The following is a 72,089-nucleotide window of genomic DNA, read 5'->3' on the forward strand; positions in this document are numbered from 1 at the left end:
CGTTCTTCGAAATGTTGTCCGGGCAATTGTCATTGATGAACTGGGGTTGCTTGATGAGAGATTCACCATGTGCATGAGAGTCCTGAATGGGTTTTGTTGTTACGTAACTATTTTTGACTCTGTCCATGTGATTAACCTCTTGTACAACAGGTGATTCATTCAAATGAAACAATTTCATCTCGCCCTAGATGCCACTTGTCCGCGGTGTCTTCTTCTAGACCTAGATTGTAAATGTCTTCTATAGTTATAGAGCTCTTGACCGCTTTCCTAACATCTTTGGATTTCGAAGATACTCTCACTTTCTCAATAATTCTCTGAATGCCATTAAATTTACATTCTTTATTGTGTCGTGCTACGCTTGTGACCCAAGCCGAGAACGCCTCATCCTTGCCTTGAGTTGCAGCATAAAATAATGATAGTTCATCAGCGTTCTTAGTCTTCGATGGATGTTGTAGCTTGAATTTGCCAAGCAGGGCGATTGGTCCTGGAAGTCTGCCATAGTGCAAATTGCCCCAATGTTATTGAATTCGTCATCTGGAAGACTTCGGAGAAATATAGCGGCCTTTTCTCCTTTGGAAATCTTGCTGGTGTCGAAGAAATTCTGCAATTTTTCTATGTAGGCGCTGTCATCGCTACTAAATTTAGGGAAATCTAGCTTGACGAATTCAGTCATATATGTGGAATTGTTCAAAGCATCCATCATAAGAGCATTATAATCGATAAAAGCGTAAAATAGAATAAATGTACATTGCAAAATCAAGATCAAATTTTGAGATAATACTTACGCAGAGTTCAGACGTACTCCATGTTGGAATTGTATTAATATCCACATTTAATATTTGATAATTATTTCACATTTTTTATTGATTATCATTTTATTTTTAATCATTATCATTTAATTTTTAATCATAATTTATATTTTATTATATGATAAATTACATTTTTTATCTTTTTCAACAAAAACAATTTCTCTTTATATATCTTTTTTTAAACAATAATAAAAAAAATAACTAATACAAATTGATGTATAAAAAAATCAATTGCCAAAATAAATAATAAAATAACATCGATCAACATTTTCATTATAATAAAAAGAGCTATATAGCTGATAATAAAAAATTCTGACACTATAAAATTTTATTTCTCTACAATAAGCTAATACAATATGGCTTTAATTATAAAAAATGTAAAAAAATAAGTAAGTTATTTTTGAAAATAATAACAATAATAGAAATTTGGAAGAAAAATTAAAAAGGGAAAAACCAAATTAACCTTTTTTATCTGATCTTGCCAAAGGCTTTCAAAGAGGGACCCAAATTTAGAGTTTTAAAATGCACTTCTAAATAAAAAATCCTTTAATCTCTGAAGATTTTTATAATAATATTTTTTTATAAAAGATTTTTAGGCATATGTTTCAAAAATAAAATTTCAAATTTTTAAAAAGGATTATAACTTACTTCAAAAAAATCTTCGTTTGTGATTGTGATCTTCAAAATTTTTTGCTCAAAATATTTTGAGAAAAATATCTTCAAAAAACCTTCAGATATTTTTCAACTCTGCAAAACTTTACAATAGGCGAAGGACACCACCTAAAAGTTCCTCCTCCCCCATTATCCTTGATGCGCTTGCTTAGTACTCTTCATATCTTTGATAACAGTTTGCTGGCTAGCTTCAGAAAAAAAAACCCCGAAATAAATAATATAACTCAAAAATATTAACATATACTAATCATTTTATTTTCGATTAAATAGAGTTTTATTTTGATTGGCCTTATTTTTTAAATTTAGTTTTAAGATAATGATAGATGAATACAACGAGATTGGTTGTGATTTACCTAAATTCAAACTTTCTAACTTGGAGAGATCCATATTTTCTGATTGTACAAAGCGCCATAAAGAAATTGCTAATTATTTAAAACTCAGAAATAAATTGGTAATAGTTTTTGTTGTTTTCATTATTTTTTTTATATAAAATAGATTGAATTATGGCTAAAAGATTCTCATATAAGATTAACATTAAGGCGACTTTATTCATTGTTATATCCATACCATAAAAATGAATGGCAATTAGTATCAAATATTCACAATTTTTTAAAACATTTTTGTTTTATCAATTATGGAGTCCTTCAAGATGAAGATGAAGAAAGTACATTAAGTGAAAATGCAGAAAATGATTCAATTGAGAGTATATTCAATATATGAATATTTTTAATATATGAAATTTCCATTTCTATATTTTGTTATTAAAAATTTTATTATTAACTTATTCTTTTATTGCTAGTTATTAAAGGAAAATATCAATCACCTCCTACAACCAAAATTTCCATGCTGGAGCCTAACTCTTTAGTTGATTACAACACAATAGATTATGTTAAAAGCTCAGAAAGTGTTAACCAAAGTGATCTAAATATCAATGACAATGATTTTTGTGAAATAATATTTGATGGTTATCATACAAAGGAGAGTTTATTTTCAAATCATATTGATAATGAAAGTATTGTACCAAATCCTAATGATTGCAGAGTCCAAAGAATAAAATATCCAACAGTAATTGTGATTGGTGCAGGCTTAGCTGGCTTAATGGCAGCACAGACTTTAAAAGAATTGGGATTTGATAAAATTACTCTTTTGGAGGCTAGGGATAGAGTTGGAGGAAGGATATGCACATATAATCATAGAAATTTTTGTGTTGATTTAGGATGTGATAACTTTTATACTTATGGAACAAATGGTAACATTAAATTACTGGTTATATTAAGGGGTGTCACTAGCTTTTACAATCTCAAGGGGCTTAAGCAATTTTAAAAAAAATTATTTTCAAACTTTTTTTAGCTAATATTTTAAAAATGCTAAAATAAAATTTCAGCTCCTCTCCCCAATGATGCTACTGATTATATTCATTATGGGACTTAATTAATCTATGTACATAATGCAATTTTTATCCTCATCATATGAGTAAAGCAATTAAATTATAAACCTTACCTTTGTAATCTATTAAATTTTATTGATGTTTCCCTTTTTAATAAAATTATACACATAATTTATTTTATATAGAGAATCCTTTGTCAATTATTTGCAAGCAGATTGGAGTAAGTTTAATAGATATTGATCCCAAATGTACAATTTATGAAGGAAGAAATTTAAAGGTGATTATAAAATTGGCCTAATGTCACCATGCCAAATCAATTCATGATTGGCCAATTGCTTTTTTTGATAAAGGTTGTAAAGCTAAGGCTTTTTACTTAGCCTTGGTGGGTAGAATGTTTTTATATTTTTAGAAGCCCACCCATTGCTCAATCTTTCTTGGCCTCCATTCCATAATTGAGCATCAACTTTAAATATATGTTTTATTAAATTTTTGCTCCATATTGCTCCAGTTCCCAGTTATAACTCATTTCCATATTTAATAATGCGATTATGTATAACATTTCTTGCATTGTTTTATAGCTCTAAGGATATTTTACCCTAGTTATAACTTACCCAGCTTTATTTACCATTATATATAATTTTGAAATTTATTATTCTAGATTTATTCTCTTTTCTTCGATTATCGACTTTAGTTGATTATGACGTCCCACACTTTTTCCCTCTTCAAACTATATTTTATTTAATCCGTACATTTTCAGCTGCTTCCCATTTTTAACTTCACTTCTTCATGTCTATTAGGCCAATCCATTAATTTTTGATTTATTTCACCCATCAACATTTAAGTTCTCTTTCTCAGGCATTGTTCTTGTTGCCAATCACTCATGTAGTCTACTATTATTGTAGTACAACATAATTAAAGTTGAAAATTAACATTTTTATTTTTAAATGACTCATTACTTGTATAAACATTTATAACTCACAAGGTATCCAGAGATAAATGTGAATTAATTGAGCAAGAACTTAAACATTTATTAGGACTTGTGTCCCGTATAACTCAAGAGCAATCAGATGATGATCAAGTTAAGAACTCGGAAGGTCCAAAGGATTTGTCTTCTGATGAAATATCTTTGGGAGATGCAGTGGAATTATTAATAAGGTGTTAAAATTTTTTCGGAGGTTTTATGCAAATGTTGTTTTTCATTTTTTTTTGTAATTTATATTTTATTAAAAAAAATTTTCGTAACCATTTTGAGATATTTAAATAATGAGAACATTCTCAATCACATGACTATCTCAAAGTGGCATTTTTTTGATTTCAGAAAAAAATCTTTATAAATTATTCGTATATAATTATTGTACTCTTCTTTCTTTCTTTAAATAACAGCTGCAAGGAAAAGTGTGTGAAGGAGAGGCAACTCGTATACTTGCACGAAAAAATATTATATCAAAATCAGCTGATCGCCTGTATAGACGAAGTATTTTTTAATATTTAACATTTATAGATATCTAACCAATAAAATGGCCAATTCTCTAAAAATGAACATTTATAAATTTATGATATCATGGTTGGTGTTAGCTATAAAAACTGTTATCAATTTTGGTATCAGCTAAAAACAATATCTGTTTTGTTGTTGGCTAAAAAACTGTTGCTCGCACATTGGTCATTCCATGTCAAATGTGCAAGAAAAATAGGATTTTCGCCTACCTCTTTAAATCTCTATAAAAATTTGTAGGAACATAATACATGTTCTAGTATTAAAAACGAAATTTTATCTTACTGGCAAATAAATTATCGGAAATAATGGGGGATCAAAGTTACAATAATCTGTTTTTTAAACCTTTTTCCAATGTTAAATAATTTGTTTTTAATTAAAAACGAAATTGGTTTTGATAATTAACATAATAATAATGAATTTTTAAATATGAGTCACCATCTTATGGCAAATAGAAAGTTTAAAATGAATATTAGAAATTAATATGAGCTCATTTTTCTAATAATTTCTTCAATAATTATCAGAGACCCACAGGCCGGGTCGTATTTAATTTTAAATGTACTCACAGGATGAATATTTTAAATCCCCATAAATATATTTGAAAATTGTTTATCAGAACAATATATCACATTCATTCACTTATCATATCCATTTTTTCGATCTATAGAAAATATATATAGTAAGAAATTATTCAAATTCATTGACAACTAATCATTATTTGAGGTGATAGTCAATCAAATTAAAAGCAACAAAGATAAACTCAATATTTAAAAATACAAGACACTTCTTTAATTTTTTTTAGATAAGTATCATTTTATCTTCCTTTTTCTCTATCCTAAATTCAGGCAATTACGTGTGTTGCCAGAAGAGAGCTTGAAATGACTGATACATATATAAAAAAAAATTATTAAATTATAAGAGGAACAGGAAATAAGGGAATTATGGACCAGTCTACTTGAAAGTGTGTTGATTAAAATCTCTCCAACCCCGGTCCAAGACCGATGCTCGCCATCCTCTGCCCAGGACCGTCCAGGACCGATCTTGATTTTTTTATTTTTTTTGTTATTTTAAAAATATTTTTGTTTTTGCCTAATTTAATTCTTGCTTATTGAGACTATAAGTTAAATGTTTCTTGTGGCAAACCGAAGGTCTTCATATCTCATCTCAAAATTAACAAAAAAATCATAAAAGTTAAAATAACGCTTCTAGAAGAAATAACATAAAAATAAAATATACAAATTTTTAAAAAAATATTAATTGCATAGTAAAGCAAACTTGAATTATTAATAAAAGACCCGCCCGGACTGTGGTCCTCAAATAAGATCTGACCGGCTTCAGTATAAGACTGCTGACCGTTGACCGGCTTCAGTATAGACCGCTGACCGTTGAGTTGATCTTTATTAATTAAGACTCACTGTTTTTGAGACAAATGGAGAGATAAAATAATTTGGGAAATAATTATAAATGGATTCCATATTCGCTGAAAATCCTTAAAATGCCCGAATAAGTATGTATTTTTTTTAAACCAAGGCCATAGAAAAAAATGTACACATCCTGACCGAAATATTTTGTTTTTAAAATCTAGGCCGGGCCGTGCTGCAAATAACACCCCTGCAGGTCTGATAATTATAATGAAAATTTTATATTTAAAAAAAATACATGATATTACTTAAATCAATTACATTGTTTTAAAACAGTATTAAACTATTAAATAAAAAAACCTTTATTGCATTTGCATTAAAAGGTTCATATATATATATATTTTTACACATTATGCCAGATATTATTTTAAGGTTTTTTTAAAAACATTGCAAATAAATTGAATTTTGGGTTCCATATATTATTGTAAAAACATATATAAAATATAAAATATTATTTAATTATATTTTAACCCAAAACAATGAAAATATCGGTATATTGGCCTGATTCAATATTGTTTAAAACATATCGGCACAGTCCTAATCACAACTATTATCATTTATTACATTTCAAAATAAAATATATAAAAAACATCTTTATAATTTTTCTCTCCCCCCCCCCCCCCCGTCTCAATTCATTCAGTTATCGGAATTACGGGAAGATTTAAAATGCATTCAAGATGGGGAATATACTATCCACGACTTAGATTCGGTTTGATTTGTTTATGATTTGTTGGTATTATTACTACTATAATTCTTAAATAAATACATCTCGCATTAATCAAAAAATAAAATTTCAAGCGGTATCAAAATAAAACGGAATTGCATTCATTTTTGCAATCAAAATTAGAATACATGGACAAATTTAGTCCAAGGTACATACTTAAAACTTTTATTTTTATGAATATATTCTTATTATGTTATAATTAATCATAGCGTTTAAATTTTAAAAATTTTACTATTCATCAAATTCCTGACTTTTTTCCCCCATAGCTTCGTCATCTTATTATTAAAGTGTTTTATTTCGTTCGACTTTAGAGGCTGTTTTTTTTCTCGCAGCTTTTTTAGTCGTAAGATATTTTGATCACATCTTATGTGTTTTTTTCCTGCAAATTAGCAGATATTAAAATAAAATTAGCCCTACCCGCAGCGTTAAGAAGGAGGTAGCAATTTAAATTACTACGTTGGAAAAAGCTGCGATTAAAAAATGAACCGACGTCTTTTTACAGGAGGACGATTTAAAAAGTAATACAGCCATTTGGTAAACATTATGAGAACATATTTGATTTGTTGTCCGGGAATTAAACCTCTGGAAAATAATCATCAGAAAAAACAAATAAACGCGCTATTTTATTTTTGATCAAAGATCATAAAATTTAGTTCCCTTATTTTTTAATTAGTTAGGCATTTAAAAAAAAATAAAACATGTTTAAAAAACATATCTTAATATATAAAATCTCCAAATATTCACAAAAATATACAAATTATATCTTTATTATCAAAAGCATATTTAAGGAAACCCCTTTAGTTAGGAACGAATATAAGAAACTCAATGCTTAGTCGGAAAGAAAATAATAACCTGTTTAAAGTTGTTTTTAGGTGAGTGGCCCTAAAGAATATCAAAAAACAATTGGAATAATATATATCTAAAAAAGAAACATGGTTACTGAAAAAATGAATGGAAAAAAGAGCGCTGTGACTGAAAGACTATATCTCCTTGATTAAAATGAGTTTGCTTCACTTGACACAGGCTCTTTTTATCCGATACAAATAAATATTACCCTTTATATATCCTCAGACTTGTTTCACTACATCAAACTTTTCACTAAGAAGGAAAGAAAGAAAGAAAGAAACGAACAAATGTATATTATCATTAGAATAAATAACATTTTGAGTTGCCTAATTGACATATGACAGACAAATTATGTTTTTGAATAAAATCAATCATGATACCCTATAAATAATTAAGTGGCGGTTTGTGTATTGTGTGTAATTATTTTTTTTAAAAAACGAATTAGCGATTTTTACTTTTCCTTCCGAGACCGAAATATTTTGGATTGGCATTTAGCGAATATAGAATACCAGAAATCGGCGGAAATGTCTAATTTATCCGTAAAAACATTTGAAACTACCAAGTCTGAAAAATCAATTGAAGAATTATCGTACGATGCTGAAAAATTATATAAAATGGGTTAAATACATATTTTTTTTAAAGGATGATAAAACCTTTTGCTTCTCTATATCTTCCATGATGATTATTTTTTGGACATTTTATATTTCATATTCTTCAATTGCAATAATCAGTATTTAACATTATTTTCAAAAAGTTGAAAAAGGGTTCGCTTCTATACCTCATTCTTTGGCTAAAGGATTGGACATCAAGTACAAAAAGGCCGTAACCAAAATATCATATGATCTCGATGGTATATTTTAAAAAAAATCATTATATCAGAGATATATATTATGTTTTAAGAACTTTTTCTTAAAATCAATCAAGTATATAATGTAGTTTTACGCGATATTTTACGTATCGCATTCAATTTGATTACTGTTCTACTTCCTGTTTTTCAGAAGAAAAAGATATTTAAGCTCTTTTATTAAGAAAAAATTCTCGAAAATGTTATTAACCATATAACATTTACAAAACGAAAACATTAAAAACTTAAATATTTTTACGTTTAATTAAATATTCGAATATCTCAAAAGTAGAATTTTTTAAAAGAATTATTCGGAGGATAACATTTTTAAATGGAGAGTATTTAATTATTTATAAAAAAAATAGATATTACCATCTACACTTATTGAAATGTTAAAATTCTTATCAAAATTCAATGTTTTCAAATCAGATCTTCGCCCGCATTATAGCATTACTATATTTTTATTTAACCTTTTTTTAATATAAGTTAACCCTAACCCAAATATCATAATCTTTAAAATAAAATCCTATGTCTAATTAACCTTTTAATTTTTACTCTAACTTATATTTGAACTTTTTAAACTCTCTCTTTTTTATATATCTAATTTAAAATTCAAATTGTTTTATTATTTTTTAAAAGAGATCAATTTTTACCAAAATATTTATTAAAAAATATACATTCACCCTTGTATCCCTGACTGGCCTATTTTTTCTATATGTAGCAAGAAAGCTGTAAACAATTATTATGCCCAGGGCCAATTCTTATTATTTCTATGCAAAGACATGATAGAAAATAAGCTACTATTAATTTTCGAAGAATTATGAAAATTTTGGATAAAAAATAAAATAGTTTTTAATAATGAATTTTTTTCTTCTATGCAAGGAAAAAAATATCGTATATACATGTATTCCTTTTCAAACTATAGTAATAATTTAAGATTACAAAATAATTTATCCTCCTTAAATATATTATTTGAAAAAGAAAAAAACACAAATTAAAAAAGGCTTAATTTAGTTGGTAATAGGGGTTTTACATGCTATTATTTTTAAACATTACATAAATAAGTAGTGTCCCTTTTGATTTTTCTTGAAGAAAATCCCCAAATAAAATTTATATAATTTTTACTACGCTAAATAAAATTAATGTTATTTTTATTAAATTATATCTTGTCAGGACATCTTTTTTAAATTAGTTACGAACTTAATGAACTATTTAATTAGTTTGTCAAAGCATTTTAAATGAAATTCACATTTGTTGATAACCTTGGTGGCTTGCTGAATTTGTAGAGGTTTATTCCCATTTCTAATCGATTTATATTGTTAATGCGAATTCATTTTCCTGACAATTTGAATATTTTGGAGCACCTTCTATTAACGGATCTAAGATCTTCTCACTATAGATATGAGGCCTGGATACCGCACTCTCCGATGATTTTTTAATTTTGGTGCTTGAGTAATATTGTCTTATTGGGAAAAAATTCCTTTGGCTTTAAAATAGAAAAATATTTATGAAGATAATGATTTTAATCTGTTAAATTATATTTTAACCTATCACATTTCGGGTAGTATCTACCTTATATTTTATCTTTTTTGGGTTCTATTATAAATTTTATGTCTTGACATCATTGATTTAAAATAGTGAAGAAAAACATATGATTGTGAAATTTAGTTTTCTGAAATTAGTTAACTAATTTTACTTATGAAATTTGAACACATACATTTAATCAATATCTGTATGAATTGAGGGGAAGGGTAGTGCCATATACTCCTATATCTTTGAAAGGGGTAGGGGCCTGGAGGCAGAAAATAGAAATATATTTTTAGGTGAGTAGGGGGAACTCAGGCTTATGTTACATCCAATTTTTCCTCTCTCATTTAGACGCTGCGTTTAATAACCTTAATGCGAAGTAAATTCGTAACTAATTTATTGAAGCTAGCCATTTGAAATTTTTTTTAATATGGCCACAAATGTGTTTACTGAGAAAATAACTCATTTTGACTTAGTTAAATGAAGTAAAAAAATCGTTAATTGCTTTATCCTTATCATAGAGAAAATCTAATATTTTATTTTTGTAAAAAAAGAAACATTTTTTTACAAACAAGCTCAGCCCCACCTGATTAAAAATTTTACGCCCGAGCCTGAACAGTAAACGCTTATAAGTTACCCATATAACTTCGCAAACTCAAAACTTTTCTAATTAACTAGTTTTAATTTTTTACTCAAAAAAATAATTAAGATTTATTTTTCTTATAAATTCCCCCCCCCCTTTCGCTTATTTTTTTATAGGTGTTGAAATTGAATATCAGGACGCGGGCGAAATAATTAATCTCAACTCGAAATACTTATCAAACCTTAATAAATCTCGAAAGGACAATCACAAAAATGTTGGTCTCGAAACGGCCGATTTCAAGATCCTTTCAAATACCGATAAATCCTTCGAAGAGACAGAGATTGTTGGCATGGGTGAACATTTAACCAAAAATAAATTTACCATCAAGGGTGATTTGATTGTGTGCGCTCTACCTTTGGGCGTGTTGAAGGCTTCCTTACCTCCTTGTATGGATACCATCTTTGAAGGGATGGAGAATGTCACCATGAATACTTCGGATATACAGGAAGCTCTAGAAGATAACGATGATTCATCGAATGGATTTGTTCTTAAAAATGCAAGTTTTGATTAATTTTTATTTACTAGGTGGTGGGAGTGTTTTTTTTTATGTTTTACCTCAGACCTTTAGATGTACCTATTAAATGGCCGGACCCGGATGTTTTTAACAAAAATCCACCCTTCTGGCCCCGGGATTAAAAATTTTTTTAAAAAAAATTCCCAAAATATTTATATTTTTTTTATTTTTTGAAATGATTTTGGTTTGTATTTTGGAAATAGTTTCAAAGGGAAATTGAAAATACGAGCAATAGATGACTATTTAAACGATCTATTTATGGATTGTCCGGCTGATTGATTGATTGATATTATTTAACGGCTTTTCCCGGGTTTGTACAAAACAATTATTTTTGAGCCTGGCCCGATTTTTTTTAAAAAAGCTTATCTTTTATCTTTAAAAAGTTTTCTTGTTTGTTTCTTTATTCTTTAATTATTTTCCCCATGATTAGTTTTATTTATTTTATAGAATAAAGAGGGATAGTATTTTTTTAAAAGTTATTATTTTATTAACCAAGACAATGCTAATTATTATAACATTTCTCTATTTACATTACGGAAGAATATTTACCTATGTATTTGCGTGCCAATCCCAATAAAATCATTTTTGATCCTCCTTTGCCCGAAGATAAGGTTGCAGCTATACAACGACTCGGGTTTGGTGTGGTTAATAAAGTAAAAAAAATTAGATATGAGTTTTCTTAAATTTCATTCGCTTTTTTAAAAAATTTATTTATTTTATTAAATTATTTTATATAATTTTTTTAATACAGTGGTATTAACATAGTCTATTTTTGATTTTATTAATGTTATTTGAAATGCATGCACATAGGAGTCAGCTGTAGACGCCATTTTTTCCATAGTAAGTTGCGTTGGTGAATACCTAAATCGAGTCGGCTTAACCACAACTCAGGTCAAGGTTTAAGTAAAAAAACTTCCTCTGACCTCTAGGCGAGTTTTTAGTTATCAGTTATCTTGATTTAGTCAGCTCCAGTGCCACCTTAGGTCAGCTATTAAGTCAAATAAGGGTAAGTTACGAAGAAACTTAAAAAATTCTAACATTTATTTTCAACCGGTTTAAAAGTTTTTAGTATCATAGAATTAGTGTTGTATAATAGGCTGACTAAATAGGCGAAGCCTAATTCCATTTAATTTAAGAATCTGCTAAGTATTATTAGGTTTGACCTGGCTACGACTAATTGGCTAAGATTAATGATTATGAAGATGGGGTTTTTTAAAATTTATTTCTTATTAAAATAGTGTACCTACCAATGTCTTAAATGGTCATTTATTAGAAAAATTTAATTTAGTTTAAATATAATGTAAAGTATAAGTTAATAAAAAATATTTTTGTATTAAATAACGCATATTTCAAATATGAATCTAATAAATATAGTGTGAAAGGTGATAAAATTCGCTTAAATATTGTAAATTGGAAACGAATAATCATCATATGAAAGGTTACCAATGTTTTAAATAGCCATCTTTCTTAAAAAGTTTAGCCTAAATAATGTATTTTAAATAGAATACAAATAAATACTGTGCAGCCAATCTATCCGAATATATCTTTTTATTTGGATTAGAAAATGTATTAGTTAGAAAATTTACTAATATTTTTTGAAAATAATCTTCTATATTGTGTTATGCTGTAAAGATTCGGAAATCATTACGTAATAAGACAACAAATATTTGCAAAATTATCCTTATAATAAATGACTAAAGGATGAACAGTAGATTGAACCCTATTCCAATGATAACTTTATACTTCATCTTAAATTATAAAGTTATAATTTTTGAAGACAAATAAAATTAAATATTGACCTTCGTCTAAGTTTGATTTCAAATGGTTTTTGAGACAAAGATTGTTGGGTTGAGATAAAAGAATGAGATAATAAAAATTCCATTTTTTCAAAAAGACCCGGATATCCACTGTTTGTAAGTTAGAAATTCCATATCACAAGAACAAAACAATATATTTGTTCACGTAAATATTTTGATACAATTCCCACATTTGTCCAGATAACAGAATGGTTGAGGCGGATTACATATTATCAAGAGTAAGATATATTTATGTTTTAAAATGCAAAACATTGCCTCTGGTTAAATTGATTAAATCTGATCTTATGTTCATTAATAATTTTTGTGATAGCTGCAAGCATACTGCTACCACCTGCAAGTTTTCAATTTCATGACCAAATGCTTATAAATTAAAAAAAACAATTTTAAAAGTCTGGCTTCATTTTTTTTAATAAATACATAAACTTCTAAAATTAATCTTTTTTGTGTGGGATTCTTTTCTCCGTCTTTGGTTGAAATTTAAATGCTATCTTTTTTCCCTGGCATAATTCGGCCTATTTCGTCTCTACAATAAAATTCTTGGACAATTTTAATTGTAAATAATCTATCGAGTCTTGGGATTAGGTGTTAAAAGAAATCCCTTTTCCGCTATCAGTAATTTAGCTTCTCCATATAATGTTATATTAAATTCAATCTTAATTTTGGACACTGTTTAATTTTTTGGTAATATCTTTAAAATTTGTTATTTCTTAGCTTTATATTTTAATGTTATGGTTAGGGTATAGTCATAGATGGTGGTATACTATGAAAAAAGGTAGATAATTATATTGAAAAATAACAAAATCAAATTAGTGATATCGTTTTCTGATATAAAATTTTGAAAATGACCAAAAATACTTCTAAAAACTAGATGCTGTATCACTTTCTAAAACAAATATAAAATTATAACGATATTACCAGAAAATTGAACAGAGTCCAAAATTATGGTAAAATTTAAAACAACATTACATGGCAAGCCAAGCTAAATTAACTGATAGCGGAACAAGGTTTTCTTTTAACACCCTAAGCCTGAAAAACTTTATACAGCTAAAATTACCCAAGAATTTTATTGTAGTGACGAAATAAGGCGAATCATGCCAGGCAAGAAAAATCGCATTTCGACAAAAGCATACAAAAAACAAAATTGAACATAATTATATTGCTTAATTGAACATAATATTGCAATTTTGACATCTATTCATCACTTTTAAGTATAAACTAATCAGTACAATACCGAATATAAAAAAATTATATTAAAAATAGCACATTTTGAGTGTGCCCATTTTAGGATCGTACATTTCATTTATCTTCCTCTTTGCGACTATTCTTAAAATTTTATTCCAAATAACACAGAAGCTATTTATTAATGTTCCTTTTTGCTCAAAAATATCTTTTTATGGTGTAGATAATATTTAAAAATGATCTTTTTACAGCTTAAATCAGATGCATTTTAACCGTTTTACCAATAATAACTTTACCCAAAGATGATATATATTGTACAAATCATTATTTCGTGACAACTAGTTAAGCTACAAACTTCCGATTTAAGGAAAATGTATGCAGGTTAAATTCTGAGCCTTAATATATCTTGTAAAAAAACTAGAGAGTGATTTTTATAATTATGGGTAAAAAACGGTTTTGTGTCATAATATATCAAACCAGAAAATTTTTTCAAAAGATGAACATGGGTAAAAAATTAGATATAAGAATACATCTTCACACCAAATTTAAAAAGTCTTTATGCTAAAAAGTTAAGAAGTTATTCGCGTTAGCATTGTTACCTCGTTAATCGCTTAACCTCGGTCTCCCCTACTCGCATGTGGTGGAAGGCATAATATATGTATTTGCAGTTAATTTTTAAATTAATGAATATAGAATCAAATATAACTAAAAATAATATGTTTCAACCATTCTGTTATTTGGACAAATGTGAAATTTGTCCAGGATCGTAATATTTATGCGAACAAATAGGAATATTGTTCCGTTCTTGTGACATCGAATTAATAAGTGTTGTTAAACGGCTCGATTTTTAAAAATGGCTAACCCAATATTTTAGCCAAAAATATTAGGCAAGTTTGGAGATTTTACTCCCAGATAGTAGAATAGCTTGATCATCTATTAAAGAAATTTGGAAACTTTTATAATTTTTTTGGCTTAAATATTGGAATGGCCTTTTTTAAAAATCGAGCCGTTTAACAACTTAATAACTTACAACAAATGGATATCCGCGAATAGTGCCACTTTTGATATCATTAAACCACTAGCTGAATTTATCAATCTTTTTTTTGGGGGAAAAATGTATCTTTATTATCTCAATCTTTTATTTCAACCCAAAAATCATTGTATCAAAACCATCTAAAATCGTATTTAGACGAAGGCCAATATTTGATTTTATATGATTTTAAAAAAATATACTTCAGGATAGTGTTGTTAAATAATCGAGTTCTCCCGACTTCGGCTCCAAGTCGAAGTCGCTATAACTCCAACTCATTTTTACAACTCGAGTTCTGAACTTGAGTCGTGAACTCAAGTCGCGACTCGAGTTATGAACTTGAGTCGCGATTCGGGTTATGAATTTGAGTCGTGAACTCAACAGATTAACTTAATGAATCTTGATTACTTATATTAGTGTTGTTAATTGTTGGTTGTTTAATACCCAGACCTGGCATTTGGCTCTAAAATCGACTAAATTAGCTATGGCATGAACCCCGAGCACAGACACATATATTTTGATATTTCTTATTGAACTTATTAAAGTATATAAATATATGGTTATTAAAGGTATCAATCGTTAGATAATTTAAAAAACCTATTGAATAGGCAACAAGCCAAACGCTCCCTCTCGATAATAATATATTTAATTGCGTCATTTAATACTATATTTCGATTTAACCCTTCACTAGAAAGGTTAAAAATTACTTAAACTTCAAAGGTGGGGTCTATTTTATCCCTAATACAAAATTAATAAAAATTTGTAGACATAAATAAAAAATTTAATTTGTAGGCAAAATTCTCCTAAAAATATCTTAAATTAAAATTTGTAGAAAAAACAATATTAATAAAAAAAATAACATAAAAAAATATTTTAATTTTTTATAACTTTTTAAAATAGCTCAAAATTTATTTTTAAAAAGATAGATTTATTTTGGGAGAAAGAATCAAGGGGAGGGATTGGTTATTTATTTTCTAATATAATAATTTTAAAAAATATACAAAAAATTGGTGGTGCCAGCTAGGCGCTAAATTCATTCAAAATTAAAATAAGAAACATAATAATAATATGTGTATTGTGATTTGATTTGTGACTAATAAATTGAATTAATTTAAATGTATTAATTTCCTTTAATCTTTTTTTAGTGTTTGCAACGGTCCGGTCTTTTTTTCTAAAATGGGACCGGACCGATGGACCGTTAAGTCAAATGAGACCGGACCGTGGGACCGTCGGTCCGGTCCAGTCGGTCCGGTCCCACTTAATTTTTTTTTTATAAAGCTACAAAAGTTTTATTCTGCATTTAAATTTATTAAAAATGAATAGTTAAACTACCCTATTAATATTTCAATTATATCATCAATTCATTTTTATTATATTATACACAAATGCCTAATCAAAAGAATATTAAAATACAAATTTATTTAATATAAATTATATCAATATGAATATGATTTACATATTTAATTAATTTTTTTGATATATATATTTGGTTATAAAATAAATTGTATATAAATAATTTAATTATCTTCTAAAAAATCAAAAATGATTCCATTTTTTATCCATGATTCAAGTGCCATCATAGATTGAACCATCTTTGGATTCATTCTATTGCGTTTTTTAGTTATTTTATCATTAGCTTTAGAAAATATCCTTTCACATGCTACTGATGTAGCCTGCTGGGGGAGATAGTCCATTGCTATTTTTGATAGAACTGGAAATCGATATTGATTCCCTTCCCACCAATCTAGTATATTGGAATTAACAGGACATAAAATATCAGATAAATAACATTGAATTTCAGTTATATCCTCTATCTGAGCTATCTCCTCTGATGACCCAGTTCCCATGAGCCTATCCCTGGCTATTCTCTCCCTCAGGGATATTTCCTTAAATAATAATTATCAATAAATAAATAAATATTTTTATATACTTTGTTTGTCCTTATGCCACTTGATAAAGTGCTCGCATATTTTTCATATACTTCCTTAAATTGGATAAAATTTTCAGGAGTATTTAGTAGATTATACATGTGATCCTAAATAAAAAGAAATTTTGTAATATTATAAAGAATTATGAATAAACTTTTTTGATTCTAGGGTCTAATAGACTACCAATATACGACTCCATGTTTAAAAATTTGTGAATGTAGTGATTAGCTTTCTGAGTGACTTTCGTTGCAAAAGTTGCATCAATAAATGAGGGCGAGGAATTAGAATTAAAAATATTTGCAATATGTATTTGTATATTTTCCATTAGCATAAGACATATGCCTAAATAAGAGAAAAACCATTTAAAAATATTAGATAAAAGATATTCAACCAATGGTAGGATAGGAGGATCCAGATAAATCCAAGGTGGTTTCATAAAATGGTTTTAATAAAGGAATTACTTCCTCTATTTTATTTTTATCATTATTTGTGAGGGCAATGCTGCCAAGGGTTTCATACTCTGAATAACACAAAGTTCTTATTGTCTCAAAATTCTAAATATATAATCCTATTAAAAAAAGAAAAAGATAGATAATTTACTGTAAGGACCTTCACCAACATCAAATATGTTGAATTCCAGCGAGTTTCAACATCAGTGGGAATTTTCTGTCCTATCTCATTACCTCTAAGTAATGACCTATATTTTTGAAGCAATGATGGACTTTGAGATATATTCGTAGTAATCAATCTCACTTTAATGATAACTTCATCAATGTTTTTTAGAATATTTTGGCAAATTATGTTTAATACGTGTGCCATACAGCCATATGCTGCAAATGGGTTTGGACTCATGTAAGTCTTCATGAGTCTCTGAGTTTTCACCATATTTGCAGCATTATCAGTTGTTAAACTGATAATTTTTTCCTTTAAATTATATTCAATAATTAAATCTGAAAGACATTTATATATATTTTCAGCTTTGTGCGGATAAGGCACATAATTAATATACAATATGATTTCTTTCATTTTCCATGATTTATCTATATAGTGCCCACTTACAGATATATATGGAAGTTTTTGAAATGTCCATAAATCTGTAGTGATAGCCAGTTTTCCTGGCAATTTTGCTATCATGGATATAACATGAATTTTTTTATTTAGATAATTGTTTAGAATATTCTTTTTAAAAGTATTATATGTGTGCACTTTAATATTAGGATTTATATATCCAATCATTTCCAAAAATTTAATATTATTTATAAGGGCATGTAGGGGGATAGTAGATGTTATAATAATTTCCGCAATGTATTTATTAATTTTTTTGTTTTGAGCATTTGTAATTCTGCTATTATATATATGATCTGAAGAAAAATTTCTTTCTTTCTGAACTAATAATTTTTGTTCTCCCTGTGATACATTTTTATGTTTAAGAAACATATGTCGTCTCAAAGTAGCTAAAATAAGATAAAATTATTCATAACATATGTGAATCATAGTATATAGGGGTGGGACCAATACCAATATAATATTGGTTTACAATACCAATATAAACAAATATATAATTAAATATTGGTATTGTTTTTACAACCAATACCAATACCAATTACATAAATATATTGGTTTTGATATATTGTTTAAATACAATTTTAACCAATACCAATATTAAAAATAGATGAATACATATAATTATTTGGTTTTATCGTGGTATATTTTTTTAATTTCATTACATAAACATAAACTTATTAATCCATTTCATTTAGGATATTATAATGAATGAAGACCAAGTAGAGTTAATAAATATAGATAATGCTGTTGATACTAATAATAATAGCGATAATGAACAAGAAGAATCATCAATATCTAATAAAAGATGAAATATAGCAAAAATCTGGGAATTTTATACTAGTTGTTGATAACAAAAAAGGGCTATTTGCAATAAATGTAAAAAAAATATCTCTTCCCAATTTTAGAACCTCGGGGTTATGGACGCATCTTAAATCCATCCACCCAAGCCCAACATTATATAGGAAATGTGAACAAATAAATAGGCAGTAAAAAAATTAACACAATAAAATCATTTTTAGTTAATAATATAAATAATAAAGCTAATTTAAAACATTTAATTCTTTTTTATTCAAAATAACAGCCTTTTCAATGGTTGAGAATATCACTTTTAAAAATTTAATAGCATATTCTAACCCCTCACTAAAATTACTTTCTAGAAAAAGATTAAAAATAGAAATTATGAAACATTAACATAGTTCTTTTATCAATTTAAAATCTGTAAGTTCTAACATTACATCTAAATTTTCCTTAACAATGGACATTTGGTCCTCTCCAAATAAAATACCTTTATGGGCATAATAACAATTCATTATATTGATAATGAATTTAAATTAAATAATCATTTATTAGATTTTATTCCTTTTAAATCAGCACATAATTATATTAATATTTATAATTCTGTATTAAAAGTAAAATTTGAAATTGATTTTTTTGTATTACATTAGACAATGCAAGTAATAATTTAGCATTTCTAAAAATCCTGTTTTTATGGTAATGCTTCATGATTTTTTTTCCCATGTTTATTTAAAACTAGAAATTAAAGGTTTTATATATAATCATTATTTATTTCTATTCTTTTAATTAGTTATTTGAATTTAAACCAATACAATATAAACCAATAGCAATACAAGAAATAGAAAATAATGTTTAAACCAATATCAATATTTTAGACCCAATACCAATACAATATTTTGTTTATATTGGGATTTTAATATTGGCTCCCATCTAATAGTATATATGCTTAATTTACTTGTGCTTGATGTATTTGAAAATGATTGTAAACAGATTTTACAAATCTTATGACCAGTCTCTTTTTTTAAATAATTGTATAATTCTTTAACATCTTTTAAAGAATTTGATGGATTTTTTTGATTTTCATCAATAGTCATTCTTTCACCCCTTGAAGAGTGTGGCATTTCAATATTACTAGTAGTATCAACTTCTATGATTTCAATATCCATTTCTAAAAATAAAATATAATACTACCTACCCTACTAAATTAAAATACTTGAAGGCGATTGAATTTAATTGAATGAAACGGAAGAATATAAAAATAAACTATGAATATTGAATTTAATGAAACGGAAGAATATAAAAAGTAAACGATGAATTAGATATTATAAAGTGTTAGGCATTAAATAATCATATTTTATATGTTCATGTACATACACATTAACTATAAAGCAATTTATAGTAAACTTTTATATTCTTTAATCGGTCTTCGGTCGGACCGTGGGACCGTGTTGTTAGACGGGACCGTCCCATAGGACCGAAAAGTCTGATAAGACCGGACCGTTGCAAACACTATCTTTTTTTTAAAAATATAATTGTAGAATTTTTAGATTAGGAATTCTTTATTTCCAAACAATGGATATTAATTTTTGGAATTTCGATTAAGTTCATGTTAACAAAATTTCCGTTAAATAGAGTTTAAAATTCCTGAACCCGAATTAAATCCTAATTTGGCAATCTAGCAGATATTTTTCTTTTAATATTGTACAAAAGTTAAAAATAAAATGTTAAGATCTAAACATGCTCATTAGAGAAATACGATGGTCAAAAATTTTATACGAGTAACCATATTTATTTTTTACCCCCGCTCTCAAGTCAAACTTATATACACCATATTTAGGTAGAACTAGACTTATTTGATACCAATCCATATCAATATTTGGTGCCTATAATAATCCTAACCTACGTAGTAATTGCCATAGAGAGGTGGCGCTTGGTTTGCTAATTATTCAATAGTTCTAATTAGCTATCGATTAATGCCTCTAATAATCATATATTTATATACCTTAATAAGGTCAAGAAAAAACAACTTAAAATATATTGGTTGTGCTTGTGGTTTGTGCTCATCGCTAGTTTGGTTAGTAGATTTTTAGACTTAAACCACGGATCTGGGTTAAATTAACCAATAACACTTATATAAGCAATTGAGTTTCATAAAATTTAATAAACTATTTATTGAGTTTACCACTCAAGTTCATAACTCGAGTCGCGACTTTAGTTCATGACTCAAGTTCATAACTCGAGTCGTAAAAATGAGTCGATCTCGAGTTTTGAGTCAATTTTTTTGACTAAAAACTCAACGTGAGTCATAGTTAAGCCGACTCGGCTGAGTCGTTTAACAACACTACTTCAGGATGAAAGTTTTATTATAGGGCTTAATCTACTGTTCATAACTCTGCTATTTATAATAATTGTATTTTAGTCTACACTCAAACCACAAAATGGAGCCTATAGCCAGCTCCATATATGTATACTTTAAAATGCCCTTTAATGATTGGCGTCAGTATAGACTAGGCTAGGCATATTGATGAGTTATATTTTTATACATTATTGCTTACAAAAAGTAGAACAGCTTTGGGTATTTAGTCGCCTGATTTGCCAAATTTAAGTTTTTACGAGAAGAAATAACTACGAATAGTAAATTTTCTAATAAAATTATTAATTATATCATTCAGGTCATTATCCATTTTGATAAAATATTTTGGGACCCTTCTTGTCAGATGTTCGGATACGCGGGTTGTTCTACTCCCGAGAGTCGAGGAGAATTTTTCTTATTTTGGTGCGTCAATAAAGTTTGCCCAAAAATTGAATCATTTTAAAAAAAAAATAATTTATCTAATTTTTATAAAAATTGATCATTTTTTAGCAGGAAAAACGTTATATTATACATATTTATTGCCCGAAAATGGGTAAACATTGCTATTTATATTAATTTATTATGCCGATGACTTTATAGACCTCTCCCATCTTAACAGCTATCATATCTGGTTACGCTGCTAGGTTATTGGAAAAATTGAACGATGACTTATTGGTGGATAGATGTTTGACGATCTTAAAAAGAATTTTTGGAAATGATAATGTTCCTTTCGTAAGTAGCATAAAATATATTATTATATTTTAAATAAAATTTTTCTATTAGGCTTTAATCTATATTTTTATCTTTACGAGCTTAATTGACCTTAAATTTAATTTCGACTAAATACAACATTTTATTGCTTTTGAAATTTTTAAGACAATTGAATTTTAAAATATTATATATAGAACTGGGAGAATTTTTTAATTTCAAAGACAAACACACCAAATTTGGAGTTTATACACTGAATTCTCATAAACTAAACTCATTTTTTGAATATTCAAATACCAAACCAAATCATTTGTGATTTTGTGTTTTTATACGATAATTTTTATTTAAAGTCCTTTGTAGATAAATATCATTTTAATAAAAGTGTGAGTTCAAATAATGTTTTTAGACTATTGCTACAATCACTATTCTATACAATTATCTATAATTAATTTATAATTGATTAGGCTCTTCAATTAATTATTAAAAAGTTTTACATTCTTAGCGATTATATTGAGCCATTTTATGAAATGCATAATAATATTAAATATATGTAAGCCAAAAGAGAGCATCGTTACGAGATGGGGAGCCGATATTTGGTCGAAAGGTTGCACTTCCTACCTACCTCCAGGAGTTTCCTGTTAGTTATACTCCTACATTTTATTATATTTTTTCAAAATTATGCTTAATGCAATTTACATTTAAAAATCGTTCGAACATAATTATTTTTTATATGCTGATATAGCCAAAGAATACGATGTTATGTCTCTCCCAACCAGGGCTAAATACACTGGTGATGATAATTCTCAAAATTCAGGGAACCTCACAAAAAATTCAGATTACAAAATATTTTTTGCAGGCGAACACACCTCGTCTATAAATCCAGGTACTGTCTTGGGAGCTTGTATTAGTGGAATGAGAGAAGCAGTTAGAATTTCTCAAATGTACAATCCTATCAAATAGGGCATTTATTTCATTGAATTATTTACATATAGTACTATTTTATTAATTGTATATTGTTATTTGATATTTATTTAAATTTATTAATATTTGATAAAGTATGAAAAAATATTTATTACATAAAAATATGATTTTAAATGATTAAAAAATTCATTAATAATGTGTTATGTAGCTCAATCGTATGCTTTGATTTTATAATTTGCCTAACTTTAAAAATAATAGATATGGTAATTTTCATAAGAAAGGGGAAGGAATGGGGAGGGTTAACTTCTCTCTGCCTGATTCCACCGGTTGGTCGCTTCTCTAAGACGTGGGTCAGGACCGAACCTTATCGAAAATTGTTTCTTTGGACCAGACTTGCACTTAAATTCTTTTGTTTAATGCTTTTATAAATATATTTTTTCAAGAAGAATACCAATTTTTTATATTTCTTTCCTCCTGCGTTTATAATTTATCCGCCCAGTTAAACATTATACTCTCAGATTTTGATCGGACTTATGCTGCATTTATAGTAAGCACGATTTGCTCAAGTGATGCGAAATTAATCGCTGCATAATTTAAAGCAAGCCAATAATAGGTATAATATACAAATATTTGCCGAATGATGAAATTTCCACAGCTGTTTACTACATTTCATAAAGTATTTGTGACGAATCAGCTGTAAACTCAGATCTTAAAATGTGATTTCCTAAGCTTCCTAATGTCATATGCGTGTTCCTTATAATTATTACTACTAAATTTTAAATCAATACATAAAATATTAATAATAAAAGTTATTTGCAAAACTTCCTATAATCAAATCTACAATATAAATTATAATTCCTTCAAGAATATTTTGCCATTTTTATAAAATACAAATATGGATACAGGGATTCAATCCAAAACAAATATCAATTCAAGTTTAGGTTCAGATAAAAATAAAGGTTCGGTTCGTTAAATATAATAATATTGGCTTTTTCACATAGGCTTATAAAATTGATGAAGAAAAGTATATTTTTTAAAATTTTGTCAGTATTCTCATAAAAATAATATTGATCTGTATGCAATTAAAATATTTTCAAGATTCTCTTCTGTCAAATTATATCTATAAAGGATAAGAATAAACTTTATGACTAAGAATACTTTTATATGCTAACTTGGGTGGTTGGTATCGTCAAATATCAATATTCGAAAAATATCTAAAAATAATTACTGATTTATCAGTCAAAACCGGTTAGTAATAATCTTCAAAAGGGTTATAATATCAAGAGGTTCAAACCGGTTCACATGCATTTTAGAGGTTTGGGTGGCAAATTTTTTAATGCTCAGGTTCGGTTTGAACCACTTTGGATATAATTCAATATTAAAAACTAAATATCTTAATATGATAATTTTTATTTATTATGTTATATTTCCGGTTTATTTTATTTAGATTTCTGGATTCCCAACTTAACAAATTTGTGGCTTAATTTTAAGATGAATATATTATTTTGATGTTTAATTAATGTCATTTAAATTAGCTAGATCTATGTTCTCTAAAGTACATTCTCGAGGATAATGTTTATATAAATAATTTAGTACGGCCCTTGCTGCGTTTACACCGCTGTAATATGCTCCAGACACAGTACCGGTATTTTCAAAATGAGCATGCTCTCCAGCAATAAATAGTGGTCCTTTCAATTGAGAAAATGATTCCCAGTCGTTGGGTGTTGATCCTAAATAATATTGAAAAAATATTCTCTCTTTTATCTTTTACTATAAAAATAGGTTAAAAATAAATTTCACTGAATTCTATTGACCTTGGGTCTAAGGGTTTATAAAATTTCTCAAATCTCTTGAATTATTAAATTAAAACATGCTAACTTAAATAGACCATATCTGATAAAAAAAATGCCACTATAGAATCTATTCTAGAAATGTATAAGAGAAGAGCACAAATCAGAACATCAAATTTTAAGAAGTCCATACATAACAGATTTTAATAAATGTGCAACTAATTTTATTTTTGCCAGTTGATATTTTTATTCGATTTAAACTAAAATTATAGTATAATAATCAAATTTAATCTTGGGTTTTCATTCATGGGGATGGATTGATTATTATAAGTAATTGATAGAGACTATTTTTCAAACATTATTCATAATTAATTTTTTCCAGTTTTTAAAAGTGTATCATTTATTATGAGAGAATCATTTAAGAAATTATAGTAAATTTTGATTATTATTTTTTATTACATAATTTCTGAAGCTGAAAAATCATATATCTCTGTAAAATAATTAAAGTTACCAATAGATGGGTACGTCCAAGTGCCTCTTGCAAATTTATCGTTATGCCATTTACTTCTAATCATATTAACAATTTTAACATTATTCAGTTTATTCCCAAACATTGCCCTTAATTTACCAAATGCTTTTTGATGTTATTAATTTTAAAAAAAATTTAGATATAATTGAATCATAATCAGCGTCTACCTGACAGGATTTTCTCTGGATGCAAACCCCTTCAAAAACCCCAATTATCGACAATTTATGAATATAAAGGAGTTATTTTTTAGATAAAAAATTCAATTAAAACCCCCATCATTTACAATGAATTCATTATTATATCATTATGAGCTTGCTGAAAATGTCTAAACCTTTTAAATTACATTTGAAAGGTTAGCAGAAAGTTTAATTTGGAAAATAATGTCTATGATTGTTTGCAATATATAGATTTTGTTGATGAATTGTATTACAATATGTCTATAATAAAAGTTTTAATTTTTACAGCAATAAATTTTGTCCTATTCGATCTCAAAATTTAATAGATAACTCACCAAAAAATTATCCTACCCCCATTAAAGCCACCTACCCCCCTCAAAAAATAGGAAGTAAATTGTTCCTACCTACCCCCCCCCCCCCTCCACCCCCCTTTCCGTTTATGTAGACGCTGATCATAATAAAATATTTTAAAAAACTGAATGTGACTTTCTTATGAACCAAAAATAAATTTTGTTTTTGATTATCATTGGTTAAGTTTATCCTTACTAACCAGGTTCGGGTAAATTTTTAAGAAAGAATTTTCGGTTCTATCTCATAATAATTTTAGCCAGGTTCAGCACAAAGAACATTTTTCAATTCGAAATTACCAGTATTTTTACAAATATTTTTATATCACCTATAAATTCATTATTTATAAGGAAACGTGATTTTCTACTGAATAAATTTGTCTTTTTACTGGTAAAAAAATACCGAACAATTGTGTATTTTATACTTTATTTCTGTTATTTGTACTGAATAAATATTAATTTGATACTGATAAAGATGATCAAAAAATACTGAGAATTTGTAAAAATTATTGGAGGTTTAATTATTCGCCAAATAAAATTCATAGTACCGATATTTTTAACAGTTGTGTCAGACAGTTTTTCTGTAAATTTGGCAGCTTTTCCCATAGCGTAACCTATTAAAACTTTTTGACCAGTATATAAATATCCATTTATCCAACTATGATACAATGATGCATCTAATTCGTCACAATAATTGGCATCAGATATATGCATATCTTGTTTATCTATAATACATATCAAACAATAATTTAATGAATATGTCAATATAAAAAAATACTACTTAAAAGTTCCTCAATGATTACGTTGGAATCATTAATTAATTTGACTTCTCCTTGGATATTTTTTTCCCTACATATCATAGATACTCTATGACTCCGATTAGATACAACGAATTTTTCTCTAACTTTAAAATCGATATCTTTACATATATCTTTGCTCGGCAATAGTCCAAATGCATGATAAGATCTGGGCCAAAATATTTCATCAAATTTGAGATGTATTTTGTTCATGACACCAAATCCTTACATTTAAAAAAAAATAATTGATTGATAAATATTAATTGAATTAATTATTATAAATGTGTAAACTAACATCAAAATTCAATATTTTTATCGTTATAAAGTCTTACTTTTTTCCCAAATAAAGCAAACTATTTATCAATGTTCCTTTTTGCTAAAATTATTTTTTTATATAAGTGTAGACGTAAATATTTACCAAAATTATCTTTTTACAGCTTTAATCAGATGGAATTTTTAACCGTTTTTTACCCAGAGCAACTTTTTTCCAAGGTGATATATGTTTAAACAAATCGTTATTGCATGGCTTCGGTTAAACTTCTCCGATAAATTATATTTTATAGCTATAACTTTAAGGAACATTACACAAAATTTTAAATTATGACCCTTAATATATTTTGTTTAAAGCAAAATAAAGTAGAGGGCAGGGCTCCGAACCGTTAAGTATAGCGGTTTTTATAAAGTTTTGTTCCATTTCATATTTTTTGAAGAAATTCATATCGGTTCGGTTTAGAATTTATAAGGTTCTTTTTGATTCGTTCCAGTTTTTATAAATTTGATTTTTTAAAAAAAAATTAATCATAAACCATATCTATATTAATCTTAGAGAAAAATCTTTTTATTTTATATTTTTATAATTCCTTATTTAATTTAACCATGAAGATTATTTCTTATCTAATTAACTAGTAATTTTTCTAATCTCTATTAAATTGAGTATGTAAAGTAGATTTGGTTGGTATTTATTGATTTGAAGATAATTACGATTTAATTGTAAAAAATTTTAATTTGAAAAAATAAAATTAAAATTTCAAATTTAGAATAATAATCTAAAATTAATTATTCCTAATAACCGTTTTGAACCGGTTAATATTTCTAACAATTTGGTTCGCTCTTGGTAAGGTTACGGTTCTTAGATTCGTTCCGGTTTCGCGGTACAGCTTAAGTCCTGCTAGAGGTTGATTTTTACAATTTTCAGGAAAAACGGTTATTTGGAAAATTTGTCAAAGCAGGAAAATATTTCAAAAGATAAACATAAGTAGGAAATATAATAAAAATACATCTATATAACTAAATTTAAGGTATTTATGCTCAAGAGTTAAAAAATTAATCGCTTTAAACATTGTTACCCCATCAATCGCTTTACCGTTTCCCCTATATAAATAATTATAGCAAATTAAAATAATTAATGTAGATAATTTTTTATGTTGCTTGAAAACCCATTTTAATATTATCTCTGTTTGAGTTTAAATTTTTCTTTCTTCTTAAGCGGGGTTCGGGTTTTTACATTTCCAATTTATTTTCAAAAAGTGCAATTATGCAAACCGAAGAATATAATAAAGGTTGAGTTCGGGTTCAGAAATTTTTAAATTTATTTTAAAGATTCAATTTAAGGTTCTGAAATAAATGAGTTTTCTTCAGAGAATATTAGAGATTTTTGTTTGATAAATGTGTATAGATATATACCTAATTTGTTTATTGATGTTCTAACGTTTTTCGAGAGAAGATTCTCATCGAAGCGAATTGTGTTGGCCTTTAAAACGCCTAAGGGAACTGCAAGAATTACAGCTCTTGCTTTAAATATTTCGCCCTTTTTCGTTTTGACTTCAAGACATCCACCGGTCTCATTTATTGGGTCCTTATCAAACATTATCGATATAACTTCTTTGTCTAAAAGAATTTTCAAAGGCTGCTCTTGTTCATTACTACCATTAACTAAACTAATTTATTAGTAATTAATAAATAAATTATACAATAAATATCCTCTAAGGTATAATAAAATTAAATGAAATAATCAGATCTCTTAAAAGGCAATGCAAAGATTCTTATAATAATTCATATCGAATTGAATGTGAAAACAAATTTGAATACGATTGGTTCAAATTGGAATTCAATGCTTTTTTTTGTAATTTTAATAGCTGTTCCTTTACATAATATCCTTCCATACTTAAGCAAATCAAGTTTTTTTAAAATAAATATTTCTCACTATTTTTGAATATTATCACAAATGTATTTTTCACAGTGCAGAGAGTTCAAACGGGGAAAAAAACTAATTCCGCTCTCTCCTTTATTGATCTATAGCTAACCAATTAAATTATTTAAAATGGCCGGATAGGAGGAAGGTTATATCATTCATAATCAATAGCCTGGCGGGAGAAATGATTTTCTAAAACCAAGGGAGGGTGGGTATATTGAAAATTCTTAAAACATTGGGATGGCGAGTCTTGTGGACCCTCTCCCAATGCAGAATTTCAATATATAGGGTTATATATTTTAAAAATTGGTAAAAATTTGAGAGGAGATACATGGATTGATCCTATTAATGTTTCATTAAATGCTATTTACAATTACTATTTAGAATTCTAAATATTAATATGGATGATAATGGCATAGCTAGCAAGGGGAAAAAGAATAGCTGAGAAGAGATGTATTCTAAAATTTAAAAATATTTTGTTTTTTATATTAATAAAAATTTCGGATAAGCATTTGAAAATTATATGGCCATGATTATTATTTTATAATTTTGAATGAAATTAGTATAAAAACACATTTGTTTTAAAAAATCGTTAAATTTAATTAAACATTTCAATGATTAAATTATAAGTATATAATTTTTACGGTTTTAATATGGTTGCATATCCTTGTGGAATGATTCTCGTGTTTTTGGCTGTGATTTCATTAAACATTTTAGCAGATGTGAGATCGAATTCGGTTCCAATATCAGCCTCAATTAAATGAGAATTTAGAAAAGCGAATGCTGAGTAGTTAAATAATTCTGAAAATCCCAATAATCGAATAGAATCCTTGAGCGATATATCACCATTAGTGATTTCTGAAGAATTTTGTTTGGAAAGTTTTAGATCTCTTGACAACCCATATAGATTCAAGTTTTTAAGATATACTGGAAATATGTCAAATATTATCTATAATTCAAATATTAAAAAAATTTTTTTTTAAATCTATTAAAAATAATAGCTAAAAATATTATTCATTTTCATGTAATTTTCCTGTTTCATTCATATAATCAGAACTATTAAACTTTTTTGAATATAGCAAGCTTTTAAAATTTTGTCTTCATTTTTTAGGAAAACAAAATATTTTCATAAATCCAAACTTTAATTAATATCCAAAAATTGGATTAAGAAATTTTAGTTATACATTTATACATTTATATTTGAATATATAAATCTATAAATTTAAAATTATACTATATACACTAATTTTGTTTAAATCACTCACTTGCCGATATATTTTAAAAATTTTAGTCCATTCATCATCATGAATATGAGAATTATTCCCATGATAGACTCTGGGATGAAGAATATCACTAAAAACTGTAGGAATCCTATTAGCTAAGGTTATCCTCATTCCCGTATTTTTTATATCATCATCGCATATCCAGGAGGCCCCCATATCCGCTTCAACTCCTATTTATTATTGAATACATCATTATCTTATTTTGATAAAAATACATTAATAACATTAAATGATAATTTTAAAAAAAACAATTTACGAGGAAGAGGAAAAATACAAAAAAACAACAACCAAGTGATCACCTCTTTATAATTATAAATATAAAGACTAATAATAATGTGATCTAGGACATACCATCTCTTCTGAGTGATTTACTTTATAAATATAATATAATTATAGTCAAGGGATGGATAGGAGCCAGCTACAAGTGTAGCTGTAGGTATATGAACGTTTTAAAAAAGCGATGAATGGCCTGACCTTTAGTATTTTTAATAATTTCCTATCTTTGGAGGAAGTTTTTTCCCCCTCCATACTTTACTATCTTCCTCGGCTCCTATAGTGTGTTTATTTAGTAATGTTTTAATTTTAAATAGTTCTACCATAAATTACAGGGTTTCTCATTCAAAAATGGATTAAGTTCTCAAAAGAAGGAAATTCCCGAACAAAAAAGGAGAAGGCTCGAAGGAAAAGGGAAAAGGATCCGATCAAAAAAGGAAAATTCTCATTTATAAATAATATTTTTTCACTGATTTTATTTTATATAATATGGTATTAAAAAAATTGTTCATTTATTTAAAAAAAAAATCATATCAATCTACTGGATAATTACAATAATTTTCAAAAAGGTTAAAAATAAATTAGTAAAATACCGAAAATATTTTTCTACAAAAAAATAACTGAAGTTCACAAATCAGTATAAAACTCTTGAACCTATAGCTACTTGTCATGGTTTGCCTGATTAATTAATATTTAGGAGAGCAAGATGGTATATATAAATATATTTAATGGGAATATAAAGAAATCAATTACCCGTTGAGCCATTCATGGCCTCATAGTTTGTCCAAATTCTTCCACCGTATCTGTCAGGTCTCCCTTCTAATATCGTCACATCATGTAAATTCGAGTTTTGTAAAACCCTCGCAGCTTTTATGCCTGCCATACCTGCACCTATTACAATTACAGGACATTTTGGGATTGTTACATGATCCATTTCCTGTCCATGTAGCAATAAAAATAATTTTACATAAATAAGGGAAGTAAAAATATTCATTATTCCTTAATTTATCTTAATTTATTTTATGAATTAGTTAGCTTATATTGTCCTTGTTATTTTAATTTTAATATAAATTCTGTATTGTAATGTATTGCATAATATAATATTTATTATATTATATAATAATTAACCATTATTCATTTATCTTTAAAACGTAAACAAAATATAAAAATAAAAAATGAATATATATGTCGTAATTTTTAAAGGGATCATGACTGTCCGGGATCTTCACGGGATTTAAAGGGATCCCTTTAAAATTTCAATTTTTTAAAGGATAAAGAACTATATTGTATTATCACGTTTAAATCGTGATAAAGAGAAATCTTATTTTAAAGCGTTTTCCACGAGTTTCGTTGCGTTTTTTAATTTTCAATGTTGTTTTTTTGGCCTATAAGATATGTCTAGTATAGGGTATCAATCGATAGCTAATCAAAAGATCTATTCAACTGGAGGTCAATCTCTGCCCCATATAGAGCGGTCTAGGAGGTAGGGATGGGGGGGGTGTAAAAAATATCTTTTTTTGATATGGGTATCAATCGATAGCTAATCAAAAGATCTATTCAACTGGAGGTGAATCTCTGCCCCATAATGGGCGGTCTAGAAGGGTAGGAGTGGTGGGGGGGGGGGTGTAAAAAATAATTATTTTTGATATGGGTATCAATCGATAGCTAATCAAAAGATCTATTAGACTGATGGTCAATTTCTACCCCATAATAGGCGGTCTTGGGGGGGGGGGTGTAAAAAATAATTATTTTTGATATTGGTATCAATCGATAGCTAATCAAAAGATCTATTCAACCGAAGGTCAATCTCTGCCCCATAATTAGCGGTCTGGAGGGGGTGGGGGGGCGGTGTAAAAAATAATTATTTTTGATATTGGTATCAATCGATAGCTAATCAAAAGATCTATTCAACCGAAGGTCAATCTCTGCCCCATAATTAGCGGTCTGGAGGGGGTGGGGGGCGGTGTAAAAAATAATTTTTTTGATATGGGTATCAATCGATAGCTAATCTAAAAATCTATTCAACTGAAGGTCAATTTCTACCCCATAATGGACGGTCTAGGGGGTGGGGGTGTAAAAAATAAATTTTTTGATATGGTTATCAAATAAAAGCTAATTTTAATATGGTTTGACTGAAAGTCTTCATTCTTGGTCTTGATAGGTATGACTTGGTCTGGGGGGGGGGTCAACATATTAACAAAATGTTTAGTTGTATAGAATTTACAGAAATAAAAGAGAATGAAAATAAAACAATTTTTTAAATCTTTTTTCGGTTCCAATCCTGAACTTGAAATATATAATATGCAGTGTTCTATATTAGCACGATATTCCATAGCTATTTTTTTTAGTATCGATATCTTTAGCGTGCAACATTTTTTTAAAAAGAGAGATAACGGTAGCTCGTTACTAAATAAATAGCAAAAATTAATATATATTAAAAGTGAATGCATATTTTAAAAATATCGATGGCTCTAAAAAGAGCTTATAGTAAAAATGTTCCTAAAAAACAGGTGTAATTATGTTTAAAAATTTCTAATTGGAGTTTTTGTTTAAGAAAAATTGATTCGCGTTTTTCGTTTGTATTTTAAAAAAATATGTTGATTAAACTTCTTTTATGTTGTTGAAAAACCTTAAAGAAATTTTAATGCTAGATTGTTTCATTCAGGGTTGTGCATTTGATATTTGTCCGGTCAAATATGGTCAAATTCAAATAAAGGATTTTTAAGACAATATTAATTTTATTTTATATATAATAGTAAAAAATGAATTTATGTATATTAAATTATTTTTCTAAATTCCATAATTAATGTTTCGCTCTTGTTCTAATTTATATTCAATATTATTATTTTCTTTAACATTTTTTAATCAATCTTATGTTATGATATACTCCTACCAATTTTCTGGTTGTAGACATCTTCAATCGGATTTCTTTTCTACGTATGAATATTACCCCAGACAGACAAATTTCTTTATGAAAAAGAAGTATAACTAGAAGTTAGTAAGATATTAGATATTTCTCTTAATATTCAAGGCGAATAAAGCCCATTCCAACTACTTCAGCCCGAAATCTGATTATTTTTTATGAAAGTTACTGGTTTCCACATATTTTGGCTACTAAATATACCGCCACTTTTACTTCTGAAATTTATGACATCACTTAAAATATTTTGATGATCATCACTTTGTAAAACGACTACATAGGCGTAGCCAGGATTTTCATAAGGGGGGGGGAATTAAGTAATTTATTTATAAAAAGTAAGTAGACATATAGTTGATTTTACTCTATTATATAGAATTAGTTATAAAATACTAGGTAAATTTCCACTTTTACAGACATATTTGACAGTTAGAGAATATATTACAGTTAATAATTTAACATATTTTACTAATCAATGCTCTTGATATTAAATATGCAACAATTTGCATTCAATTATTTAACGCCATTTAATTATTTTAAGTAAAAATGATATTTAAATTTAATCTTCATATTATTCATCCCACAATGTCTTCAAAAGATATTTTCTGATGTCCTTATCAATATTATATAGTTTTCTGTAAAATATATTATTCGCTATATTGGTAAAAATTACTTGATTGTCATTTGATAATTAGATATACTGTAAATCTACGACATATAATATTCCACTATTTGTATTGTGCTTTAATATTTTTTTAATTTATGATTTGATTTTATCAATAGTTTTAAAATTATATTTTACTTTTATTAAGATTAATAAATTAAAATTACTCACTTTATAAAAAATTATATTTGATATATTATATTATTTAGTAATTTTATGGATCTATTATTAATAATTATAATACATTTCACTTCTGTCTTAAGACTTATCTTTGGCTTAGATTCCATTTATTAAAAAACATTTTTGGTTCATTTTATATATTTATAAATTTATTTTCCCAAAAATCTATAAATTATGATGAATAGTTTTATAAAAAAATATCAACTTTTACATTCTTTCTTTTAAATTATTATTTAAGATATATGCATACATATTTGAGGGTCAGGGAGTGGGGGGATGACTAAGGGGGATATTTTTTATTAGCTAAAAATGATATTTACAAAAAGTGATAAATTTCTGAAGGGGGGATTTCCCCTTGCCCCCCCCTTTGGCTACGCCTATGAACGACTATGTATTAATATGTTTCATCAATCTCAAGTAAAATGTTTCCCTTATATTGGGGATCCAATAAATAATCAGCAGTGCAGTGTGAGCACATGTATTTGGATTGTTTTAACGTATCTTTAATTTTTCTTCTTCAGGTTGGTAAATTATAAAATCATAGCATGATTGTATTATGTGTTTTCTAAATTAGGCATCTCATTTTTTACGTGAGCCAAGGTCAATAAGATAACTAAATGTTTATGAATAGTTTAAAATTTTAAATTTTTTGTCCAAAATATCATTTAATATGTTATTGGTAATTTCTCTTGGACAAATATCCAACTTCTTCAACAGCTGCTTTCAGAGCTTTCTTGCATATTTGTATTTGCTCCTTACATTTTATTGATGATGCCCATCTTGTTTGGATAATTGTACATATGATAATATAAATTGGCAATTAGTAATTTTCTCAAACCATATTTATATATTTAGATGCAATCAAATTAATAATGGGAAAAATTCTTTATTTTATATTTCAAAATGAAATTCTAATATTTTATTAAGAAAATTTTATCTTTTTATATAAAATTATAATTAAATCGATGCCTTGATGATACTAATATATTTTAAAATAAATTGTAACCTAAATAGATTGATAAACATGCTTTAAATATATATTAGTTAATTAAATCAATATATAGTTATTTCACCAATAACATTTTAGAATATTTGACCGTATTTCACCAGGTCAAATATTCCTTCTATCAATTGACCGAATTTGACCGGTCAATTGATCGACTTGCCAACCATGGTTTTCTTAAATAAAATATAGGAACAAAAAATATTGGTTTTAATATGCTATATATATGTTAGCAGCAATGTGTTTTTTTCCGGCAATGTGTTATATTTTCAATTCTAAACCATTATTTGAGCGCGTTTTTTTAAATTAAAAAATCTGATTATACCGGAAATGTATTCCATCATGTTTAGAATACCTATCTTATTAATTGTAGTAATATTGCCGTTAACCTTTGAGTCATTTTCAATTTATATAAAAAATCGGAAAAACAATATAAATTATATTAACTTCAATATAGAAAAATTGTCTAAAATTCATATGGTAAGTATTCTATACATGATGAAATAATAAATTTCCGGTAAAATCGGATCGTTTGAAGTTGAAAAATTAACACATTGCCGAAAAAAATTGACGCTAACCTATATAATCTTTCTTAAACGAACTCCGGTAAAATGAAATCTGTAATTTAGGAATAGAGTTGTGAGACATGTATGATTTAGGGTTAGTTTATGTTTTAAAAATGGATAATTTATTTTGTTAATGTTATTTCAAACATTTTATCAGTAATTTCGATAAAATTCTAGAAAAACTAATAAAATCTCAGCATATTTTTTATCTTTCAAAGTTATTTATTTTAAAGTTAACAGCGTTATTTTATTTTAGGCAAAATTTTTTGAAGAGAAATTAATTTTTAAATCATTAAAGATATTAATTTTTTTTAGACAACCTAAAAATCACAAAATCTATACATAAAAAATTTTACAAAAATATGTACCATTTTTAGGTTAATTTTGATCAATCTTTCTTCTTTTTCAAACTCTGCCCGGAACAAATATATTTTCGTATTTCTGTTCCGTTTCGAAAAGTTTGGTTCAAGGTTTCCGAAGCCGAATATTTGGAAACGCCATGATGAAATTTTTTTTATTACTAATATTATTCATACCATATTTATTAATCTTTTTAACTATAAATCAATGGCGTAATCAGGATCCTATTTTATGATTTCGCTTGAAAGTCATAGCTTATCTCCCAGTACCAGAAGGACACTTATTAGGTGTAGTAAGCGCCATACCTCTACCCCCCCCCCCCCATAACAATCGGTATTAGGTCTCTGTATTGTAAAGCCTTTGGGCAATTTATGTTAGCTTTAATCATTATCGTGCCATTGCATTATTTTTATTTATTTGCTCCATATGCCAAACTATGCAGTTATTTTTGTTGTAGACAGACATATCTACCCAATATAATCGACAGTGATACATTTTCCAACACCAACCAAATATCATATCATACTTTGGCTATAAGACCTTCAAACTATTTGTCAAGTCCTTTTTTAACTTAAAAGATTAAGGATGCACCCAGTAAAATTTATCTCCATTTTTAGTAGGTTAAGGGTTCTACCATTTTTTTTACAAGAAAAGAGTTTCTTCTCTCTAGCTTAAATCTAAGCTTATCTCAAAGATAATAAACTGTTTATTAAAAGTCCCATAAATTGGCTTGCATTTCTTTTAGAGTCCACTAATGAAACCTATATTAAACTCCTACATCTACTTCAATACCAATTAATGAATAGCCTTATTCTCATTGTGCTTTCAATGTAGCTTCTGCCAAAGTAATCATGACTCCATTTACGGCCTTGATGGGATCCGACCTATGTTCCTCCAAGACGCAACTTCTTTTTTTATCAGTTTATAAATATTCACCTTACCTCAAAAATTAACTGTGCAAAAGATTTTTACATAAAGATTTTCCCAGCTTTGTCACCTTATTTTTCTGAAGCCAGACTTACCTTACAGAAGCTAAATAAGGATATACCATTTCTAACTTTAAGTTCAACATTCCGTCACCCTCTTCTCAAAATGATGTTACCCAGGATTAAGCATGAGGCCTCTCTTCTTCTCACCTTTTAATTAGGAGTAGAAGTTATTGGTGGATGTGAGGTTTTACATCAGGACTTCTTCTGGACAGTAATCTTACAAATGGAACACTCATCAAAATTGATTTCGTTAATACGTATAACCTCCTCTCCTGCAACTCGTTCCAATAAGCTAGCACATCATCTCCTAGTTGCCAAATTCATATAATCTGGTCCAAGTTCTTTCAATTTTGCAATTCAGCTTCCTCAAAATACACTCAACTGAGGGCATCAAGCTTCGTAATCTCTTTTATTTCATCTAGGAATCAATGAGTTAATCCAAATCATTAATTATGCATGCTCCTTTTCGCTTCACGTTAGATATATTAACGATGGTTTTATTTTCTAGCAGTATTGATAATTAGTAAAAGGGAAGCGCTGTTGGTCCTATTCTCAGCTCGAATATATCTAAATTTGTGGAACTAAATTCCTCCGATTCGAATCTTCACAATTTTAAAATCGTCACTCAAGAGAAACTAACACATTTAGTTTGCCGATTCACGGCAATCATTATTTCCATTCTATTCTTGATGTCCTTAGTGACGTTTTTTACCTGTTATCCTCGTATAATTATTTTTCCTCCTAAAGACATTTCTAACATTCAGCGTATTCTTTATTCTTTGTAATCAACTCCCGTTTTTAAATTTCCCATCCCTCTTAGCATTTATGATAGGGAATAAAGATCCAACCAAAAAGGCTATATAACCTACTAAAAAGGTGTGGGATTGGATCTCCCACCAATTAGGCTCTTACTGCCATCATTTTGAGCAATCTACTTTCCAATCCATTATCAAGGCTCGCACCTCAAAAATGACTCTATCTTTGAAGTCGCATGTCGCTGATGTCCTTTCGCCTAAAAATAGACAGAAGGTTTCGGATAGACCAGTCGTACGTTGCGTTAAATCGTTATTATCTAGCCTGATACCAACCGATTAATAGCTTTTCACTTCTTAATTAATAGGCCCCGAATTTTTTGTGCAAAATTCCTTCCACCAATCTTCAGATTCATCTTACTAAGCTCACTTATATTATTGAAATCCACCTTAACTATGCTATAACCTTTCTTCACATTCACTTGTTCTGCTGCCCTCTTATATACATCAAAGGAAGACACATTTTAACTGCCGATCGTGCAAAAGCTGAATCCATAAGCTCGGTCAATGCAATTAGCTGATCTAGAGAGGCTTAAAATCTGTCTAAATACTTCCCATACTTGAGAAACCTAAATTTTTTGAATCTGATGGAAAGCGGCTGTCATCACTACATTTATCCCATAAAGTAGTGGCTAATTTCTTATTGGGACTATTGATCTAATCCAACAAACACTTTACTTAGAGCAAAGAGAACAGCTTAAAATTATATCTAATCTTCGGAAATTTTAGATTACGTTTTCATACCAATTATATTCACTACCTTAACACTATAAACTTGCTTTTTACTATAGAGGCTGAACTACATTAATTTTTTGATCTTTTTAAATAATGATTATAAATTGATTTTTTTTTTAAATTAGACATTTCCTAGACTTACTTTTCCTTCCTTATTTTTTGTGCTATATGTTTTTAATTTTATAAAAATTAGATACAGGTATATTTGTAGCCCCAATGTAAATTATTAATATTAATACATATAATCTTAAATATTTCGGACACCCAATTTAATAAGCTAAAAATTATTCATAAAAATTATTAGAATATTAATTGTTTGAAAAAAAATTTGAAAATGGAATTTAAAAAAAAATAAATATTCCAATATAATATTCATATATTAATTTAATTTTAAAATGATTAAACGGATATTGAAGTATTCGAATTTCAGAAGCTTACTTACATATCAATTTTTTAAGAGTAAAACTTATGTGATTTCATATCAATTTTCGATGGGGTAAAATTTATTAAATTCCGATTTTCTAAAATATACAAGTTTTTAATAATCCAATGAAATTTATATTAAAAGCAACTATTACATTTTTATTATGAGAAAGAGATGCAAATAGGCGAATTGACCTTTTTTGTTTTTAAGTGATAAGGTAATAAGCTTAGGTATTTTAAATTCTCCTAAATTTCTTTAAATCTTTTGGCGGTGCTCAAAAATAAAAAAAAAGCTTAAGGGTCCTGTATTTTAAATATATTTATATACAAAATCAATAGTTTCCCAGGAGATACTGGAAATATCTTTTAGAGGTGCTCAAAAGTAGATAAAAAAGGGTGTCCACTGTATTTTACATAAAATATACAAAATCAAACATGAAATGATCGTTAAATGGTTGTGTTGAATCATCTGATTAAGAAGAAAAAATAGCCATGTGATAAAATCTAAGCAGAGAACGAATGAGGATGGAAGGAGATGAAAGGGCTGCTAATTGATAATAATAATTAAATGATGCCAAATGTTAGAAGGATGAGGGAAAGAAATTACCAAATCCCTCCATGTTTAACTTGCCTGATTCTTCTTTATTTTCCACCTATCACAACTTTCAATGGGCCAATATAGTCTACTCTAGTATCATTCTATAAGTTCCTTTATTTTCTTCTTAATAGTTTTACATTCTTATAAATGCAAAAATATCGGACTCGACCATTTTTTCTACTTAAATAGTCAAAAAATGGATTCGAATGCCTAAAACTGTGCTACTTCAAAATATAGTTCAATTTTTGTAAAATATGATTAGCTCAAATCAGACTAAAAAATATTTCTTATATTTTATAATGCAAAGTAACCGCGGACATGTTGTAGGGTAAACACTATACAACCCTTCTAAAAAGTATCTAAGATATACATATAATACTTTTTAAGAATTACATTTTACTATTATTTAAAAAATATTACATAAGATTTCCATATTTAACCACAATTATTTATAAAATGACAATTTTGATTAGCTCAGATCAGACTAAAATATTTCTTATATTTTATAATTCAAAGCGCGGAAATGTTGTAGGGTAAACATTATACAACCCTACTAAAAAGTATCTAAGATATACATATAATACTTTTGAAAATAAAAATACTTTTCAAAAATTACATTTTACTATTATTTAAAAAAAATCACCCTTCGATTTCCCTATTTAACCCCAATTATATACAAAAATTTCATGATATTTTAAAATATCGTCAATCAATATTGATTAAATTAGGATCTATGTTCTCTAAGGAGTATTCATGATGATAATTTTTATACAAATAATCTAGTACAGCCCTTGCTGCCCTTATGCCGCTGTTGTGCGCTCCTGTCACAGTACCATAATTTTCTGGATTCGTATGTTCGCCTGCTATAAAAAGTGGTCCTTTAATTTGAGAAAATGATTCCAAGTCAGCTGATGTTGATCCTAGAGGATATAATAAATAATTGTTTTAAAAATTATATTCATCTAATTTATTTTCAATTAGAAAAATTATATAATAATATACTTTGCATCGGAGATTTAAAATAAGATTTATGGTAGAATAAATGAAAATATTTTAATAACCTTATAAGTATTTATTTTATTTTACGAACACAATATTATATAATACAAATAAAATAAATACTCTCTCAAAAAAATGAATTTGAGGCAGAAATATAATTTTAACCTAAAATCTTAAGACTCTTCTATACTTCTATAATAATATTTAAAATTACCAGTAGGGTGGTATGTCCAAGTACCTCTTGCGAATCTATCCTGTAGCCATTTAGTTCTAACCATGGCTGCAACTTTAATTTTATTCAATTTCTTTTTCCCAAAAATCTCTCTAAGTTTATCCAAGGCTTTTCGACATGTCATTAATTTAAAAATTTTCAATAATGCATTATTAGAAATTTAGACAATACTACTGTAGAAAAATGGCCGAAATTACAACCAGAAATTGAGGATAAGGCTTTATATATATAATTACATTTTAGTAAAATATTATATAATTTATTAATTTGGTTTAGGTTAATTAATGTAATTGGATAGGAAGAAACAAAATAACTACTGTTAAGAATAGTTTAATAAAAAAAAAATCAAAAACGGTTCATTTTACAAAGTATCGAATTTATATATAAATTTAACTACCGATATTTTTGATATTATCGTCAGAGAGTGCTTCCGTTAATCTAGCAGCCTTTCCCGTAGCGTAACCTATTAGCACTTTTTGACCTGTATATAAATATCCATTAATCCAACTATGATATAATGATGCATCTAATTCGGAGCAATTATTGGCATTTGAAATATGTTTCCTTTTCGGATTTTCTTTAAAACATTGAGATAATTTAAATATAAATATCATATAAATAAAAAACTACTCAAAGACGACTCAATTCTCTTATTTGTATCATTGTTTAATTTTGGCTCGACTCCTTTAAATAAAGTGTTTTATTAAATCTTTACCCTTTGTTGTTGCATGTCTTTTAAGAGTCCGAGTAGAATTAGTATATTTACTTCTAACTTCTTTAATATATTTGCATGAATCCTTGTTGGGCAACAGCCCAAATGCGTGATAAGATTTGGGCCAAAATATCTCATTAAATTTAAGATGTATTTTATTCATGAGTCCAAATCCTTTATTATATATAAAATAGCATAATAGTTTAAAATTATTTTAAGAAAAACGTTTATCGACATTTGCGATAATGATTAAAAATTGCTAACTTCGGATTAATCTAAAGGCATGTGCTGAAAAAAAACTCCTCTAAGAAATAAGATATGATTTATATTTATTTTTGCGTTCTTTAAAGTTGAGCTATATTAACAAAAACACAAGAACCGTACCAATTTTTTAGGCTAAAAATCTAGAATTTCTCAACTTTATCAAGAACTTACCCAAATTTTCTATTACAAATTTAAGAAAAACTCTTAAAAAGGTAATAAAAATAAAGTAATCTTATTTTCTAGAATTGAAGCCTAGATTCAAGATATTAACCAACCAAATACTCTCTAAGCCATTGAGATTTCGACAAATGATGGCGATTAACTCTTTTTAAAAAAAACATATTAACACGTTCACCATTAGTCTAGGTTAGAGTTGTTAAACGGCTCATTTTAAATCAATTTTAAAAACGTCTAACTCAATATTTTATCTTTAAATATTACCCAAGCCTGAAGATTTTGTTCATAGAAGGCACAAAGGTCTAGATATTTATTAACAAAATGGCTTAGGCAATATTTTTTTCTGGCTAAATATTGAGCTAGCCGCTTTTAAAAATAGTAACAAAACGAGCCGCTTAACAAAACTCATTTCTTTCGGTGTATGATTCAAAATATTATATATTTTTAAAAAAATTAATATTAAATTAACCATCTCATAGTATACTAATCCTAGATACATTCTACTTAGCTCACATTTAGTTTAGGTAAAGTAAAATTAGCGTTTTCACACTCAGAGAGAGAATATATTTTTAAATAATTTTTATAGAAAACATTTTAAATTATTTCTATAATTTAGATAGAAGATTACACCATTATAGTTAAAATAATGGATTATTCTAAATTATATTTTTAACATTTTTATTGTTGATATTGAATAACAAAATAAATGACCATATGTTATCAGCAATGCGGATAATCTGGCAATGTCTAATATCTTATAGAATCGAAATGGACAGGGTAGGTATTATACACATCCTACCGAGCAATTGTAAATAAATATCAAAGGAAATATATTCATTTTAGGGGGTCAGATCAAATCATATTGATTTCTAGGTGGAATTTAAATAATTTATCATGATTATATTAATAAACAATTAAAAAAGAAATATAAAATTTTGTCTGATAAAATAATTTCTACCTAGTTTGCCTATTGATCTTTTAACGTTCCTCGAAATAAGTTTTTCATCGAAGATAATGGTATTGGCCTTTAAAACGCCCAAGGGAACCGTGATAATTACAGCCCTCGATTTAAATAGATCGCCCTTTTTTGTTGTGATTCTGAGCCATCTATCCGTCTCATTTATTTTGTAATTCTTATCAAACTTTATTGATATGACTTCTTTATCTAGAAGAATTTTCAAAGGCTGCTCTTGTCCATTACTACCATCAACTAAGCTAAAATTATTAAAATAAAGTTTTATAATTATAAAATTTTAATTAAATTTAAAATTGGGAATTATTAATATATTCCAAACCCAAAGCTCCACAGACTAAGCTTTACTAACAATAATATAAAGCCAAATCTAGGCCGGGCATACAAGCCGGCCAGTACCATTCAAAAAACTCGACCCGAAACTCGAGGCCCTAACCGTCTTACCATAAAATGGCATAATTTAAAAATGGACTGAGTTTAAAATTTAATTTTTATTTTTTAAGAATAATTTAAATTTTATCAATATATTAGTTCGTAGAAAAATCTGGAAAATCATAAAATAGATCGTTCATTTGCTGCTCATATTTTCAATTCATTTTATTTCGAAACAATTTATAAATACAAGCCAAAATTATACGAAATAACAAAATTTAAAAAAAAATCCCGTGTTGAGGAAAATAATCGAAATTTGAAAAACGAGTCAAGATTAAAAATAGAAAATCCCGTTCAAGCCAAGCAAAAAAATGGGCCAGACCGACCAATTAAAAAAAAGGGAACCAATCTGGTGAGCATAAATTTTATCTCTTTTAACTTGACTTATCGGCAAATATTTTAAATTATCATACACAAATTTTATCACATTTTTGAACCCATTTCTTTAAGAAAAGAAATTTTAATAAATGGAAATCAAAATCTTAATTTCTTTTTATTATTTTATTAACTTGTTCGCACTTTGTATTTGCCTCATTCCCTAAGGAATGAGGCATTTGCTCTTGAAATATCTCCCTTTATCCCATGAACACCACTTTTTAAAAATTATTGAGAAATATAATTTTTTTGACTTAGTTATTTGAGCTGAGTGCATCCATAATAGTTTTAAATTTTTACTCCAGTTATAAATCCTTCAGAAATTCTAGAAATCACAGAAAATTGGAAAAATATTCCTTATAATGTGTTCTTTTAAATCAGTGTTAAAACAAGCACCTGGATAACTAAATTGAGTTGGTTAGTAATATTTTTTATTGGGGATTTTGCGAAATGGGCTTATTTACAAATACAATTGACTTCAAAATCGAAGCGTTTAAAAATTTCCACCATTTATTTTAAATAATTTGTGTGGGGTAAATAAAAAGAAAAATATATTTATTTTAATTTACATCTAGAACATTTTTAACTTTCTGCTACCCAAGGCAAATAAGCATATTATCACTTATTTGAAGAATAGGCATTTTTTCTATAATTATCAAAATCAAACAAATTCATCTCTTATTATTTTATATAAATAATAAACATGACAATATTACCTAATAAATATTAAAATATTGGATATAAAAACAAAATATACTTAATATCATGTTAACCTGTATTTAAAAATTAAAACATAAATTTTATTGTTCTTGCAAAACATGAAATTAATTGGTAAAAATTTAAAAAAAAATTATGAGATAAAATTAATTGATATTAAAGTAAAATTCTGTTTTACGGTTTTAGTATAACTGCATATCCTTGCGGAATGATTCTCGTGTTTTTGGCCGTGATATCTTCGAACATTTTGGCAGAAGTCAGACCCATTTCAGCACCAATATCAGCTTCAATTAAGTGAGAATTTAGAAAAGCGAATACGGGATCACTTAGTAATTTTGAATATCCCAGTGTTCGAATAGCGACTTTAAGAGATATATCACCATCAGTGATTTTTAAATTTTTTTTTGTTGTCGGGTCCCAATTTTCAATAGATAAAGGTAATTCATCAAACATCAACTAATCCGAAAGAGGAAAAAAAAGTAAAAATATATTTATACTTCAGAGATTTAAGGAATATCTGCCGTTTTTTGATATCATTTTATAAAAGAACTTATTTTAACATAGGATCGTCACAAAATATAATCCTTAATATGGTTTACTTCTAGTTTGTTATATGAATTATATTTATTTATGTAAATAAATAGTTTAATGTTATTTAAGACCTGTGAACTCAGGTTTACTCCTCATTTTTCCATATCGATTTTTAAGAATGTGTACGGGCTACATGCCAAAAGAACAACAAAATCTCAAATAATCTCATTATTAAGGGCAAATTATTTCTTAAACTATATCTTATCTGTAGACTTAAATTCAAATCACCTAATCATGAGCGCCAAAACAAACATAAACCTACTGCAGCAAACCATCTGACCTCAAAATATAGACTATTATTAATAGTAAATCATATCAACAACTTACAGCAATCACCTCCCGTCACTCCCACACCAAGAATGACGACATTATAGTCCTACTACTCCCTACTAAATTGTCGATTTTAATAATGATATTGCGTCATGCCATCCTTCATAGGGTAAATACCAAGAATAACAGGGTTATTACTACTAAATCTAAATCAACATGTTGCAAACTAACAAACACCATCATTATAGATTAAAGGACATCTAATTTTTGATCAACAAACAATCGTAAAAAAACGATAAAAAATTTATTAACAAAATTATATGAATTGAATAGTAAAAAAAACTTAAATATCAATTTAAAAAAAGACCTGTCTGCTCTCACTATTCCAATATACTAATGAGAGCTAATAAGGTCTCTGTCTGTAGTTATCAAAACTGATATAATTACAACTTTCTTTCAATTGTTATTGAATAAATGTAAATTCAGTTGTAAAATATTTTAAAATATATGCTTTTACAATCAATTGGATTTCAATATATAACTAGCTTGAATAATACTCCTATTTTCATAGAATAATTACAAATTCTGAAACAAATTGAGCCCTAACGGCTAAAAAGCCTTAAAACTTTATGGAAAAAGATAATCACCATAGAACTCCTTAAAGGTTGAAATAAGAACCTTACCGATATCTTGAGAGTCTTCTACCAGGATTAGGGGAGGTGTATAATGTAATATAAGATCGTCATTGAATTTGGAAGGGAGTATGTAGTTATACTATTATCTATTTAATAAAATAGGAGGGGGGTAAAGGTGGGGTAGTTTTGATTTGAATTTTTTTGCTAATTTTGATAAGATAGGGGGGGGGGTGGAAGTAGGTGGGTAAAAATTAAAGGGGGGAGGGATATGGAACAAAATATTTGAGAAAAGTAGGTGGTGGTAGAATTTTTGAGGGGGGTAATTTAGTTATTTGATTTATAAATGATAGGGACTACCAATTTATTTATAATATTAATATGATTATTTATTATTTCCATTCCAAAAGAAGGTGTATTCATAATATCTATTATGCACAGACTTTGGGGGTGGGTTCCCTTTTTTATACATAATATCTTGTTAGCAGAAAGGAATAAATATTAAGTATTAATACAAGTAATGATTTCTATAATTGTCAAAATTTTGGGGGTCAAGGGATCAACTAATTATTAGTCACAAATATTTAAGTCTTCCATGCATCTGCTACTGATGCTACACCATCTTGTATTATAGCGAATATATCATTAAAGCTGCATTTAGAAATTAATCAATAAAGGACGAACCATCGAAACGTCAAAAATGAAAGTAATTTAATGTTTGATTTATATTACTTTAGTAAAACCTTAAACAGCCATGGCTGGTGAGACAGGCGGTTAATGATGCTTACTACCTTAAGGTACTCTATCAAATTTGAATTTTGTTCATTTTTCATTTGGACAGGCACTACCAAATATATTTATAATATATATTTGAAAAATCGTGATTTTTGGAAAGTCTCTATGGCCTAGTAGGCAAGAGCTTGGCTTACTGATCCCATAGTCCCGGGTTCAAATTCCGGGAATGGTCATGTTTTTTTAATTTAACTTGGTGGTTCCATCCTTGGGGGTATAATATATAGGAGGGACTCGACCACGTGATTCCGTATTAATATATTAAATAATAAGGGTCTTATTACATTTTAATAAATTTTTGTCGGTATTTAGCAAATTAGGTTGGTATTTAGAATATTTCCTTACATTCAATTGGTAGTAAGCATCATTAACCCAAGAAGCTTAAGAAACATAAAACCAACTCAGTATAATTTCTGTACGGATAATGGTTTAAAAATTTGATCGATCCTTTATGCTTTTAAACAAGTTTTCCCAAATAATTGTAACTTGTAAGAGTATAAAAAAAATTGAAATTTAAAATGGTATACCAGCTTTAAAAAATAATCCCCCCAAATTCCATGCATATTTTTAGAAAAACATCTTCGCATTCACTGGTCAGATTATATTGATGTAAACAACACATATCATAAATACTCATGCCCACTATAATCTTAATCAACTCGCCCCAACTTGGCAGACCCAAAAGACTATATTTAAACAAGACCGGCTCCCATTCTTTTAAAAATATTTTTAACCCGTGGCTCAATGTTTTAAATTTTTAAACCCATCCATTGCAGACCTCAAATAAAACTACAATGGTGAGCTATTAAACCCACCCAATCGTTCACCCATCTAAGAAATGAGACTCGCAGAGGCACACAAGATAAATAAACAACCAGGTAATGAATGAACTCAAGGTCGAAAATAAATAAATCAAAAATTCAAATTAGTCTAAATTAATTGGTTAATTAAAATTAAATTCTCACTCTTCGATAATCTTTATAAATATTTTTCCAATCGTCGTCATGAACACGAGAATCATTCCCGTGATATAATATTGGATTTAGAAAATCGCTAAAAACGGTAGGAATTTTTTGGGCTAAGGATAACTTCATTCCCGTATTTTTAATACCATCATCGCATATCCATGAGGCACCCATATCAACTTCGGCTCCTAATTTATATAATTAATGGTTTGTTTCATTAACAATCCTCTATAATATCAATTCGTACAGAAATAAAAGCATAAACTTATATTTTGATAAATAATAAAATATGTATCATTTCTTTAAAAAAAATTTCCGATTTAGTGGTTAAATTCCAAAAATTATTCTTAATAAAATCTTCGCATCGAAAGGTATAAGAATTTTGACATATTCTATTAATAATCATTGCCCTTTTTATATTGATAATAATGACATTCATAATTATGCACAAAGATATTTTATTTGATTTTTTAAAAATTGACATCCTACAAAAGCGTTGTTAAGGGCGGGGAGCGTGGGGATGTTTTTCCCGCTTTCAAAAATTTTTGTAAATATTATTTTAATATAAATTATTGCCTACGTTCCATCCACCCTCGCACTAAAAAAAATGTGTACAATATGTAACTCATATAAATAATAATAATAAGTAGAATAATCTAAGAATTTATTTTACGCTTAGTAGATTTTGCTCAATCAGACAATAAATTTTGATTATTGAACCCGAGAAAAGTGCATAGTTTGAAGGATGCAGTGGGCATCCGGGGACATTAAATCACGGCTATTATTTAATATAAAACATTATTGGATATAATTTTTATAAATGTCCTGAAGTTAACCGAACGATCGGAAGCCTTAAAGTTTAATAATTTGACAGTAGAGATTGTATAGGTTTAGTAGCCTAAATCAAAAATAAAATGTTATTTAAAAAGATAAAATAAAAAAAATTGGCGATGCGCTAAAACAATAATTATAGAAACACTTAAAATGTATTAATTAATTAATCTAAATTATGTTTAGCAGGGCATATGAAAAAAGAATATAAGCAAAAATAATCCATAATTGTATATTCTTAAAACTCCATACGCTTCGCTTCGGATAAAGAAAATGAGCTAGAATGAAATTTTATAATATATTTTACAATCTGCAAGAAATTTATAGGAATTTATTTAAATTTCAGAATCCTAAGATTTTTTATGCATGAAAATTACAATAGATTTACTTATAAATGATTTTGACATTTTTAGGTAAAATTTGATCAAAAATTATCTCTTCTTCAAAAATAAAATACTTTGCTCAAAATTTTATTGAGATTTTTTTCAAACTCTGAAGAATTATTCTTGAAGTGAGGGGTCTCAGATAGATCTCGTTTGTAAAATTATATAATAATTTTTAAGTTATGAATAAATCATTATTTTATATAATGTACTTTATATAATCAGGAAATCATCAACAATAGTGGGGAGGGGAGGGTGTGGGAGTACTTTTTCGCTTAGCTTATTATAATATAAAATTTTTGATTAAATGAAATTTGATATATAATTGAAATGATATTACAGTTTTTTTGTAAAAATTAATAAAGAACAAAAAATTTTTTTACCCGTTGAGCCATTCATAGCTTCATAGTTTGTCCAAATTCTACCACCGTATCTATCGTGTCTTCCCTCTAATATCGTGACATTCAGGCCTGCGTTTTCTAATATTCTTGCTGCTTTAATACCCGCCATTCCCGCACCTATTACAATTACAGGATATTCAGGGATTATTTTTTCCTTTTTCTGTCCATATATCAATAAAATTGATTTCAAAACATAAAGAAGATAAACTATTTTTATATTTTTCATTATTCCCAAATTTAATATGATTCTTTTCTTTATGAAATTAAAAAATTTAATTAAATTTTTTCTAAACTTTTTTTGCCTAAAAATATAAAATGTAAAAAAATAAATAAATATAAAATGTAAAAAATGATATTTTGTTGATAAGAATTCTAGTACACAAAAATATGAGCCTTTTTAATAAATAGATAAATATAAATATCTTTATATATATGGGATAAGGCCAAATACCTTTAACTTGGCTCCTCAAAATGGAGTAATTGGAAATTTTTAATATTTGGACCCATCGAACTATTCGGATCGGGTCAGAGTCTAATTTTACAACTCGCGTTCGTGTTAGGAACAGTAAAAACATTTTAAAAATAATATAACAATATTTGAACAATATGTGTTATGTGCTCTATTGTTTACACTTTAATAATATATTCCCAATATTTCTCTATATAAAAGATTTGCTATTAGCAGAAACCTTCATGGGCCGGGCCGGTCCACGACCCACAGACATATAGGCCCGGGCCCGGAGTATGAGCCTAATATAATATTTCTTAGCGGACTTGTGCCAAGCCTGGACTTTGAAAACTTTTCAATGGGCTTGGACTGGGTGACAAAATTTTTTAAATTTAGATTTGGCTTATCTAAAACATTTACTAACTTAAAGAAATTCTGCAATTTTTTCTTCTAATAATAATAAATTACAGTATTGTAAACAAAATGATTGCCTAAATACACTTAAATATTGTTTATTTTTTATTAAATGCAATTAAAATTTTATATATGGGCTTGGGAATTTTTTTAAATATTAGATAAGGATCGGGCCTGGGCCTGAAATATTTTTTACTGCAGGCCTGGATCGGGCTGGATCAAAAAATTAAGGCTCATGAAGGTCTATGTTAGTTATAGAGATCTGCAATAACCCGAGTCCGGCTAATTCTATTTAAAACATCGGGTTCGAACCGGGTCGGGCCTAATTTTTTTTAAAAAAATTCTGGCCGGGTCGGGTCGTACTTTGGAATTTTTTTAAAATATATCTAAATTTATCAATTTTATATTGAATTTTTTATGTAAAATAAAAATATTTGATTTTGATTTATTGAAACTAAACGACATATAACATATGTCTTTTATTTTGAGTAATTATAAAAATTAAATTCTATATTTAAATAAATTCGGGTCGGGCCGGGCGGGTAAATTTAAAAAAAAAATTCGGATTCGGGCGGGCAAAGCTTTTTTAAAAAAATTTCGGACCTGGCAGGGCTTGAAAAATTAGGCCCGATGCAGATCACTTAAGTTATACATAAACATAATTTTATTTTCATAATCTACTTTTTTAGCTGAGGTTTCATAAGGATAATTTAATAAGCCCTGGCCCACAGGTAAATAATTTTTAGTAGAGGAGTTGTAATTCTATAACTATCAAGTCTTAGTGCACACTAGTTATTTTTCTGACACTTTAGAATGAATGCACCCTTAAATTTTTATTTATTTTTGAGAACCTCTAGATTTATTCGAAAAATTTGAATGAATTTAATAAGTTGCTGAAACAACTATTAACACTATACCCAAAAATATATTTTAAAAAACCTTTTCCACAGCTTTTATATAATTTTTTACGAAATTACAAAATATAATAATGCGTGTAAGCAATTTTTTAAATAATCTTTGAAGCGCTTAAAAATAAAAAAAACTTTCTAAGGGTGATTATATTAATTTTAGGGAGTGGTAAACATCTTATTTCCCTTCTCTTTGCATATCATTTCTGAATTATAGATACAATGAATTGATTAGTTGGTTGGAATATAAACAAATACTACAATTTTTATTAAAATCTTTCTTTTTTTCTTTAAGGTGTGGTGTGAGAATAAAAAAGTGTTTTTTCCAATTTGCTTTATTTAGGCATAAGCTCAGCCATATCGTGACATTGTCAACCCTACATGAAAACAAAAAAATATATTTGTTTAAATGTGTTTCATTTAGGGAAATTAAAATATTCATTAAAAATAATTCAAAGCTCTAACTTATGAATTTAATAAATAAAGACAGGTTATACAAAATTATTAAATTAGGAATGCCAAATTAATTTGTATAAAAAGTATTTTCTTGATCAACACACTATCAAATAATACTACCATGAAATTAAGAATATGTATATAAACTTCTTTTTTTTAAAAAAAAAATATTTACCACCAAAGCAAGGTTCAATTTATTCATCAACATTCAACAATATTTTCCTTTACATGGACTTAAAAAAGTTCACTTTAAGTTTAATTTTTTCTTTCAACAATATTATTATATTGCTTTTTGCCTTAAAAAGGTTCATTAAGTAAAATGTATATACAAAAATTAAAATGTTTATAATATTATGTACTATGGTATATACGTTTTGTTTTCAATTTTTAACCCTATTGAGGGTAAGAATAACTAATCTGCTAATACTTAGCTAGTTGTTATATAATCATTGAATTTCTTTAAGTTACTATTCTCAACATAGTTTTTCTTGTTGTAAATCATATATTTGTCGTGGCATTTATTCCGTCTCTCTTACAAAATTTGGGAAATTTGAGAGCAACATTTTTTTTTGATCGAAAAGCTCCATGAGAAAAATGGATAGCGAAAACTAAAAATTGACGAATTAATCAATTGTCTAAGTTGGGAAATAATTGGGAAATATTCTTGGTTCTAACTGTGCCCAAATTTTAGAGGTTTTATTGTATTTTAAACTTTTAGGAAAAGGTTAATAAAATGAACCCATTTTATTTGAAAATTTAGCCTATTGAGTCCAAGGCGTAGAGGTTGTAGGATTTACTTTGCGAGGAGGCGGAATTAAAAACCGCTGATGTTTAAAATAAAATTTAAATAAAAATTAATTTTGATCAAAAACCGATTCAAACAGGATTTAGGTGGACCGAAGAAAATCGAATATGACTTAACACTATCGGAAGTTTCTAACGGGGTATTTTTTGTTATTTTAAAAATAGAAATTGAATATTCATAAATATATTTGGGGATTTAGATTGTACAGACTTGCGGTTGTGTTTATTATTCTATAAATGATTAAATATCCATGGCTTATTTAAAGGGGGGATTTAACCGGGCATTAACCTCCCCTCCCTCCTTAAAGAATTTTTTATTTATAGAGGGGATTAAAATATTATATCTGAACCATAAACTTTTAAATGAAAAGTTAAAAAAAACGGTGAAAAAGAGCAAAATAAATGCATTTAACAACGTTTATTTTTTTATCCAATATATCGCCGGGGTGGCCTAATGGGTTAGATGTATGCTTAGTAACAGAAGGACGAAGAAGGACGCAGGTTCAATCCTGGTAAGGAGCATAAAAACTTTCAAGTTTTTCTTCGATGTGTGTAAAGACATAGGGTATGATGAATTTCGGAGCTTAGAGATGACACCCCAGTCACCGACAGGCCTGGACAGCCTGATGCTAAGAATACCTGTCCAATAAACAAAATGAAGGAAACAAATGTAAATAGTAAAGTAAAGGTCAAAGCAAAGAAGACAAGATTAGCAAGTTTGAATATTGGGACGCTTAAAGGACGAGAGAATTGGCATCAATGTTGAACAAGAGAAAAGTTGATATAGCGTGCATACAAGAGACGAAATGGAAAGGACAGAAGACTTTGATGATTGGAGATAGGTATAAATTGTACTATATTGGAATTGTTAGCAATAGGAACGGTGTCGGCATCATCTCCAATCAAGATCTAACCTCCTCAGTAGTAGAAGTCAACAGGATCTCTGATAGACTAATGAAGATAAAACTCTGCATTGGTAATCAATATAAACATCCTTTCAGTATATGCCCCTCAAACGGGTTGCAAGGAAGAAGAGAAAGATGACTTTAGAGCTATCCTTAATGAAGCTGTAATGGAAATCCCTAAGGATGACCTAGTCATAATTGGTGGTGACTTAAATGCGCATGTGGGGAAAGCAAGAGATAGCTACAAAAGGCATCATGGTGGTTTTGGATATGGAGAAAGAAATGATGAAGGAGAGCACGTACTGAAATTTGCGCAAGTTTTCGACTTTGCCTTAACCAACACCTACTATAGGAAAAAAGACAGTCATTTAATAACATACGAAAGTGGTAAAAGGAAAACACAGATAGATTGCTAATCTCTCGCAGAAGATTAAAAGATGTAATAGACTGCAAAGTCATCCCAGGAGAAGATATCGCCGCACAACACAAGCTACTAGTCATGGATTTACACATCTCAAATAAATCCACTCAAAACAAAATAACTGGAACCATGCATCAAATGGGGCAAATTAAAAACAATGACAGATGCCTTTACAATCAATGCAAACATTGAAACAATAGATTCCTCACAAGTCAGTGAAAAAATGTGGACAGACCTTTCATCCAGAATAGACACTGCCAAATCGACACTAGGCCTGACAAGGGTAGGCAACAAATCATACAAAGAACTATGGTGGTGGAATGAAGAGGTACAAACCACTATAAAGGAGAAAAAAGCCCTATATAAATTATGGTTCAAATCCAAAAACTCAGATAACAAGACAAATTACAAGAAATCCAAGAGAATAGCTACAACGGTGGCTAGGGCCAAATCTATGGCATACGATGACATGTATGAAGAACTACATACCAAAGAAGGGCAAAATAAAATATACAGATTAGCCAAACAGCGAGAAAAGAACTCTAGGGATATAAACGGAGCTCCGAAAGTAATCAAAAATAAAGATGGGAATTTGATAATAAAGGAAAAAGAATAATGAATAGAGGGAAAGAATATTTTCAGTTGCTTCTCAACTTTAATTCCCACATACTATATCTAGACGAACACTCCCCATGTCAAAACCTTGTGCAACTATAACAGAACAAGAAATAATCACATGCCTCAAGCATATGAAAAACAACAAAGCTATGGGTCCAGACGATATTCAAATAGAAAGCCTTAAAGTACTAGGAGATGATGGAATAAATCTCCTCACAAATTTGTACAATTAAATACTTGGAAATGAAGAGGTTCCCCATAAATGGAGGCAGAGCTATCTAGTTCCTATCTTCAAAAATAAAGGGGATCCACACAATTGTCAAAATTACAGGGGCATAAAACTAATGTCACACTGTCTAAAACTATACGAAAAAATAATAGAACAAAGATTAAGAGATATAATCGAAATAAAAGAGACTCAGTTTGGCTTTATGTCTGGAAGATCAACAACCGATGCTATCCACACAATTAGGTAAATGAGTGAAAAATACAGGGAAAAGAACAAAAAGCTACTCATGGTCTTTCTCAATCTAGAAAAGGCCTTCGATGGAATCCTAAGAAAACTTATCTGGTGAGCGCTACGACACAAAAAGGTTCCCGAAAAATATATAAGAATAATACAGGATATATATATGGGCCATACAACAATGGTCCGTAGCACAACAGGTACTTCAGCAGGCTTCACAATAGCCGAAGGAGTTCATCAAGGGTCGGCTCTCAGCCCACTTTTCTTCATTACAGTAATTGATGTATCAGCACAGTCTATACCTCAAACAGTCCCGTGGAATATGATATTTGCAGATGATATTGTGATACTTGCCGAATCCAAGGATGAAATGAAAGAAAGATTAGTGAGTTGGATAAATATCCTAGAAAAGCACGGACTAAAAGTAAATAGAGAAAATGGAGTATATGGTGATAGGAGGAGATGAAACAGAGAGTATTGATATAAATGAATGGCAGATATCGGCAATTGAAAGCTGCAAATATCTGGGTTCCACTATACAAACAAACGGCACAATAGAAAAAGAGATAAAGAGTAAGATTAATCAAGGGTGGTTAAAGTGGAGATCTTTATCTGGAGTGCTATTTGACAAAAGAATCCCACACAAATTAAAGGGAAAAATTTACAGTTCCATAGTACAACCAACTATTCTATATAGTTCGGAAACATGGCCAACCAAAGAATCAGACGAGAGAAGTCTACAAACTATGGAGATGAGAATGCTGAGGATGATTGCTGGGGTAACAAGAAAGGATAAAGTGCGCAGTACAAGAATACTAAGTAGTTTAAAGGTAGTGCCCAATGACTAAGTTAATAGTAAACAGACTTAGGTGGTATGGGCACACAATGAGATGGAAGGTTGAGAGTTTGGAAGTGATGGGCAAACGTAAAAGAGGAAGGCCAAAACTTCAATGGGGCCATAAAGTTAGAGCCAATATAAAGAAGTATAAATTAGATAAAAGAGATTGTATGAATAACATAAAGTGGAGAGAGATGTTGAAGGAGCTTACCACCAGAAAAGGTGAAAGCTAAAGAGAAAAAAAAAATTTTTTTTTATCCAATATACAAATTTGATTCTCTAAAATTCTTTTAATTAAAAAAAATCATTTTTTAAAATCTTGTTATAAAATTATGCATAATAGTAGTGCTGTAAAGTAACGTTAAAAAGTAACGTCGTTACTTACGGCGTTATCTTTCTTAAAGAAAGGGAACTCCATTTGTTACCTTTTTCTAGAGGTAACGTGTAAAGCGTAGCGCGTTTCTTTATTTTTGAATAACGGTAACGCAAAACGTTATTCGATACTTTAAATTTTTCTTAAAATATGGAAAAAACATATTATTAATATTTATTTATAGCCGAGTTTTGAGTCAGATCAACCAAATTTCTTCATTTTTCTTTTAAATTTTCTTTGTTAAATTTTCAGTCAAGATTTTATCTAATTAATATTGAATTAATCAAGATATGTTAATTTATATTCTTATTCGCTAATATTATAATTTATTTTATAATGAATATTATGTCAATTGTACATTTCTTCAGATGAAGATGATTTAACCTGTCCTGACCCCAATATGAAACATTTTTTTACACCAATAAAAAAAATTAAGGATACAAAGTCTAGACTTTGTAAAATTGTGTCCCAACTCAAATATTTTCCCAATTGTGGAATAAACATGGGCAATCTCGAAACTGTGTAGCCATTTTTAAGGAAAAAAGAAAGATAACAATTAAACCTGTTATAACAAGGGAACTTTTTTTTATAACTCCGTGACATTAATATTCTAATTAATGAGCTCTCTCGATTGAAGTCTATGATGAAGATGCAGTAAATAGTTGTTTTATTAATTTTAGAATTTATCAAATTTCCTTATACCGCCCATAATTCAATTGGGTCTACTTTATTTTCTATATTATCCGAAAACATAATTTTAGTAAATGGCTCTGATCTTGCTTGAAAATCTACCAAGATAGATAAAATGTCAGTGTTGCATAAGACCTGTTCCATTGCCGTTACATTTATTTGTTAAATTTGAATGATATTTTGGGTTTAAAAAATGGGTGTAGTAGCTTGATCGTATCTTTTCGCAGATGAAAGCTAATTATCACTTATTTTTTATTAGGTGAAAAACATTTGCTAATTTTTCCAGCAATTAGGCGTTTTAAATTGGGTAATTCTTAGCCGGTTGAGAAATAGCAATAGCTAATTTTAGTTTGAAAAAATTAAATTTCATTGGTCATTTTTATTTGAATCAGAAGTAATCCATAATTTTATAATATTTTTTTAAAGAACTCCAATTGAAGTCCTTTTCACAATCAAATTGCAATTTGGTATTGACTAAAAAATCTTAAAGATTTGTAGGCGTTTCGTTTTACGTATCCTTGATAATTTTTGAGGGATGAGAATGAGATTAAATTTTGATACAAGTTTCTCAGTTTTAATTCTTTTCAAATCAAAAGAATTATCACTTCTTTTATTTTTCAATACAATCTTTAGCATCCACTATATTATTACATACTGACTGTAGATAATTATTTGATGGATCTATTGTTATTAATACCTCATAAATTAAAATGACCAATATAATGTAATTTATATTAATGCATTGAGATAAAAGACCAGAGGCTTATGCCGAATAGAGTGAGAACCTTTGAGTTAAGAGTTCTATTAAAAAAGTAAAATAATACTTTACCAATATCCTCAAAATTCTTATAAATGATACGAGATGTTTCTAAATGAACTCCACCTCTGGTATAAAAGTCTTTTAAGAGTATATGGCCTATATAGGATATGTTAAAACGCTTAACATAATTACAAAATGCATTATATAAATTACAAAATGCATTATATAAATTACAAATTTTTAACTAAAAGATGCAACTTGTGGTTGTAGCAATTTAATAAAGACACTTTTTTATTAATTTTTTTTGAAGCAAGATTTATACTCCTCCATTTCGGCCAGACAACGTTTTCAGATCATATGCTTGGCTTATTATAATTACTATTTAATTCATTACAAATTAATGATTGCTATCAGAGACCTGCAGAGTATAACATTTGTATTGCCCGGCCCAGATAATTTTTTCATATATTTTTTCGGCCCGTCTATAATATATTCTATTTATTTTTAATTTTTATAGCTAATAATGGCGATTTATAATATTTGGTTTAAATATACGGCCCATCTCGGGTATTTTAAAAAAAACTCTGTGCAGCCAATTATTTTTCAAAAAGCCAGGTTTGAGGGTCAAAATTTTTTTTGGAAGGGCCTGCCCCCCCTCTGTGCCCCCCATTATAGCCCTGTATTAAATTTACATAATTTAGCAAATGTAAATGCGATTGAGCAAATTTAATAATATATTAGGTAATTGAAAATTAGCATATATAGCCTAAAAGTGGCAAAAAGTAACATAAAATGCCAAATGACAAAAACTTGATATTAAATGGGAATATTTATCAAGTCATCATAAATATAATCAAATTAGCATATAGCTATTTAGCCTAAAATTGCCCAAAGCGCTAAGTTTAATTGATGGCGCATTATTAATTAATAAATAAATAGAAAATAGGTGTAGAATTTAATAGTAAATTAGCAAATTGACATATATAATTATTTCACATAAAAGCTCCAAATGATGGAATTATGGGGGCAAATTTAATAGCATTCCTTGCGAAATGCTGATTTGCTATTGCATTAATTTATTCATTATTAATATTATATATGTCTATTAATGTCTAGGGTTTTGGCGCTTTTATTATATAAGATTTATTTGTTTTAGCAAGAAATAAAATTTTTGACCAAAATTAAAATTTATTTTGCAAAATAATCTTATAATTTGTTGATCTTCAAATATTTTTTGTTTAAAATTTTAAGCCAAGTAAATCTGAGATCAAAACAGTAAGGAATATCGTTTCGGTTTAGATAAAAATGGGAGGTTAGGCTCAATAAATAATAATACAATCAATTGAACCTTTTAAAACCGGTTCGAACCTTTAGCAAACAAGCTTTATGTAGAGAAAAAAAAACAAATTTTTTTAAAATTTAATCACTCTTCTCTAAAGAATTATAGTGAGCCTTATACAATTAAGATATTTTCGAGATTCTATTCTGTCAACTAGGTATAAATTTTATAGCTGTGTATACGTAACTGTTTGCTGGTATTTATAAATATCAATATACAAATAAAAATAAATTACTTATCCACTTTTTAAAAGAGATTTAAAATATCAAAAAGCTGGAAAAGGTTTACCCTTCTTAGAGGTTTGGTTGACAATTTTTTTTAGCTTTTCAGATTTGTTAAATAATAACGGTTAAACCAATTTGTCGACAATTGGGTTTTAAACCCTGAAATAAAAAAAATCTGCAGATTTGTTGAAAACTATAAAACTCTAAACTTATGAAGTTGCGGCTTCATTTATGGGTAGTATGTCAGGAGTAGGAGACATTCCATCCAGGTCAGTTTATGATCGGGTGAGAGTTATTAAGTATTTATTTAATACGCACTTAATTTTATTACTAACGATTTTAATCTTTATTTAATCATAAATGAGTCAATTATTACATCAAAGTAATAATATATTTTCTTAAAGATCATTTATATTGGTTCTTTATAGTGTTAATATAAATTTGAGTGTCGAAAAGTAACGTTTAACACTTAACTGTTTACATAGAGTTGCTAATACGACTTGAGCCAATTCATGCAGGATAGAATTTTTTATTTTATTGGATTATCAGTATTCTAGATAATTTTTTGATTTATAGTTAATTTGATAGTATATCAACCTTTTTGTAAGTTTTGCTATGTTTTTATTTTTTATCCGTAGACCTTAGAAACTTTCTAATTCATCATATTCTTGTCCTTCTTCAGAAAATATAACCTAATTATACAATCTTCATCCTTAAAATTTTTAATATATTCCCATGTCAATAATAAGATTTAAAGCTATATTATTTTCTCTTCTTTCATAAGAGATTTAAACCTAAGATCTAGATATAAGGCAGAACAAATTAATTAATACGTTAGCATATTTTTCTATTGCTGAGAGCTGAATCAAGTCTTGTGATAACAGGAATTAATTTTTTGAAAGCTTCTTTTACACTTGGTTTATTGACATATACTGGAAAAATCCTCTCTTTTTAGAACATCAAGCTTACTTTCTTCAACGGTTCTAATGAAGCCACCATTTTTCTACAATTTTCCAATCTTCATTGGAGAAAAATTTTTTTTAAGGTGTTCTACTTGTAAGAATTTAAGTAAATAAAAAGAATTTATAATGCGCACCTGTTATATGGATTAAAAATTTTTATTTTTTTAATTATAGAAATAAATAAGAAATTTATATATAATTCCAGGAACCTTCCGAAATGCACGTTCCGGTTCCATTTTATAAATTATTGGAAAGTTCTGTTCCATGTCCCTGTAAAAGATTAATTAAATAAAAAATTACAAAATAAAAATATCAGATTGGTGTTAACATAAAATTTAGTCCCTTTTATAGGGGAAAAAAAAGGGCAGTTATAAATTAAAATAAAATTGGCGCAAAGTAAAAATAAGAACGTTTTTTGAAAAGAGGAGTAGTTAGTTTTATCTTATATAATTGGGGATAAACCAACCTCTATCCCTCCGTATTCAAGACGATGTCACAGACCTAACTATCTAATTTATGATTAATGAATACTATATTAAGGAATCCAAAAGTATGAAAAATCCATTAATAAAAGAAAATACAAAAGCCATATTATTTAATTTTGGTGTAATTAAATCTAAACAGAAGTGGGACTTAAAAAAAATTATTTTTAATTTTTATATTTAAACGTAAAGAAAAGAGGGATAAAAAAACCATTTTTAATTTCTATATAAAAAGGAGGTAACTAACGGTATCTCGGGGAAATTTTTCATCTATTTTTATAAATTTATTTTTTATTTATTTTTAATTTATTTTAATTTATTTTAATTTATTGTTGTTATTTTTAATTATAGCTTTTTTAAAAGACCATAATTATAATATTATAATGGAATATCTTATTTTTACCGATATCATAAATTGTTATACAAGTAACCATAGCTTTTTTAAAAGACCACGAACTTCTAGATAATCACACGTGTTGTAATAATAATATGATAATGGAGAGAAATGCAGCATCTTATAGAGTAAGATGCAAAATATGTACAAGCAGCAATTCTATATGGAAGGGTTTATCAATATATTATTTTTTAAATTTATTTTATTAATTAGGCTCCATATTTGAAAATGTTAATATCCCTGTTAACAAATTTATACATCTAATATATCTTTTTGTGTCCTTGACGTCAATATCCGACAGTCTTCCTTTAATAGAGTTAGCACAATGTACCATTGGAAAATGGTATATATTTATTTGTAAAATTTGTCAATAAGTATTTTTTAGGTATGCTATATTTAGAAAGATTTGCTGCCATACACAGGCAATTAATTTTGACAAAATAGGGGGCCCTGGGCATGTGATTGAAATAGATGAATCCCATATTTTTAAAAGGAAAAATAACACAGGGAGGATTCTAAAATCTAATGCCATTTGGGTTGTAGGAGGAATTTCAAGAAATGATGGGATTTTTTATTTCTCATACAGGAAAAAGAGATAAAGATACCCTTCTAGGTATAATCAGCAAACATGTCCATACTGATTCAACTATAATGACGGACAAATGGAAGGGGTAATTTAAATATTGATAAATCTTAAAATTTAATATTTGTTAAGTTATAACAATCTAAATGAAAATGGCTATGACCATTACTCAGTGAATCACAGTCAAAATTTTGTAGACCCTAATGATATATCAACCCATACTCAACGCATTGAGCGTTTAGTTTATGGAGGGATCTTAAGACAAGCATACCCAGAAATGGGAAAAAATCTTCAACTCATTTGTATATATGTCAATACAGTTATTTTCGCAAAATTAAAAATATGTCCAATTTAAATAAATTAATTAAATTTTTAAATGATATAAATATGTATAAAACTATTTTTGTTTTTCCTTAAAATTATATATATCTATATTATCATTGTTTATTGAAATAAATTAGTTAATTATCTAGAATTTGATTGAAAATTTTAAGAAAAAAAATTATATATATAACTATATTATCAGTGTTTATTCAAATAAATTGGTTATTTATCTAGAATTTGATTGAAAATTTCAAGAAAAAATCTTAATTCTCTAGTATATTATGATTATATTTTTATCTTTAATATTTAGTATTTGATTCAAAATTTTTAATTAAATTGAAAATTTTTAGAATGAATTTTAAATAATTGAAAATTTCTAGAAAAAATCTTAATTCTCTAGTATATTATGATTATATAGTTTTAGAAAATTTAAATTTTAAGAAAAAAATCTTAAATATCTAGTATTTGAAAAATTTTAAATGAATCTTAAATAATTGAAAATTTTAAGAATAAATCTTAAATATAATCTTAAATAATTGAAAATTTCAATTTTTATTTATTAATATAAAAATAAAAAAAATTAATAAAAAAAATTAATAAAAAAAAATAATAAAAAAAAACAATAAAAAAAATAATAATATCGAAAATTTCCCCGAGATACCGTTAGTTACCAAAAAGGATTAATGTTTCTAATGCAGAGGAGAAAACAATTTCATTTATTTATAATGATTTACACAGCCTCATATATATAAAAAATAATTTATTAACTTAATTTATGTATAAAGTCTCAAATTTCTTTTTTAATACAATATTAAGGTAATTATTTAATTATTCAAATAATAGTTAGATAGAAATTCTAGAATTAGAAATTATTTTAGCTTCTCAAAACATTTAAATATTGACAAATTAAATTTTCGTGAGATGGCGTTTTATCTCTTTTCATTATTAACATTTATTTTCATTTAATTATAATTTTCGATATGAACCTTTAAGTAAATGTTTATTTTCTAAAAAGATTTTTTTAAAGATATTATTTTAATAATTTTTTTTTAAAATAAATAATTTAATAAATTGATTTTAATTTTGACAGTCTAAAAAATTAACGAAATAAAATATTTTGGCTATGATTTTCATATTCCTACCTACTTACTTACTAATTTACTTTACTTTACTTTGAATCCTTGCATTAGAACCAAAGGAATTTTATTTTTTAAAGTAAAAAATTGAAAATCTATTTTAAAATATAATTATTCGTGTCCCTCCCAATTTCGTTTTTTTATAGAATAAGCATTTTATTTTTATATTATAGTTTATGATAAATTAAATAGATGGATATATTATTTTTAAGAAAATTTAATGAAATTATGAAGGCATCCTTTTTAAAAAATATATTTATATTATAAAATTACAAATCTTTCTTTACTATATCTTAATTTTCAAAATGGAAATGAGGTTTCTCTAGAATTTTAAAAAAATTGAGATTTTGTCATTATTTCAGTAAGCGTTATTTTACTATCCATTAAATAACGGAATATTCTTTATAACTTCGATTATAATTGAAATGAAAAAATTTCATTTTAATGTGAAGTTCTCTTGCCAATTGAATTTGCATTATATTTTCTATACAAAACTGATATTCACATTGCCTACAATTTTGCCCACGTTAAAATTATAGATAGTATTGGTAATGTTAACTAATCTAAAATACCAAAATGATATTTATATAAGATTTTAATAATTACGACCAATATTTAAATTGCGATAACTATTAGACCAGTGCTCATCTCAGTATAAGATTTTGTACATATTTAAGGCAGTACAATATCCATCTATCCATGACAAATTTAAAGAAATAATGCAATATTTTATATGACTATTTCCGTTTTTATTTTACGGGTCTTGGGTACTAAGCTGATATTCACTATCTAAAATGTTATTTCATATTGAATGACTATATATAACTATGTATAAAATTTCATGTATGGCTTTAACTAAATTATTTTTGGAGATATATATTTTGGAACTTTTGCATTTTTAAAGATGTCCATCTCAGGAAGTAAGCGGATTTGGAAATTAAAATTTTATATTTTTATTAGCATATATACACTACGATCATACAAATTTTATAAAAAATCGAAGGGATCGGATTGAATCTTCAGTTGATTAAAATCAAAAATTGTAGTTTTTATTCTTGTCGCCGTAATTCTGTAAAAACAAAATATGACTTGTCCCAAATGTATTTAAGCTAAAATTTATCTTCTAGTGTCGACCTCTTCATCTGACTCTGAATTACGAAATGTCGGAGATTGTGAATGGCCTTTTTCTTGCTTGCAATTACACTTGTGTAGACATATTCGCGAAATCTACACTCACACTCTCTTTCGATGATGGAAATTAAAAAATAAAATTTTCGGTACAAAAAATATTAAATTCGTTCCTATTGTCACATCAACCCTTGGAAACTTCGCATTTTCCTTCCTGAAGGAGATAGAAAGAAAAATTACTTATCTCATGATGGGCTATCCTAAAAAATATTCCATATTCGCTAACATTGGCTTTGAAATTTGTTGAAATATCTTCAATTCAGGGCTCCATTTAGCTTATTATTTATGTTTATATTTCTAATTGTAATTTATTAGTCTTTTATTTAAAAGATAAATTTTTAACATTATCTAATAATATATACATATATATTGTAAAGAGTAGTGTTGTTAAAACGCCGCGAGTCGCGACCCCGACCCAAAGCTCGGGTCGTTTTATTCGACTCCGACTCAATGTTTGGGTCGTTTTTTTCGACTTCGACCCGAGTTCAAGCCGAAAAAAACGACTTCGACCCAAAATATGGGTCGTTTTTTTCGACTCCCACCCAAGTCCAAGCCGAAAAAAACGACCTCGACCCAAAATATGGGTCGTTTTTTACGACTCCGACTCAAAATTTGGGTCGTATTTTTCGACTCAAACTTGAAATTTGGGTCGTATTTTTCGACTTAAACTTGAAGTTTGGGTCATATTTTTCGACTCAAACTTGAAGTTTGGGTCGTATTTTTCGACTAAAACTTGAAGTTTGGGTCGTATTTTTCGACTCCAACTCAAAGTTTGGGTCGTTTTTCTGACTCAGACTCAAACATCGGGTCGTTTTATTCAATCCGACCCAAAATATGGATCTTTCTTTTTAAAGACGACTTAAAGTTAGGGTTGCTTTTTTTCACCCCTAACCCAATATCTAGATCATTTTTTTCGACCAAAAGTCAAATAACATTTAGTATATATTAATATTATAGGCGGGAAAGTTACTTAAAGCTTCTTTAAATTATAATGCTCTGATTAACTATTCATCATAGTTATATTTTAAAATTTTTAAGTGATGTACCATAGAAAAGTGCCATTTGTCATGATAATTATTTTTGAACTTTTTTAAATGAAATAGAAAAATATATATTGTAGACATGTTAAATCAAAATTTCAGTGATGATGTACCATAGATAAGTGGTAATTGTAATAATCGCTATTTTTGAACTTTTTTGAGTTTTTTTAAAGCAAATTGCTAAAAATATATATTCTAAACATGTTAAATTAAAAATTCAGTGAGGATGTATCATAGATAAGTGACAATTGTCATAATCGCTATTTTTTAACTTTTTCTAATTTTTTTAAAGGAAATATCTAAAAATATATATTCTAAACATGTTAAATTAAAAATTCAGTGAGGATGTATCATAGATAGGTGACAATTGTTAATACGCTATTTTTGAACTTTTTCAAATTTTTTTAAAGGAAATAGCTAAAAATATATATTCTAAACATGTTAAATTAAAAATTCAGTGAGGATGTATCATAGATAGGTGACAATTGTCATAATCGCTATTTTTGAACTTTTTCAAATATTTTTAAAGGAAATATCTAAAAATATATATTCTAAACATGTTAAATTAAAAATTCAGTGAGGATGTATCATAGATAGGTGACAATTGTCATAATCGCTATTTTTGAACTTTTTTGAGTTTTTTTAAAGCAAATTGCTAAAAATATATATTCTAAACATGTTAAATTAAAAATTCAGTGAGGATGTATCATAGATAGGTGACAATTGTCATAATCGCTATTTTTGAACTTTTTTCAATTTTTTTAAAGGAAATAGCAAAAAATATATATTCTAACCATGTTAAATTAAAAATTCAGTGAGGATGTATCATAGATATGTGACAATTGTCATAATCGCTATTTTTGAACTTTTTCAATTTTTTTTAAAGGAAACATCTTAAAATATATTCTAAACATGTTAAATTTAAAATTCAGTGAGGATGTATCATATATAGGTGACAATTGTCATAATCGCTATTTTTGAACTTTTTCAAATTTTTTTAAAGGAAATATCTAAAAATATATATTCTAAACATGTTAAATTAAAAATTCAGTGAGGATGTATCATAGATAGGTGACAATTGTCATAATCGCTATTTTTGAACTTTTTCAAATTTTTTTAAAGGAAATAGCTAAAAATATATATTCTAAACATGTTAAATTAAAATTTCAGTGAGGATGTATCATAGATAGGTGACAATTGTCATAATCGCTATTTTTAAACTTTTTCAAATTTTTTTAATGGAAATATCTAAAAATATATATTCTAAACATGTTAAATTAAAAATTCAGTGAGGATGTATCATAGATAGGTGACAATTGTCATAATCGCTATTTTTGAACTTTTTCAAATTTTTTCAAATTTTTTCAAAGGAAATAGCTAAAAATATATATTGTAAAGATGTTAAAATAAAATTTCAGTGAAGATGTACCATAGAAAAGTGACAATTGTCATAATCGCTAATTTTGAACTTTTTCAAATTTTTTTAAAGGAAATATCTAAAAATATATATTCTAAACATGTTAAATTAAAAATTCAGTAAGGATGTATCATAGATAGGTGACAATTGTCATAATCGCTATTTTTGAACTTTTTCAAATTTTTTTAAAGGAAATAGCTAAAAATATATATTCTAAACATGTTAAATTAAAAATTCAGTGAGGATGTATCATAGATAGGTGACAATTGTCATAATCGCTATTTTTGAACTTTTTCAAATTTTTTTAAGGAAATAGCTAAAAATATATATTGTAAAGATGTTAAAATAAAATTTCAGTGAGGATGTATCATAGATATGTGACAATTGTCATAATCGCTATTTTTGAACTTTTTCAAATTTTTTTAAAGGAAACATCTTAAAATATATATTCTAAACATATTAAATTTAAAATTCAGTGAGGATGTATCATATATAGATGACAATTGTCATAATCACTATTTTTGAACTTTTTCAAATTTTTTTAAAGGAAATATCTAAAAATATATATTCTAAACATGTTAAATTAAAAATTCAGTGAGGATGTATCATAGATAGGTGACTTTAACATGTTATGAATATATATTTTTAGCTATCTCCTTTAAAAAAATTTGAAAAAGTTCAAAAATAGCGATTATGACAATTGTCACATATCTATGATACATCCTCACTGAATTTTTAATTTAACATTTTTAGAATATATATTTTTTCCTATTTCCTTTAAAATAATTGAAAAAGTTCAAAAATAGTGATTATGACAATTGTCATCTATATATGATACATCCTCACTGAATTTTAAATTTAATATGTTTAGAATATATATTTTAAGATGTTTCCTTTAAAAAAATTTGAAAAAGTTCAAAAATAGCGATTATGACAATTGTCACCTATCTATGATACATCCTCACTGAATTTTTAATTTAACATGTTTAGAATATATATTTTTAGATATTTCCTTTAAAAAAAGTTCAAAAATAGCGATTATGACAATTGTCACCTATCTATGATACATCCTCACTTAAATTTTAATTTAACATGTTTAGAATATATATTTTTAGCTATTTCCTTTAAAAAAATTTGAAAAAGTTCAAAAATAGCGATTTTGACAATTGTCACCTATCTATGATACATCCTCACTGAATTTTAAATTTAACATGTTTAGAATATATATTTTTAGATATTTCCTTTAAAAAAATTTGAAAAAGTTCAAAAATAGCGATTGTGACAATTGTCACCTATATATGATACATCCTCACTGAATTTTTAATTTAACATGTTTAGAATATATATTTTTAGCTATTTGCTTTAAAAAAATTGAAAAAAGTTCAAAAATATTGATTATGACAATTGTCACTTATCTATGATACATCCTCACTGAATTTTTAATTTAACATTTTTAGAATATATATTTTTTCCTATTTCCTTTAAAATAATTGAAAAAGTTCAAAAATAGTGATTATGACAATTGTCATCTATATATGATACATCCTCACTGAATTTTAAATTTAATATGTTTAGAATATATATTTTAAGATGTTTCCTTTAAAAAAATTTGAAAAAGTTCAAAAATAGCGATTATGACAATTGTCACTTATCTATGATACATCCTCACTGAATTTTTAATTTAACATGTTTAGAATATATATTTTTAGCAATTTGCTTTAAAAAACTCAAAAAAGTTCAAAAATAGCGATTATGACAATTACCACTTATCTATGGTACATCATCACTGAAATTTTGATTTAACATGTCTACAATATATATTTTTATCTATTTCATTTAAAAAATTTCAAAAATAATTATCATGACAAATGGCACTTTTCTATGGTACATCACTTAAAAATTTTAAAATATAACTATGATGAATAGTTAATCAGAGCATTATAATTTAAAGAAGCTTTAAGTAACTTTCCCGCCTATAATATTAATATATACTAAATGTTATTTGACTTTCGGTCGAAAAAAATGATCTAGATAATTCGGTTAGGGGTGAAAAAAAGCAACCCTAACTTTAAGTCGTCTTTAAAAAAAAAGATCCATATTTTGGGTCGGATTGAATAAAACGACCCGAACTTTGAGTTGGAGTCGAAAAATACGACCCAAACTTCAAGTTTGAGTCGAAAAATACGACCCAAATTTCAAGTTTGAGTCGAAAAATATGACCCAAATTTTGAGTCGGAGGCGTAAAAAACGACCCATATTTTGGGTCGGAGGCGTAAAAAACGATCCATATTTTGGGTCGAGGTCGTTTTTTTCGGCTTGGACTTGGGTCGGAGTCGAAAAAAACGACCCATATTTTGGGTCGAAGTCGTTTTTTTCGGCTTGAACTCTGGTCGAAGTCGTAAAAAACGACCAAAACTTTGAGTTGGAGTCGAAAAAAACGACCCAAAATTTGGGTGAGCTCTGTTCGAGCCGACTCGGCTAAGCCGATTAACAACACTAGTAAAGAGCACAAATTAAAATGAGTTATAATGATTAAAAAAAAATTATATAAATAAATATTTTAAAATAGGCATTTAAATATATTATGCTTTATATGCATGCAAACCTGTTATTTAATATCTGAGCTCGAATTTCAACTAAACTAGAATTTTTTACTCAATTTTTTGTGAATATTTTTAAGCCTCCTAGGTTAGGTTAATATACATTTTCTTTGGGGCTTGAATCTCAGCGAGGCCCATATTTCGTGAATCTTTTATCAGAAATTCAAGTTAGGATGTGCTACGGTGTATGATATACAGTGACCCCTACACTTTTTGAGGGATAGAAGCAGAATACCCCCCTAAAGTACCCCCCCCCCACCCCCAATGTAAATTATTTTTTGACACCAATAAATTTCAAAAATAATTTTTATTGCATCAATATTTATTATAATATAAATATAATGTAAAAAATATATGCTTTAAAAATATTATTTTTAAATTAATAATTTAGATAAATTAGGGGAAGAGAAAGCAAAAGAATTTATAATTTCATCAATATTTAATTGTTTAAATAAATTATTTTCCATTGATAAAATGGTTAAAACAATTAAGAAATGGATCTTTCATGACACTACGAAGTCTTTTTTAATTTTACTCATGACCCTTTCGGCAGTACATGATGTAGTAGGAATAGTTAATAAATATTTATATAAAATTGTTAAATTTGGGAAAGCAGAAAAATTTATAAGCAGACGATAAGGTAAAATAAATGAATAGTTTCTCCAGTCTGAATCATTCATCTCAGAATTATTATCATCATCAGATAAAGCTAAATAATGTATTAGTAAAAATATTTTAATTAAATAAATTTACAATTCTCAGAATCTGACAAATCTTCTTTAATCTCTAGGTCTCGAGTAATAATTACGTCCCCCGTTTTAGCCATTTTATAAATATTTCTAAACATCAACATTTCCTCAAAAACTTGACTTGCATTTAATTGATAAAATTCACAGATATCCTTGATATCATCTTTAACAATTGCCTTTTCCGCCATTCCCTCTGGAGTAAAAAATGATGTTTGACTCAAAAATTTTATCGACTCATCGTTAAATCTTTCACTAAACTGCATAATAATTAAATCAAGTGCAGCATAAAACACACTGATTTTAAAGCTAAAATAAAATATTATATTTAATGATGAAAGTATATATATACCTCTCCTTTTTGGATTGTAATGTTTGAAGTCTTGAACTTTCAAAATCAAAAGGTAAATTTCTCTTCTCCATAAAATCTTGGGCCTTTGAAAAGACATCCAAAAATTCAGTGTTATTATCAATTTTAGGATTATAAAATAATAAAAGATAATAATTTAAATTATACTTCTCATATTAATCAGGCAATCTTTTGCCAATTGAATTTGATTTATTGCAAACCCTATATCCTTCGAAATGGTTTGCAATTTTGTACAAGCCAAGCTTGTTATCAACAATATTTTATCCAAAACACATAGTGATAAAATAAAATCAAATTTTTCTATTCTATAGACTAGAGCACTAGCCATAGTGGAAGTGGCAGGATCTTCAGAATCCTTTAAATTTGCCAAAGCTGCCCTCAAAGCATCATAAAGTAGGAAAAAATTTACAATGGCCTTATATGATGTTAGCCAGCTTCTATAAATATAAAATAAACATTATATATCGAAACAATTAAGATAATATTACCGAGTGGTATTCTTGATGCGTAAAAATCTATGTGATTTTGTCAGTAAATCACTCTGACATGTTTTGAGCACTTCATATCTTTTAACACCATTAAAATATACGTAAATTTCGTCTAATATTACCAAGACATTTCGCAGCTCTTTTACTGATTGGCATAATTGAACAACTATTAAATTTAATCGATATAGCACCAAATAAAAGCTGCCTTTGGCGCCTCCGCCCTAATCAAAGCCTGCACTCCATTAATTCTTACACTCATGTTTGAGGTGCCATCATAGCTTTGCCCCACTAGGAATTCGAGGGGTAGATTCATGGAGCCAAGCTTGGATATTATATTCTTTTTAATATCGAGGCCCGTTGTATTTCCCGTACAATAAATGTCTAATCAGCCTTTCAACGGGCTTAGGTGTCTCGCTATTTTCAACATATCTCACTATCAAAGCTATTGCTTCTGATTTCGATACATCATATGTGCCATCATCTATAATTGAATAGAACCTGTTGAATTCAATCTTCTTTTGAATTTTTTTATAACCATATTTTTCATGGTTTCAATAAGAATATTTATGTTTTATATGATAACAGATTTGAATATAATTTAGATTTTAATCCCTTAATTTTTTTCTCACTTCTTCTTTCTTCATTATCTTGTATATACATTTTAAGAACAGGCTAGAATCTGCAATAAGTTTAATAAGGCTCATCATATTGCCATCTTAATTTTTAATCAAGCATTTATATTTTTTTTGGTTAATATTTTTGGGCATATTTTGACAATGATCTAGAAATTATAAATGATTATATATAAGATTAAATATTTAAATTTTTACTATTCCCTTTGATAAAATTTTAATTTTGCGCCAAATCTTGAAAGTGGAAAAAAATTTTAAGATAAGAAATATCGGATAACAAACTAATTTGCTAAACATCGACCATAAAAATTTTTAAAAAAATAAATAAAAAAATTTAAAAAAAAAAGTACCCCCATAGAAATTTATAGAATCAGTTGCTTCGGACCCTCCCCCCCCCCGTTGTAGGGGTCACTGATGATATAGAGCCGATCAGATGATAATTATGATTTAAGGTAAAGTGGATCATTAAAAAAATAATAGAATTTGATCACTGTTTTTGTTTAACAATTGCTAAATAACAATAGCAAGCGATATTTATCATCACTGAGTTTGTTCAATGTGGAATATCTTTTCTTAAATTGCTAAAGAATCACACTGATAGTAGGAGACCTACCAACACTGATCCAATCAACGTAAAGGAATATTTATGAATCATTTATTTATTTTTTGAAATTTTTCTTGACTTTGGACTCACCCCTCTGAATGCGTATTTTTAAAGATGCGCATATAATTTTTATTTCTAATTAACTTTGATTCTCTATCTTCAATGTAGTATGAAAAAGTTCGATTATTTAACAAATTTTATTTTTATACCCTTAATAAAGATAAAGGGATTTAAATTTAACATTAAAAAAAATATTCTAGAATTTTAGCTGGGAGGAGGGAGAAGAGTTCAACCTATCCTAGAAATTTGGAATGGGGGCTAAAATTAGAGGAAATATTAGACGAGAAGATTAGTCCTTCATAGCTCCCCTCAAAATACCTTCTTGGCTTTAAAATATTTTAGGTG

At 27.5% G+C, this 72,089-nt stretch overlaps 4 protein-coding genes and 1 long non-coding RNA gene across 7 annotated transcripts; 2 read left to right on the forward strand and 3 right to left on the reverse strand.

The window, feature by feature from the left end:
* The first annotated feature begins 2,089 nt into the window (after positions 1–2,089).
* LOC135929578 (lysine-specific histone demethylase 1A-like) lies at positions 2,090–22,770 on the forward strand. The gene is made up of 15 exons (XM_065466231.1): positions 2,090–2,184; positions 2,281–2,730; positions 3,054–3,088; positions 3,851–4,023; positions 4,252–4,342; positions 6,422–6,490; positions 6,580–6,653; positions 7,797–7,969; positions 8,106–8,201; positions 10,482–10,865; positions 11,420–11,532; positions 21,366–21,482; positions 21,647–21,778; positions 22,310–22,391; positions 22,497–22,770. The coding sequence occupies exons 2-15, from the start codon at positions 2,325–2,327 to the stop codon at positions 22,712–22,714; spliced, it is 2,163 nt and encodes a 720-aa protein (XP_065322303.1). The 5' UTR covers positions 2,090–2,184; positions 2,281–2,324; the 3' UTR covers positions 22,715–22,770.
* On the reverse strand, positions 16,525–16,921 carry LOC135930471 (uncharacterized). Its single transcript, XR_010572777.1, has 3 exons — positions 16,836–16,921; positions 16,695–16,791; positions 16,525–16,649 (listed from the first exon to the last, which is right to left on the reverse strand). It is a non-coding gene; the product is annotated as an uncharacterized LOC135930471 (long non-coding RNA).
* A 1,337-nt stretch (positions 22,771–24,107) lies between the features above and the next one.
* Positions 24,108–31,094, reverse strand: LOC135929636 (uncharacterized). Of its 3 annotated transcripts, none has more exons than XM_065466309.1 (8): positions 30,815–31,094; positions 29,771–29,958; positions 29,150–29,454; positions 27,998–28,251; positions 26,299–26,538; positions 26,066–26,242; positions 24,977–25,099; positions 24,108–24,405 (listed from the first exon to the last, which is right to left on the reverse strand). In XM_065466309.1, exons 1-8 carry the CDS (start codon positions 31,053–31,055, stop codon positions 24,188–24,190), a joined length of 1,746 nt encoding a protein of 581 aa, XP_065322381.1. In that variant the 5' UTR covers positions 31,056–31,094; the 3' UTR covers positions 24,108–24,187. The 3 variants fall into 3 exon arrangements, with proteins under 3 accessions (XP_065322381.1, XP_065322383.1, XP_065322382.1); XM_065466311.1 differs by having other exon boundaries at positions 29,771–29,984; XM_065466310.1 differs by having other exon boundaries at positions 24,227–24,405; positions 24,977–25,032.
* An 8,919-nt stretch (positions 31,095–40,013) lies between these two features.
* Positions 40,014–49,163, reverse strand: LOC135930244 (uncharacterized). The gene is made up of 8 exons (XM_065467026.1): positions 49,037–49,163; positions 47,440–47,627; positions 44,368–44,645; positions 42,651–42,907; positions 41,306–41,425; positions 40,937–41,116; positions 40,522–40,647; positions 40,014–40,228 (listed from the first exon to the last, which is right to left on the reverse strand). The coding sequence occupies exons 1-8, from the start codon at positions 49,161–49,163 to the stop codon at positions 40,014–40,016; spliced, it is 1,491 nt and encodes a 496-aa protein (XP_065323098.1).
* A 4,470-nt stretch (positions 49,164–53,633) lies between these two features.
* Positions 53,634–54,261, forward strand: LOC135930245 (uncharacterized). The gene is made up of 2 exons (XM_065467027.1): positions 53,634–53,881; positions 54,090–54,261. The coding sequence occupies exons 1-2, from the start codon at positions 53,634–53,636 to the stop codon at positions 54,259–54,261; spliced, it is 420 nt and encodes a 139-aa protein (XP_065323099.1).
* The last annotated feature ends 17,828 nt before the right edge of the window (positions 54,262–72,089 follow it).

This window comes from Gordionus sp. m RMFG-2023, chromosome 5 (assembly GCF_954871325.1).
Source record: "Gordionus sp. m RMFG-2023 chromosome 5, tfGorSpeb1-WG-v2, whole genome shotgun sequence".
Taxonomy (NCBI): Eukaryota; Metazoa; Nematomorpha; class Gordioida; order Chordodea; family Parachordodidae; genus Gordionus; species Gordionus sp. m RMFG-2023.

What these genes read in the sequence shown, in the direction of transcription:
- LOC135929578 (XM_065466231.1), top strand. Translation starts at nt 2,325, where the DNA reads ATGCTGGAGCCTAACTCTTTAGTTGATTACAACACAATAGATTATGTT. An exon ending in TTATTTGCAAGCAGATTGGA is followed by an intron (nt 3,089 to 3,850) that starts GTAAGTTTAATA and finishes ATAACTCACAAG; the next exon opens with GTATCCAGAGATAAATGTGA. An exon ending in AATATCATATGATCTCGATG is followed by an intron (nt 8,202 to 10,481) that starts GTATATTTTAAA and finishes ATTTTTTTATAG; the next exon opens with GTGTTGAAATTGAATATCAG.
- LOC135929636 (XM_065466309.1), bottom strand. Translation starts at nt 31,055, where the DNA reads ATGAATATTTTTACTTCCCTTATTTATGTAAAATTATTTTTATTGCTA. An exon ending in GGCCATGAATGGCTCAACGG is followed by an intron (nt 29,959 to 30,814) that starts GTAATTGATTTC and finishes AATAATAAATAG; the next exon opens with GAGTTGAAGCGGATATGGGG. An exon ending in TTTTTAAAATATATCGGCAA is followed by an intron (nt 29,455 to 29,770) that starts GTGAGTGATTTA and finishes TTTGAATTATAG; the next exon opens with ATAATATTTGACATATTTCC.
- LOC135930244 (XM_065467026.1), bottom strand. Translation starts at nt 49,163, where the DNA reads ATGGCGGGTATTAAAGCAGCAAGAATATTAGAAAACGCAGGCCTGAAT. An exon ending in AAGATCAATAGGCAAACTAG is followed by an intron (nt 41,426 to 42,650) that starts GTAGAAATTATT and finishes TATATAATAAAG; the next exon opens with GATTTGGACTCATGAATAAA. An exon ending in CGATAATATCAAAAATATCG is followed by an intron (nt 40,648 to 40,936) that starts GTAGTTAAATTT and finishes CATGTCGAAAAG; the next exon opens with CCTTGGATAAACTTAGAGAG.
- LOC135930245 (XM_065467027.1), top strand. Translation starts at nt 53,634, where the DNA reads ATGTGGACAGACCTTTCATCCAGAATAGACACTGCCAAATCGACACTA. An exon ending in TCTATGGCATACGATGACAT is followed by an intron (nt 53,882 to 54,089) that starts GTATGAAGAACT and finishes TACTATATCTAG; the next exon opens with ACGAACACTCCCCATGTCAA.